General features: G+C 44.2%; 2 protein-coding genes and 2 pseudogenes across 6 annotated transcripts; 3 read left to right on the top strand and 1 right to left on the bottom strand.

The window, feature by feature from the left end:
* Nucleotides 1–1,661: 1,661 nt before the first annotated feature.
* Nucleotides 1,662–1,979, top strand: LOC105493955 (protein S100-A11 pseudogene; annotated as a pseudogene).
* Nucleotides 1,980–18,123: 16,144 nt separating this feature from the next.
* Nucleotides 18,124–25,823, bottom strand: LOC105493879 (protein SSX3-like). Of its 5 annotated transcripts, none has more exons than XM_011761827.2 (7): nt 25,736–25,823; nt 25,479–25,585; nt 25,204–25,319; nt 24,571–24,665; nt 22,682–22,731; nt 20,572–20,707; nt 18,124–18,224 (listed from the first exon to the last, which is right to left on the bottom strand). In XM_011761827.2, the coding sequence occupies exons 1-7, from the start codon at nt 25,821–25,823 to the stop codon at nt 18,124–18,126; spliced, it is 693 nt and encodes a 230-aa protein (XP_011760129.2). The 5 variants fall into 5 exon arrangements, with proteins under 5 accessions (XP_011760129.2, XP_011760130.2, XP_011760131.2 ...); XM_011761828.2 differs by lacking the exon at nt 25,479–25,585 and adding an exon at nt 18,964–19,068 and having other exon boundaries at nt 25,755–25,823; XM_024796603.2 differs by lacking the exon at nt 25,479–25,585 and adding an exon at nt 18,923–19,068 and having other exon boundaries at nt 18,133–18,224; nt 25,755–25,823.
* A 433-nt stretch (nt 25,824–26,256) lies between these two features.
* Nucleotides 26,257–27,991, top strand: LOC105493881 (ornithine aminotransferase, mitochondrial-like; annotated as a pseudogene).
* Nucleotides 27,992–38,581: 10,590 nt separating this feature from the next.
* Nucleotides 38,582–51,345, top strand: LOC105493882 (putative protein SSX6). Its single transcript, XM_071088699.1, has 8 exons — nt 38,582–38,731; nt 40,806–40,894; nt 41,332–41,446; nt 43,598–43,693; nt 45,775–45,824; nt 47,797–47,932; nt 50,172–50,276; nt 50,740–51,345. Exons 2-7 carry the CDS (start codon nt 40,826–40,828, stop codon nt 50,270–50,272), a joined length of 567 nt encoding a protein of 188 aa, XP_070944800.1. The 5' UTR covers nt 38,582–38,731; nt 40,806–40,825; the 3' UTR covers nt 50,273–50,276; nt 50,740–51,345.
* Nucleotides 51,346–60,948: the final 9,603 nt, after the last annotated feature.

Raw genomic sequence — 60,948 nt, 5'->3', positions numbered from 1 at the left:
AATGTCTCTGGTTATGGCATTGGACACTTTGGTGAACTTTTTGTGTGGTCCATACACCAGGCATGAGACTTGTTCTTTAAAATTTATGCACTTTTATCGTATAGGACTTGTAAATCAAAAATAAAATCCTAACCCCCACTACCCCGCAACCATCTGAATGGATTTCCTCCTCAGCCAGGGCTCTTTTAAAATTTAACCTGAGAGACGGTTTCAGGCCACGACAGGAAACGGGGGTCAGACATGCCTTATTATACTTCTCTGACATCAACATCAACACAGACTTGAAGTCTGACAAGAAACATGTTACAACCTATTCTCTCTGAAGCCCAGTACCTGAAGGCTTCCTCTGCTTATATGAACTTGTGTCTCCACAATCCTTTATCTTAACCCAGGCATTCCTTTCTGTCGAGCCTGGGGTTTTGTTTTGTTTTGTTTTTCTTTTGAGACGGAGTCTCTCTTTCGCCCAGGCTGGAGTGCAACGGCGTGATCTCGGCTCACTGCAACTTCTGTCTTCTGGGTTCAAGCAATTCTCATTCCTCAGAATACCTGGAACCACAGGGCAGGCCACCGCGCACAGCTAATGTTTTGTCCTTTTAATAGAGAAGAGGTTTTACCATGTTGCTCAGGCTGATCTTGAATTCCTGGCCTCAAGTCATCCGCCTGCCTCGGCCTCCCAAAGTGCTGGGATCCCTGGCTTGAACCAATCATCATCATTCTGTTTTTTCACCTACAGTGCTGATTCTTCTCTAAAGGCGTATAGAATCAGAGTCATAAAAAAGATTCTAACAATTACTGTTGAATATAGATTTCTAATAAATTTCAAATCAATGAACTAAATAATTTTTTTTCAAAACTCAAACAGAAACTGATGGGTTCATGCAACTGATCAACAAGATCAAGCAGAACAAAAATTAATTACATGAGGCTAAATAACTGATAAAGCTAATGTATTTTTGACCTTTATTTAAAACTTTATTTGTTCTTGGGCTGGGAGCAGTGGCTCACATCTGTAATCCCAGCACTTTGGGAGGCTAAGACAGGAGGATCCCTTGAGTGCAGGAGTTCAAGACCAACCTGGCAAACATAGTTGACCCGTTTCTAAAAAAAAATTAAGAAAATAAAAACTTTGTTTTTTACTTAAATGTTTTGTTTTCCACATATAAGAACATTTTCTAGTGGAATGTGGTGGCTCACTTTGGAAGGCCAAATGGGAGGATCGCTTGAGTCTAGAAGTTCAAGACCACTCTGGGCAATATGGCAAAACCCTGTCTCTACAAAAAAATACAAAATTTAGCTGGGCATGGTAGTGCATGCCTGTGGTCCCAGCTACTTGGGAGGCCGAGGTGGGATGATCAGTTGAGCCAGGAGGCAGCAATTGCAGGGAGCCGTGTTTGCACCACTGCACTCCAACCTGTGCAACAGAGCACAACCCTTTCTCAAAAAGATGAAAAAAAAAAGAGAAAATTTTCTCTGTTAAACTATCTATAGTTTATAACAATTTGGTTAAGTATACTTTTGTAAACTAAGATGGAAGTGTTCAGTTTTTCTTTCTACTCGATTCCTCCAGAATTCGAAAACTATTTGTAAACATTCTTATGGCAATATGGTTATTTACACAGGTCCAGTAAAAACCTGCTCTTGATGCCTCAGTCAACTCCAACATGGCGAAAATCTCCAGCCCTACAGAGACAGAGCAGTGCATCAAGTCCCTGATTGCTATTTTCCAGAAACAGGCTTGAAAGGATAGTTACAACAGCATTCACCCCAAGATGGAGTTCCCAAGCTTCATGAATAGAGAACTGGATGCCTTCACAAAGAACCAGAAGGACCCCAGTGTCCTTGACCACATGATGAAGAAACTGGACCTCACTAGTGATGGGCAACTAGATTTCCAAGAATTTCTGCATCTGATGGATGGCATGACTGTGGCTTACCATGACTCTTTTCTCAAGGCTGCCCATTCCAAGAAGTGGGTCTGAGGATCCCCTGGGCCTGGTTTCCAAGCCACCCCATTTCCTTCCAGCCTCGCCATCACCATCTCCTCACAGCCCACACATCCCCTGGGCCCAGCACACCTACCACCTCAGGCAGGCCCTGCCTGCAGGTAGTAATAAAACCATACTTCTCTTCTCTTCTTTTCTCTTCTCTTTTCCTTTGTTTTTGTTTGTTTGTTTGTTGTTTTTTGATTTTTTTTTGAGATGGGGGTCTCATTATGTTGGTCAGGCTGGTCCTGAACTCCTGGGCTCAAGTGGCCTCCCAAATTCTGGGAATACAGGTGTGAGGCATTGAAGCTGGCCCACTTTATTTTTTAAGCACAAAAACCAAAAACAAACAAACAAAAAAACACCTCTGCTCTCTGGATCTCACTCCTGGTTCTTTTTCTTATTGGTCAAAATTTACTCTACAGGCACAAACTCCCCCACACTTCTAGATTGCATCATCTGACCCTTTGACAGCTGTCTGGGAAGCCAGATCCCACACTTTGAAGTGTAGTGTTTCATACAATCCAAAAGTGGTAGCAGAGGCCGGGTGCGGTGGCTCACTCCTGTAATCCCATCACTTTGGGAGGCCAAGGCAGGCGATCATGAGGTCAGCCATTCGAGACGAGCTTGGCGAGCATGGTGAAACTCCGTCTCTACTAAAAATACAAAAATTAGCCCAGCATGGTGGCACGCACCTGTAATCCTAACTACTCGGGAGGCTGAGGCAGGAGAATCACTTGACCCTGGGAGGCAGAAGTTATAGTCAGCTGAGACCATACCAGCACTTCAGCCTGGGCGACAGAGCAAGACTCCACCTCACAAACATACAAAACAAACAAACAATCAAAAAAGTGGTAGCAGAAACCAGAAAGTCCAGGTATGTAGCTAACTGGCCTGGTTGTACAGCAGCAGCCAAGGGTGAAAACTACTCCCAGGCAAGTCCTAAGTTCACCGAGTAACTGGAGTACCCATCTGTGTTAGTTAATTGCCTTTATCCAAAGGAAAAATAAAACTCACATCTCTATGACAAGCAGGTGCTTACAGCTTGGAGCAAGGCACCTAGGCTGAACTCCCCTGGTGACAGGGAGACAGGGACATCATCTTCCTTGAGGTTCACATTTCAAAGAGATGGCTCCAAGGCCCTGAAGAAAGACATTTCTAGGGACCGGGCATGGTGGCTCACACCTGTTATCCCAACACTTTGGGAGGCTGAGACTGGAGGATCACTTGAGGCCTGGAGTTCAAGTTCAAGACATTCCTGGGTTCTAGGGTAGACAGAGGCTTACATATCAAAGGAAGAATTTACAAATACAATTTTTCTCAAGGAAATGCTGTAAGGAAAGTGAAATGGGGAAAGGTCTCTTCTTGGCCTTTTGGCAACAGGAAAAACTCAATTTTATGTTTAGTTACCCTTACAATTTCCTCCTATTGTTATTCTTTTATAGTAACACTGCAATTTTCTAATTGTCTCCACTGCGTTTCTATCTTTCTCTGGGTAGTTTACAGCCACCTAGATATCCAACAAGTCCATAGTAAGATGCAAAGCAAAGCAATTATCAAGATTATAATAGAATAATTTTTTGGGGGGTGACGGAGTTGCACTCTTGTTGCCCAGGCTGCAGTGCGATGGTGTGATGTCGGCTCACTGCAATCTCTGTCTCCTGAGTTCGAGTGATTCTCCTGCCTCAGCCTCCCGAGTGGCTGGGATTACAAGCATGGGCCACCTTGCCCAGCTAATTTTGTATTTTTTATAGAGATGGGGTTTCACCATGTTAGCCAGGCTGGTCTTGAACTCCTCACCCCAGGTGACCCACCCACCTTGGCTTCCCAAAGTGTTAGGATTACAGGTGTGAGCCACCATGCCCGTCCTAGAATGAGTTTTTAAATTCAGTATAATACTCACCTTGTCTGAGGGCGGGGCGACCTTTAAACACATCATACTGGTTGATTGTGTCAAAGTCAAAATAAATTATAGAGACAAATCCCTAAATCAAATGCTGTATTCGGGAATCACAAAATTGCAATTCAGGGCATACACACGGACTAGGGTGGTCTTCAGTATGTGCAACAAACAAAGAGAAGTTGGAAGTTTTATTAGAAAGAAAAATGTTACATATTGTTTTGAAATGAGGCTCATTGGCCCTGGAGAAGTTGGTTCATTCTCACAATCAGCTTTCACATTCCCTCTTTTGATCAACATCTTTCTTTGAAAACCTCACTGATCAGCCATCTTAAAGTGAGGCTTCATTGTCACTCCATGCCAGGATAGACCTGGGCCGGTTATCTTTGTCCCATGTCAAGGGAAAGGTAAGGGAGTCAATATCAGGGACATGGGCCACATATGAGCCACAAAGAGGCCAGAAGGAAAAAAAAAATCAGGCATGTTTGTCTGGAGTTCAGTATCAAGTTCCATCTTGTTAGTTTCATCTGTATTAGCAATCATCTTGACACCCTGGGCTATCAGTATCCTGTTGGGAGAACTGGCTTAACAAATATTAGACAGGCAACAAGAACGGAGCTCAAAGATCATAATACCAAAATAATTAGCAATTGTTTTATTTTATTTTATTTTATTTTATTTTATTGCGATGGATTCTTGCTCTGTCACCCAGGATGAAGTGCAGTGGCGTGATCCCGGCTCACTGCAACCTCCACCTCCTTGGTTCAAGAGAATCTCCTGCCTCAGCCTCTTAAGTAGCAGAGATTACAGGTGCTTACCATCACGTCCGGCTCATTTTTGTATTTTCAGTGGAGACAGGATTTCACCATGTCGGCCAGGTTGGTTTCTAACTCCTGACCTCAAGTGATCTGCCCGCCTTGCCATCCCAAAATGCTGGGATTACAGGCGTGAGCTATTGCACCCAGGTATAATTAGCAGTAGGATAATAAATTTAGTTTGTACAATGGTTTTGAACCAAGATCCCAAGACAAATCAAAACACTATGGGGGAATTGAATGAGACCTCTTGTAGTCTTTGAGTAGCCTTTTAGGACTGGGTTGAATTAAAGCAGAGTGCCAACTCTGTAAAAGAGACCACTAGATGAATCAAAGTATTTGGGGTTCAGGTTCTCTCAAGTGAAAAATGTAGACATTAAGGGGGTAAGAGTCTCATTATGATATGAAGAATTATTCCGACGTCTTGGGAAAAGCTGTCCACAGTGTGGAAACATCAACTTCTCATCCTGATTTGTCGTTGGAATGTCTCTGGTTATGGCATTGGACAGTCTGGTGAACTTTTTGTGTGGTTCATACCTCAGGCACGAGAGTTGTTCCTTAAAATTTATGCACTTTGGCTGGGCGCAGTGGTTCATGCCTGTAATCCCAGCACTTTTGGATGCCAGGGTGGGCGGATCACGAGGTCAAGAGGTCCAGACTGTCCTGGGTAACACAATGAAACCCCGCCTCTACTAAAAACACAACAAATTAACTGGGGATGGCGTCACATGCCTGTGGTCCCAGCTACTCGGGAGGTTGAAGCAGAAGAATCGTGTGAACCTGGGAAGCGGAGGTTGCAGTGAGCCAAGATCTTGCCACTGCACTCCAGCCTTGGCAACAGAGCAAGACTCTGTCTCAAAAAAAATAAAATAAAATAAAATAAAATGCAGTTTTATCTTACTGTATTTGTAAACTAAAAATAACATCCTAAGCACCCCCACTCCCCCTTAACCATCTGAATGGACTTCCTCCTCAGCCAGAGCTCTTTTAAAATTAACCTGAGAGACTGTTTTAGGCCATGACAGCACTTGTGGGTCAGACATGCCTCATTATACTTCTCTGGCATCAACATCAACACAGACTTAAATCTCATAAGAAACATGTTACAACCTATTCTCTCTGAAACCTAGTCCCTGAAGGCTTCCTCTGCAAATAAGAACTTAGGTCACCACAATCCTCTGTCTTAACCCAGGCATTCCTTTCTGTTGATGCTAGACAATTTTGTTTGTTTGTTTGTTTTGTTTTTGTTTTGAGGCAGAGTCTAGATCTGTTGCCCAGGCTGGAGTGCAATGGTGCGTTCTTGGCTCACTGTAACCTCTACCGCCCGGATTCAAGGAATTCTCCTGTCTCAGCCTCCTGAGTAGCTGGGATTATAGGCGCCCACCACCACACCTGGCTAATTTTTTTGTATCTTTAATAGAGATGGGGTGTCACCATGTTGGCCAGGCTGGTCTCAAACTCCTGACTTCAGGTGATTCACCGGCCTCAGCCTCCCAAAGTGCTGACATTACAGGCGTGAGCCACCGTGCCCGGCCCATCCTAGGCTTTTAGATAAACCCAACCAATTGTCAACCAGAAAAATGTTTAAATCTACCTATACACTGGTAGCTCCTGCTTTGAGTTGTCCTGCCTTTCTAGACCAAACCAAAGTATTACTTAAAAGTATTTGATTAAGTCTCCATAAAATGTATAAAACCAAGCTGCACCCCGACCTCCTTGGGCAACTCAGGACCTCCTGAGGCCACATCATGGGTCATGGTCACTCCTATTTGGCTCAGAGTAAATCTCTTCAAATGTTTTCCAGAGTTTGACTTTTTTCATCAACAGACTTCAGGAACAGCGCAGTTTCTGTTTTTAATAATTTTATTGAAAAAAATGGATCTAGTCTAGTCTATATGTAGATAACAACAACTCAGTCGGGCAGAGTGGCTCACACCTGTAACCCCACCACTTTGGGAGGCTGAGGTGAGTGGATCACAAGGTCAAGAGATCGAGATCATCTTGGCCAAAGTGGTGAAATACCGTCTCTACTAAAAATACAAAAATTAGCTGAGCATGGTGGAATGCACCTGTTGTCCCAGCTACTCGGGAGGCTGAGGCAGGAAAATCGCTTGAACCCGGGAGACAGAGGTTGCAGCGAGCTGAGATCCTGCCACTGCACTCCTGCCTGCTGACAGAGCCAGACTCTGTCAAACACACACACACACACACACACACACACACACACACACACACACACACACACACACAAAACAAGCAAACAATAAAACAAGAACTAGAAAAATGCAGAGAGCTACAATCTAATAACTGGTCTGTTAGAGCTTTTCTTTAACAACATAATTTTTCTCTATATATTGATCACTTAGGTATCTCAGATTTTAAAACCTCTTGAGGATAGAAAGTGAAACCAAGGCCGACTTTAGATTTCACCTACATTCTCAAGGTTCCTTGGCCTGCCAGAAAGTGACCATTTTTATTCACCCACTGTAAAGCTAAAAACACTTGAGTCAGGCATTCCATGCATTTTGATGAAAGCCTTGGTAATATAATGTTTTTTTTTTTTCTTTTTGAGACAGGGTCTTACTCTGTCACCCAGGCTGGTATGTACTGGTGAGATGTCAGCTCACTGCAGCCTCCACCTCCTGGGTTCAAGCAATTTTCCTGCATCAGCCTCCTGAGTAGCCAGGATTATAGATGTGCGCCACCACACCATGCTACATTTTTTAATATTTTTAGTAGAGATGTGGTTTCACCATGTTGGCCAGGCTGGTCTCAAACTCCTGACCTCAGATGACCCACACGCCTCACCCTCCAAAAGTGCTGGGATTACAGGTGTGAGCCACCATGCCTGGCCCTATAACCAATGTTTTTAATTGTATCCATCTATAAAGAGACAGCAGATTTTTTTTTCTTGTTGAAAAAAAAAAAATGGGCCTGGTGCAGTGGCTCACACCTATAATCCCAGAACTTTGGGAGACCACTTGAGACCAGGAGTTCAAAGTCAGCCTGGGCAACATAACTAGACTCCCATCTCTGGAAAAAGAAAAGAAGAAAAAGAAAGAGAGAGAGAGAAAGAAAGAAAGAAAGAAAGAAAGAAAGAAAGAAAGAAAGAAAGAAAGAAAGAAAGAAAGAAAGAAAGAAAGAAAGAAAGAAAGGAAGGAAGGAAGGAAGAAAGGAAGGATGATTTTATTACTACCCGCATGAGGTGGTAGGTGTGCTTGAGAGAATAGAAGAAAGGAAAGGAGGGGAGGAGAGGGGAGGGCAGGGGAGGGGAGTGGGAGGAGGCACAGGGGTCAGAGGGAGTGGGGAGCTGCAGGCAGGAGGGAATGGTCTTATTACTACCTGCAGGCAGGGCCTGCATGAGGTGGTGGATGTGCTGGGCCCAGGGTATGTGTGGGCTGTGAGGAGCTGGTGATGGCAACGCTGGAGGAAATGCGGTGGCTTTGGAAACCAGGCCCAAGGGATCCTCAGATCTACTTCTTGCAATGGGCAGCCTTGAGAAAAGAGTCATGGTAAGCCACAGTCATGCCATCTATCAGATGCAGAAATTCTTGGAAATCTAGCTGCCCATCACTAGTGAGGTCCAGTTGCTTCATCATGTGGTCAAGGACACTGGGGCCCTCTGGTTCTTTGTGAAGGCATCCAGTTCTCTATTCATGAAGCTTGGGAACTCCGTCTTGGAGTGAATGCTATTGTAACCATCCTTTCCAGCCTATTTCTGGAAAACAGCAATCAGGGACTCTCTGTAGGGCTGGAGATTTTTGCCATGTTGGAGTTGAATTAGGCACCAAGAGCAGGTTATTACTGGACCTATGTAAATAACCATATTGTCATAAGAATATTTCCAAACAGTTTTCGAATTCTGGAGGAATTGAGCAGAAAGAAAAAGCAAACCTTTCCATCTTAGTTTACAAAAGTATACTTTACCAAATTGTTATATACTATAGATAGTTTAACAGAGATAATTTTCTTTTTTTTTCATCTTTTTGAGAAAGGGTTGTGCCTTGTTGCACGGGCTGATGGCAGTTGTGCAAACACAGCTCCCTGCAACTTCTGCCTCCTGGCTCAAGTGATCCTCCCACCTCGGCCTCCCAAATAGCTGGGACCACAGGTGCATGCCACCATGCCCAGCTAACTTTTCTGTATTTCTTTTTTGGTAGAGACAGGGTTTTGCCATGTTCCCCAGACTGGTCTTGAACTCCTGGGCTCAAGCAATCCTCCTGCCTTGGCTTCCAAAGTGAGCCACCACACCCCACCAGAACATTTTATTAAATATGGAAAACCAAACATTTAAGTAAAAATCAAAGTTTTTTTTTTCTTAATTTCTTTTAGAAACCAGGTCTCCTATGGTGCCCAGGTTGGTCTTGAACTCCTGCACCCCAGGGATCCTCCTGTCTCAGCCTCCGAGAGCACTGGGATTACAGGTGTAAGCCACTGTGTCCAGCCCAAGAATAAATAAAGTTTTAAATAAAGGTCATAAAAACATTATCAGTTATTTAGCCTCATGTAATTAATTTTAGTTCTGCTTGATCTTGATCATCAGTTGCATGAAACCATCAGTTTTCATTAGAGTTTTGAAAAATAATTTATTTAGTTCATGGATCTGAATGTTATTACAAATCTATATTCCAAAGTACTTGTTAAAATGTTTTTTATGAATCTGATTCTGGATGCTTTTAGAGAAGAATCAGCACTGTAGATGATATAGCTTAGAATAGTAATGATTAAGATCTGATGAAAGGTCCAAATTGTGAAAAAATTCAGTTATTTCTATTATATAGAGCATTTTAAGATAACAACCAGAATCATGACTGATAGCATCACACCAGGACCATCAGACCTCTGTAAATTTTATAGGATCTTCAGAACATTAACATCAATAACATATCTATATGAATGTAAACAGCAATTAGTGTTATTGTATTATTTGACATTGCTTTTCATATAATCTAACATATCAAATAAGCCTAATGAGAGACACATTCACTGAGGCTCTCCAGGGGCCTCACTGGTAAATCTCAAAGTCAATTTCATGTTAAAAAGACTTAAATTAGAATTTGATTAGTTCGTTCAACAGCAATAGATAAATTTGAAAAGAATTGGATTTGGGGAAAGTTTGTCAAAGACATTAAAAGGCTCAAAACATTTGTTCAAAACAGGATCATGGGTCACCGTGGAAATAAGTCACTCATTTAACCAGAATGATAGTCAACAGACTTCAAAAGCAATACAGAAAGTTACATGGACTTAAAAACTTAACCCGTTCAAAGCTCAGTTCTCCTTAGGAAGAAGAAACCTAATTAGTAGGCCAGGCACGTTGGCTCACGCCTGGAATCCCAGCACTTTGGGAGGCCGAGGCAGATGGGTCACCAGGCCAGAAGTACAAGACCAGGCTGAGCAACATGGCACAACTCCTCTAAAAAAAGGACATAAAATTAACTGGGCCTGGTGTCCCGCGCCTGTGGTCCCAGCTACTGGAGGCACAAGAATTGATTGATCCCGGGAGACGGAGGTTGCAGTGAAACCGAGATCCTGCCCATTGCACTCCAGCCTAGGCGACACAGGGAAACTCTGTCTCAAAACAAAAACAAAACAAAACAAAACCCTAGGATCAACAGAAAGGAATGTCAGGGTTAAGATAAAGGATTGTGAAAACCCAAGTTCTTACTTGCAGAGGAAGCCTTCAGGTATTAGGCTACAGAGAGATTAGGTTGTAACACGTTTCTTTTTTTTTTTCTTTTTTCTTCAGATGGAGCCTTGCTCTGCTGCCCAGGCCAGAGTGCAGTGGCGCGATCTCAGGTTGCTGCAACCTCTGCCTCCCGGGTTCAAGTGATTCTCCTGTCTCAGCCTCCTGAGTAGCTGGGATTACAGGCGCCTGCCACCGCACCCAGCTAACTTTTGTATTTTTAGTAGAGACGGAGTGTCACCACATTGGTCAGGCTGGTCTCGTACTCCTGACTTCAGGTAATCAACTGCCTCGGCCTCCCAAAATGCTCAGATTATAGTCATGAGCAACCACACCCAGCCATAACATGTTTCTTATCAGACTTCAAGTCTGTGTTGATGTTGATGCCAGAGAGGTATAATGAGGCATGTCTGACCCTCACTTCCTGTCATGGCCTCAAACCATCTGTCAGGTTAAATTTTAAAAGAGCCCTGGCTGAGGAAGAAGTCCATTCAGATTGTTGCAGTGGGACAGGGGTTAGGATTTTATTTTTGATTTATAAGTCCTATAAGATAAAAGTGCATAAATTTTAAGGAACAAGTCTCAGGCCTGATGTATGGACCACGCAAAGAGTTCTCCAAACTGTCCAATGCCATAACCAGAGACATTCAAACGACAAATCAGGATGAGAAGTTGATGTTTCCACACTGTAGACAGCTTTTCCCAAGACACCAGAATAAGTCTTCACAACATAATGAGACTCTAATCCCCTGAATGTCTAATTTTTCACTTGACAGACCCTGACCCCCAAATCCTATAATTCACCTAGTGGTCCCTTTTATAGAGTTGGCACTCTGTTTTAATTTAACCTAATTCTAAAATGCTAGTCAAAAACTACAAGAGGTCTCATTCAATTCCCCCATAGGTTTTTGATTTGTTTAGCTGGTGGTCCTTAGTCTTGGGATCTTGGTTCAAAACCATTGTACAGACTAAATTTATTATGCTATTACTAATTACACCCGGGTGCAGTGGCTCACGCCTATAATCCCATCTCTTTGGGATGCCAAGGCAGGTGGGTCACTTGAGGTCACGAGTTCTAGACCAGCCTGGACAACATGGTGAAACCCCATCTCTACTGAAAATACAAAAATTAGCCGGGCGTGGTGGTGAGCACCTGTAATCCCAGCTACCCGAGAGGTTGAGGCAGAAGAATCACTTGAACTCAGGAGACAGAGATTGCAGTGAGCCGACATTGTGCCACTGCACTTTAGGCTGGGCAAAAAGAGCGAAACTCTGTCCCGGAAAAAAAAAAAAAGAAAAGCATTCTATTATAATGTTGATAATCGCTTTGCTTTGTGTCTTACTAAGGACTTGTTGGATATTTACGGGACGGTAAACTACCCAGAGAAAGATAGAAACAGCAGTGGAGATAATTAGAAAACTGCAGTGTTACTATAAAAGAATAACAATAGGGGGAAATTGTAAGGGTAACTAAATATAAAATTGAGTTTTTCCTGTTGCCAAAAGGTCAAGAAGAGACCTTTCCCCATTTCACTTTCCTTACAGCATTTCCTTGAGAAAAATTGTATTTGTAAATTCTTCCTTTGATCTGTAAGCCTCTGTCCACCGTAGAACCCAGGAATGTCTTGAACTTGAACTCCAGGCCTCAAGTGATCCTCCAGCCTCAGCCTCCCAAAGTGTTGGGATTACAGGCGTGAGCCACCACGCCCGGTCCCTAGGAATGTCTTCAGGGCCTTGGAGCCATCTCTTTGAAATGTGAACCTCGAGGAAGATGATGTCCCTGTCTCCCTGTCACCCGGGGAGTTTAGCCTAGGTGACTTGCTCCAAGCTGTAAGCACCTGCTTGTCATAGAGATATGAGTTTTATTTTTCCTTTGGATAAAGGCAATTAACTAACACAGATGGGTACTCCAGTTACTCGGTGAACTTAGGACATGCCTGGGAGTATTTAGTTTTCACCCTTGGTTGCTGTTGTACAACCAGGCCAGTTAGCTACATACCTGGACTTTCTGGTTTCTGTACCACTTTTTATTTTTTGTTTGTTTGGCTTTTTTGTTTGTTTGTTTGTTTTTGAGAGGGAGTCTCCCTCTGTTGCCCAGGCTGGAGTGTAGTGGTGTGATCTCAGCTCATTTCAACCTCCACCTCCCTGGTTCAAGCGATACTCCTACCTCCGCCCACCAAGTAGCTGGGATTACAAGCACGGCAACCATGCCAAGAGAAATTTGTATTTTTAGTAGAGATGGGGTTTCACCATGCTCACCAGGCTAGTCTCGAACTCCTGACCTCATGATCTGCCTGCCTTGGCCTCTCAAAGTGCTAGGATTAGAGGTGTGAGCCACCACACCTCGCCTCTACTACCAGTTTTGGATTGTATGAAACACTACACTTCAAAGTGTGGGATCTGGCTTCCCAGACAGCTGCCAAAGGGGCAGGTGATGCAGTCTAGAAGTGTGGAGGAGTTTGTGCTGGTGGGGTAAATTTTGACCAATAAGAAAAAGAACCAGGAGTGAGAGCCAGGTACGTAAATTCCCTCTCCTCTCCCCATGCACCGTTCCAAGCATGGTTTCTCAGTGTAGTCTGTCTAGAGGTGTCCTGTATGGCCCAAAGCCTGTTTCTTTGGGAACCTGAGCCAAAGTAATGGGAATTCACACACTCGAAGACAGTGCTAAGTATTGCGGAGGACCCAGATCTGGGCAGAGGATAATTACCCCAATAAGGAAAAGGACTATTTGAGGATTTGGAATAGAGGGAAGGACTAGAAGAACCAGTAGTAGAATAGCTCATGGATAATATTTTTGGAGAAAAGGGCAGTTCTGGTGATTTTTGCAGTGAACTGCCCAGGTCGGTAAAATGTGTACTTCCTTTCTTTCCATCAATCTCCCCTATGAAATCGTCCATAAATTATCCTTTTATAGCTATCTATTGCCTGTGAAGTGAATTTTCTTTTTTTTCTTTTTCTTTTTTGTTTAGAGATAGAGTCTCTGTTGCCCATGCTGGAGTGTAGTGACAAGATCTCGGCTCACTGCAATCTCTGCCTCCCGAGTTCAAGTGATCCTGCCGCCTCTGCTGCCCTAGTAGCTGGGAATACAGGTGCGCACCACCAATGCCTGACTACTTTTTTTTTTTTTTTTTTTTTTTGGATTTTTAGTAGAGATGGGGTGTCGCCATCTTGGCCAGGCTGGTCTCGAACTCCTGACCTCAGGTGATCCACCCACCTCAGTCTCCCAAAATGCTGGGATTACACGTATGAGCCATCACACCCAGACTGTCAGTTTTCTTTTGGAGAATAAACAGCTTGAGCCTCGTGCCGAAATGCAGGGGAAGCTGCACCCAGACAGGTAACAAAGTATTATATACAATAACAGATAGGTTTTCTACATACCAATAACAACCATTTAGAAAACCAAATTGAGAAAAATTACACTTATATAGTGACAAATATACATAAAATATCTAAAACCAGATGATTGGAGCAAGATGGCAGATAGATCCTGTGCCCGACTCAACATTCCATTGAACTGGGAAGAAAATGTTTTCAAGGGTCAATTCTTAACAGTAGAGGAAAATAAGAAAACGTGTCAGTGGTCCACCAGAAATATTGAGGCATTCCTGGGAGATAGAGTAGATGGGATCAGACTGATAGAGAAACCCAAGGAGACAAGACCACAGCTCAAATCACTGTAGGCAAGAGATGCTGTTTGTTTTTTGAGATAGACTTACTCTGTCGCCCAGGCTGGAGTGCAGTGGTGTGATCTCGGGTCATTGCACCCTCTGTCTCCTGCCTCAGCCCCTACAGTAACTGGGATTCACAGGGACCCGCCACCACAGCCGGCTAATTTTGGTATTTTTAGTAGAGATGGGGGTTTCGCCATGTAGGCCAGGCTGGTCTCGAACTCCTGACCTCAAGTGATCTGCTTGCCTCAACTGCCCAAAATGCTGGGATTACAGCCTGAGTCACGGTTCCTGGCCAAGAGATGCTCCTTGTAACAAAGCATCTGAAAAACTCCAAACCCAGAATTTAAAAAACACGGAGCAGGAAAGGGCCTTAGGATAATCATCAGGTAGGTTAATTTAACATTTCATTGGAAACATCTGAATCAGCCAGATTCCCCTCCAACACCACACTCAGATTGTCAGGTAGTACCCACTTTTTCCTCTAAGATGAAACTCTGATAATTGTTCATTAAAGAAAGTGAAGGCCTGGCGAGGTGGCTCATACTTGTCATCCCAGCCCTTGGGAGGCTGAGGCAGGAGGATTGCCTGAGACCAGGAGATCTAGACCAGCCTGGGCAACATAGTGGGTCCCGTCTCTAGAAAAAATACAAAAACTAGCTGGGTGTGGTGGCGTGTGCCTGTAGTCCCAGCTAGTTCGGAAGCTGAAGTGGAAAAATCCCTTGAGCCTGGGAAATTGAGGTTGCAGTGAACTGTAATTGTATCACTGCACTCCAACCGGGGTGACAGAGTGTGATCCTGTCTCACAAAAACCCAAAAAGTGATGTATCAGAACTTGGTGTAAGTTCAGCCCTTCACAGTAATAATGGAGAGAAACACATTTGTGGAGAGGGGACCGTGTTCACTCTTTATCTGTACATGATAGACAGATAGTCAGGAGCTTTATATAACCAAGGAACCTAAGTAAAAATGTTCCCTGTCACGACTCACAATCTTCCAGCCACCCTTCCTTGCACCTGTATTGTGGGCTGGGGGACCCAACTTATGGATTCCATCTTCCCAGGGAGAAAGAAAAATCAAATCCTTCAGCGTCTCTTTTAGGGTATCCTCTCCTCTATTTGCATGGAGGATAAGGCTCTCGATATCTAGTAGCCGAATGTTTCATTTGTGTAATACAGAACTATATTGGTATAAAATAGAATTTGTTTCCTCTGAGACACAGGTAGAGGTACGTCCACACTGACCTGAGTGGCAGCCACCTCTTCCTGCAGTCCCAGGCAGGGCATGCTCACAGATCTGGGGAACCTCTGCTGCTCCTGGAGCCCCACAACCTCCTTCCTGGCACCCTCTCCCTCTGGTGGCTGTGACAGCCCACACTTGGCCTTGGGTCTCTCCTGCTTCTTTGCCTCCCCCTCTTCTGCCCACCCTGCATATCTCTGTCTCCCACTGTCCCCACTATGACCATGATTGCCTCTCTCTCCCTGCACTCTCCCTCTCTGAGTGCTCCTAGTCTTGGGTAAATGAACCCACAGCCTCTACCTTGCGATTGGGGACAGAACCCGGGGCTTGTTCAATTCTCCCTCCCTCCATCACACACACTTGTCCTCCTTAATGTTTCTAGAGTCAGTGAGCTCCAAACTCAGCCCCTCCTGCACCTGCCAGCTGTAGGACCTGTGACAAGATGCCTACCATCTGTCTGGGACTCCGTCTCTCATCTATCATATAGGCTTAATGACGATAGTGTCCTCCTTCCAAGGCTGGGGAGAACTAGGAGGCCAAGGTGATGGACTATGGACTGCCAAAACAGCTCCAATCCTGCCTCCACCTGGAGCTGGTGTTTCAAGTCCAACAATGATGTGTTCTAAAATAGACTCCCCTCTGCCCTTCCCTTCCCCACAACTGTTTCCCCTCTGCACCGTGCAGTGGTACCTGTGAGAAAGAACTGTCCCATTCCCCAATCATCGTCCCCACCCCAGCCCCCAGGCCCTTGGTTGGTGAGACCCTTGATGTGCAGTCTCATGCTTCTGTCCAGGGGACTTTCCCACCGTTGCTCCCCTGCATGGAGACTAAGTGGACTCTTCTATTCCCTTCCATCACAGGGTCTACAGTGCACGCATCTTCCTCATTCCTCCACGTTCCCCAGATGACGATTTCATCTGTGTCTCCTCCCACATACTCCCAAAAGGACCGTCCCAGACCTTGAACCCGAAAATTGTTCAGAGAGTGAAGGCCAAGATGCCCAACCACCTGCTGCAGAATCCTGCTCCAGGACTGAAGTGTATAGTCTCCATCAAAATAAAAACTGGAGGCCAGGCACGGCGGCTCACGCCTGAATCCTAGTACTTTACAGGGCTAAGATGGGAGTATTGCTTGAGCCCAGGAGTTCAAGGCTGCATTGAGCTATGATCATGCCACTGCACTCCAGCCTGGACAGAGCAAGGACCCCGTCTCTGGAAAAAACAAACAAACAAACAAAACCAATGGACAAAACCAACAACTGGAAACATCCTCCTCTAGAATGGTGATCAGGAACATCTGTCTGCCTTCTTCCCTGATGTCTCTCCAGCACCTAGAACAGCGCTCAGCACGAGGATGCACTCATTAGTTTTTTGTTGATTAAATGACTCCTTTGACACAGCAATTCCACTTCTAAGAATCTCTCCTAAAGAAATATTCAAACACGTACACAGAGCTGTGTGCACAATAATGAGAGCAGCAAACAACTGGGGAATGTTTGTAAATGTTTATTAACTGTCAGTGACTGATATGGGGAATCGGATGAGGGGAGTACATGCTGAACAGGAAACAAAGATGGGAGATGCTTATAGTACTTGGTGTGTGTTTGTGTGTGTGTGTGTTGTGTGTGTGTATGTGTGTGTGTGTGTATAAGTGCAGAGGAAAATCGGAAATTAAACACTCAGACCTGCCCTCATTAGTCACATCTAGGTAGGGAGGAGGGTAGTGCTGTTCTATGCAGAGAATACCTGACTATACTTGTTTCCTAAGGGAGGTGCATGGACATACAAACCAAAATACGCATTAAGTATGTCTTACTTGTCAATGAAAATGCTAATATCTAACAGAATGGCACACTGCAAGAAAAAACAATGGAAATGCTAACATTGAACTCTTGGCACACTAAGAAAAATGATGCTCAACTTTTCACTGTTGTAAACACTTGCTTTCACTTGCTATACACCTGATGACGAGGGGTCCACAGCCATGCCCATGTTCGTGAAAGGTCACCACGTTCTGCTTCTCATTGTGGGCATGCGTCATATCACCGACACTGAGGCAAGAAGAGAGAAAGAAAGTAAGTGACAGTGAGTTCCCACTGCCCAATAACTCAATCTCAACTCCTCCTGACCTGCAGACCCTGCACACTCTGATTCTGCCCTACCTCAGGACCAGCACAAGCCTTCCACGGTTCCTCAAAGTGAACCATCTGCTCATGCCACAGTGACTTCCTCGCTTGGATTATCAATTCCTAGGCTAGAGGAAGGTGTGGCCCACATATCAGGGCTGACCTGGAGTTTGGGAGCCCACAGCATCCTGGGTAGGGAGCATCTCTGGATATACAGTGCAGGGAGTAGAAAGAGCATGGGAAATCACCCGGGCATGGTGACTCATGCCTGTAAACCCAGCACTTTGGGAGGCAGAGGTGGGTGGCTCGCAAGCTCAGTAGTTCAAGAACAGCCTGACTAACATGGTGAAACCCCGTCTCTACTAAAAATCTAAAAATTAGCCTGGCGTGGCGGTGCACACCTGTAATCCCAGTTACTCAGGAGACTGAGGCAGGAGAATCATTTGAACCCGGGAGCTGGAGGTTGCAGTGAGCCCAGATCATGCCACTACACTCCAGCCTAGGCAACAGAGCAAGACTCCCTCTCAAAACAAAAGAAAAAGAAAGAGCATGAGAAATCTCTTCATTCAGCCTCAATGCCGTACCCTAGAAAATTATGAGAAGGGAATGATTTGGTGAACAAGTGACAAGATGGGATACCAGTACCATAACAGAATAGCACATCTGCAGGGATGTGGGGGATGAGCCGAAGGTTCACTTACAGAGTTACTCGTCATCTTCCTCAGGGTCGCTGATCTCTTCATAAATCACCAGCTGCTTTCTCTCACGCAGTCTGTGGGTCCAGGCATGTTTCCCCCTTTTGGGTCCTATGATGGAGAAGAGTTGGAAGATGAGGGTTGGGTAGGCTGGAGAGTGTTAGGCTCTGTTTTCTCCAAAAAAGGAGATGCCTCCCCAGTCCCAAGTGCCCATGGGCCTTCTTCATCCAGTTTTTCACATTCGCTGGCTTACAGAGGCTGACAGCTTAGACCCACACCAATAAAGGCCAAATGCCAATGAAAATTTTAGTTTCTGCCTCCTTCCGTTGTCAGGTTTAGATTCCCAACATCTTCACTTACGGGAACATTCACCCATTCTTCCTTTCATTCAGCACGTATTTAAGGGCATGCAGTCATACCTTGTTTTATGGCACCGCATTTTCATAGTGCTTCGCATATGCTGCAATTTTTTTTTGGAAATTCTCATCAATTTTACACTTTTCCATTATTATTATATCTGTTATGGTGATCTGTTATCAGTGAGCTTTGATATTATGACTGCACTTGTTTTGTTGTTCTTTAGTGTTTTAAAGTAATTTTTGTTTTTTATTTTGTGGTTCCACAGTAGGTGTATATTCTTATGGGGTACGTGAGATGCTTTGACACAGGCATGCCATGCATAATAATCACATCATGGCAAATAGGGTCTCCATGCCCTCAACCATTTATCCTTGTGTTACAAACAATCCAATTACACTCTTTTAGTTTTTTTTTTAATGTACAATTAAGTTATTATTGACTATAATCACCCTGTTGTGTGAAATCGTTTTGGGGGTAACAAGAACTGCACCCATAGACGATGACAAACTTAATAGATGAATGTTATGTGTGTTCTGACTGCTCCACGGATGAGCTCTTCCCTGCCTCTCTTCCTTTTCTTGGGCCTCCCTATTTCCTGAGACACAGCAATACTGAAATTAGGACAGTGAACAACCCTACAATGGCCACTAAGTGTTCAAATGAAAGGAAGAGTCGCATGTCTCTCACTTTAAATCAGAAGCTAGAAATGGCTAAGCTGAGTGAGGAAGGCATGCGGAAAGCCAAGACAGGCTGAAAGCTCCGCCTCTTGCACCAAACAGCCAAGCTGTGAATGCAAAGGAAAAGTTCTTGAAGAAAATAATAATACTAATACTCCAGTGAACACAAGAAGAGGAAAGCAAAACTGCCTTACTGCTCACATAGAGAAAGTGTGTGTGGTCTGGACACAAGATGAAACCAGCCACAACATTCCCTTAAGCCAAAGTCTAATCCAGAGCAAGACCAGAATGCTCTTCAAGTCCGTGAAAGCTGAGAGAGGTGAAGAAGCTGCAGAAGAAAGGTGTGAAGCTAGCAGAGGTTGGTTCATGAGGTTTAAGGAAAGAAGCCGTCTCCATAACATAAAAGTGCAAGGTGAAGCAGCAAACCCTGATGCGGAAGCTGAAGCAAGATATCCAGAAGATCTAGCTAAGATCACTGATGGAGGTGGCTACACTAAGCAGCAGATTTTCAATACAGATAAACTAGCCTTCTATTGGATGAGATGCCATCTAGGACTTTCATAGCTAGAGAGGATTGACTCCAACTTTGAAGAAGTTCTACTGTGGGTAAAATGCTGTCCAATAGCATCACATACTACAGAGAAATCTTTCATGAAAGGGAGAGCTAATTGATGTGGCAAATTTCATTGTCGTCTTCTTTTAAGAAACTGCCACAGCCACTCCACCCTTCAGCAACCACCACCTTGATCAGCCAGCAGCCATCAACACCGAGGCAAGACCCTCCCTCCACCAGCAAAAAGAGTGTGGCTCACTGAAGGCTCAGAAGATTGTTAGCATTTTTAACAATGAATTGTTTTAAAATTAAGGTATGTACATTTTTAGACATAATGCTACGGCACACTTAGTAGACTACAGTATAGTGAAAACGTGATTTTATGCACTACGAAATAAAAAAATATGTGTGTGTGACTCTCTTTATCGCAGTGATCTGAAACTGAACCTGCAATATCTCTGAAGTACACATGTACTGCATATCAGGCATTGAGCTGAGTAAGATATGATCCCAGGTTATCACAGATAGAATTGCTTGAGCACCTTTCATGTCATCAGGCCTTCTAGATTTAATTTAACTCCTCCAAACCATTTATGAACTCTGACTCTTTATTTCCATCTTATGGACTAGGAGTCTGGAATTGAGAAAATTTGGAAGACTTGCCCCAAGTCACGCGGTTTTTTTATATGGATGACAACTCCAGTCTGTGTCTCTGGAAGTCATGTCTAACGTCTCATCTGGAGCTGGGTGAGCTCCTCAGCCCAGCCTGGACCCAGGCTTGTCTGGGATCCATGCCACACACCCAGTCCCCACACCTGAACATAGCCAGGGAAGCCAGAGGGGTTGTTCCCGAACTGTTTCCTCTTACCAGATCTCTTGTTAATCTTCTCAGAGGTATTTGGTTTTCCCGGGGGGCACAGCTGTTTCCCATGGTTTTGTGGGCCAGATGCTTCTGGCACTCCCTTCCAATCATTTCCTTCCTCTGCTGGCTTCTTGGGCATGATCTTTATAATGTGACGGTCACAGATAAACAGTATCAGTGACATTTCTATAGTGCTTTAGAGCTTACAAAGTGTCTTCACATGCATTACCTTAATCAATGTTCTCAACAATGCTGGGAGAGTCACACTTGCCTAAATTAGGAAAAACCTGGGAGATTAGAAGGGAAATGAATAGCCTAAGTGAATGGGGTTTCCAGGGCTAGAATGCTTATCTTCACACTCTTTTAAGACTGGCATTTTGCAAACAGCAAAAATCTCCATGTAATTGAGAGTTTGGTATACAGAAGATTTGGAGAAAAATAGCATTCTAAGAATTCACAAGGTCTACACAGGGAACAGCTTCAATAAAATACAAGGGATCCCATATAAGCTTTTAGAAAGCTGCTGGGAGAGTAAATGTAAAAACATAGAGAGGCAACAAAACACTGCTGAGAAAGATGGTGTGGGGAGATGAATAAAGGGAAGTGAGAGGGAAAGAAATGATTTCCTGAAATTAATCTAGGCAGCAAAGAAAGCAGTACCAGATATGGCATACCACCCTACCGAGGCACCAACATTGAATGTGGAATTCAGTGAGGTGGTACCCATACCAATTCTGCTTGCATTGGGATGTGTCACTGACCAACAGTCTTACGCTACCTTTTTTTTTTTTTTTTTTTTTTTGAGACAGAGTCTCGCTCTGTCACCAGGCTTGAGTGCAGTGGCATGATCTCGGCTCCCTGCAACATCCGGCTCCCATGTTTAAGCCTGCCACAGCCTCCAGAGTATCTGGGACTAGAGGCAGGTGCTACCACAGCCTGCTAAGTTTTGTATTTTTAGTAGAGACGAGGTTTCACCATGTTGGTCAGGATGGTCTCGATCACTTGACCTCGTGATCTGTCTGCCTCGGCCTCCTAAAGTGCTGGGATTACAATCGTGAGCCACCGCGTCCAGTCCTTAAGCTACTTTTTATTCAGCTCCCTCACTTATGAAATAGTGAACAATACATGTAAAATAGGCTAAGGGAAAGTACTCTCTGAGCTTGTAAACACTGTTTAAATGTAATAATAATAACAATTAATAGCTTTCTGGATCCTTCTTTGAATTTGGTCTCCACACTGGCAACCCAACTCCCAGATCCCTTTACCCTCTAAACCAGACTTGAATCTGCACTTGTGGGATCAATCATTCAGGGGCCTCCGAGGGATCCCCTGGACTGGGACTAGGGCTTCCCAGATGCCCCAGGTGCAGACAAGCCCTCAAGGAGCTCACAGTAGGGAGGGATCAACAGTCAAAGGGACTCTTAGGCCATGTGAGTGGCCCCAGTTACAGAGCAAAGGCCAGCTGGTCCTTCCTGTTGCGAGAGTGGGTGTCTCAATGGAAGCACCAGCAGGCCCTATGGGGTAAAGCCCTAGTGAGCAACATCTGAACTTCATAAACAAATGCAAACATGAATGAGCTTTAAATGGCTTGGAGTTCTGTATTAAACTACCACTGCCACTGTGCCCCAGGAAATTCTTTAACATCTCTGTACCCCGATAGCCTCATTTTATTATTATGTTGCTGATAACTAGGATCTATAACATGAACTATGATTCTTTGCTTCTATTGCATGCACCAGGAATCTGGAGCTCAGAGAACTTAGAAGATTTGCGCCAAGTCACATGGCTTTTGTATGGATGAAAACCGAAGTGTGTGACTCATTATTATTTGGAGATAATAATAGAAACAGTGTCATAGAGATCTTTTTAAGGATTAAATAAATTAATCCATGTGAACTGCTTAAAATAGTATCTGGCATCACTATGAAAACAAAAGTAAGTATTAAGGATCACAACTCTTAGTATTATCAAGCTGTCGATGCTACATCAGTTGCTGTGATAGACATGGGGAGAAGGAGGCAATGAGGGCATTTTTTATATTCTCCCACTCTTACCAGTGTTCACATCCATGAAGGGACAAAGGTTCTCTGGTCCTTTAGATTTGAGAGATACTCACCTTCGGGAAGATTCCCTGGAGCCTGCCGGAAGTCATCTGAGGACGTTCAACTGAAAGAGAATACATCAGAATTTTTCTTTGTTGGTAAAGATTTCCAAACTCTAGAGAGACTTCTGTGGCATGAGGGCATTCTGCAGCGGAGGGTTATGAGTCCACTCACTGTTAAGGAGTTGAGATTTGCTTCTGAATTATGTTTAGTCATGGTTGGTGCATTTGTCTGTGGCATCAATTCAGACTTTTCTATCTCATGGTTTATCAAATGGGGGTTAAACCCCATCACAGTCTCAACTTATATCATTACATATCTTCTACTTTTGCACAAATAATCAAGTTGATTGGTTGGGAATCTGAACTCTATCCACTCAAGATGTACAATAACTGAAAATCATTGTACACTTGAAATGGGTGAATCTTATGGTATGTGAATTAAGCTGTTAAATGTGTGATGAACCATGGATGATTTATTCCAGTGGCTCTGAAATATTTTCAGTATAAAGACACTCCTTTAATGTCAAAAACTTGGCAGATACTCAAGCACTGGATTTTCAGATCTCTTATAGTGATGGTGGGAGATTGTAGAACCTGGCCTGTTTAGTTGGGGAGTAATAGGTCTATTGGAGACGGTTTGGATATTCTGACCTTGTCTTATAATTGTGTTGCCAGAGCAGAAGGGCCAGTAAACACATACGTCCTCTTTATATTCCTGAAATGTACAAAGCTCTCTACCCAGTAACCTGTCTTTTTTTCACCCTATGTTATCTCTGCTCTCTGAGAAGTGGGAAAGCTCTCTGTGTGTTGGATGAGGGATCACTCTTTCAAACTCTCTTCCAAGCTCATCACGGAGAATCGGGGTTGGTTGGGAATGAGAAGACTATTTGGTTTTGACAACATACAGAAAAACAGCGATCTTTATTACCTAATGGGTCATCACCCTCACTCCTAAGATACTTATCAAATACCGACATGCTGTTAATGAGACAAACTCTGGAAGTTTTTGGCGGATCTATAGTTTTAATAGTTTCTTTCTTTTTTTTTTTTTTCACTTGTAACACTTTCTTAACTATCCTTTGATTCATTAACAGTGCTTAGAAGAACAATACATCCTTTAAAAAAGAAATATTTCAAACACACAGAAAAGTATAGGGAATAATATTGAGTTCAGTCGGGTCTCAACATTACTACACAGCTATGTTAGGTCTGATTTATTTATTCAGAATATTAGAAATACTACAAACAGGCCGGGTGTGGTAGCTCACACTTGTAATCCCAGCACTTTAAGAGGCTGAGGCAGGTGGATCACCTGAGGTCAGGAAGTTTGAGACCAGCCTGGCCAACATGGTGAAACCCCATCTCTATCAAAAATTTAAAAATCAGCTGGGTGTGGGGGCGCATACCTATAACTCCAGCTACTTGGGAGGCTGAGGCAGGAGAATCACTTGAACCCAGCAGGTGAAAGTTGGAGTGAGCTGAGATTGCCTTATTGCACTCCAACCTGGGCGACAAGAGCTAAACTCCATCTCGAAAACAAAAACAAACAAAACACACTATCAAGAAGTCACGGCTGTAGCTATCTGTGCAGCACTCACCAATCGCTGCCCTCCCTCCTCCACTTACAGCCAGTCACCTTAACTTGATGACTTTTTATTCACATTCATGTTTCTATACATTTACCATTTACTTATTTTCCAAAAAATATATATTCTTATTTTGCATGTTTTAAAATTTTATATGAATAGCCTCTGTAGTTAACTTTCTGTATGCATTTTTTTTTTTTCACTCAGCCCTGATGTGTATAAGGGAACAAACGCCTGAGGATCTTTCCCAGGTAGCTGAGCTGAAAAGCTGCTGGGCTTGAGGAGAGCCTTTCCAGCCCCTTCCCATCTACTCACCCTGATTCCCACGGTTACAGTCATTATCAGAATCATTCCCCTGGAAGTCTGTGGCCCGTTTATTACGCATGAAAGGTGGGAGGGTGACCTTGAAATGTAGAAAGAAGCAAAGTGTTTACTGCTTAAGAGAGAAGCTTAGGCCTGGAATGGTGGCTCACGTCTATAGTACCAGCACTTTGGGAGGCTGAGGTGGGAGGATTACTTGAGGCCAGGAATTCAAGGCTGCAGTGAGCTATGATTGCACTACTGCACTCTAGGCTAGGTGACAGACTGAGACTCTGACTCAAAAAAAAAAAAAAAAAAAAGAGAGAGAGACAAACCGAGAGAAGGACGAAGGACGGTGGGGGTGGGGAGCAGTGGGGGGTGCCGGGATGCCACAGAGACGGTTGGGCTCATCAGAACAGACGTCTATGGGAGAGAAACATGCAGGATCTAGGTACGAGCTCCACTGTGGCCAGCCCCTGCCCTCAGCCCTGACAGGATACAGAAGAGCAGAACACCCAGAAGCTGCCTTGTGACTTTTCCCTGAACAAAGGAAAATGTGGGGTACTTTCTGCAGCCTAAGAAGTAGCCAAAGCAGAAAAAGGGATGCTCATGTGTCCCCAGACTTGTCGTACCTAGAACTTTCTGTTACCTAGTTTAGTCATGGCCTCATACTTTCTCTTCATATACACATAGATGATTTTCTCTGAGGTTTTCATCTTTTCCCACTCTTTCTTAGGGAAGTATTTGGCAATATCATCAAAGGCCTAGAAAAAAAAAAAAAAAAAAGGAATTCTGGCAGTGACTCAGCTAGGCATGTCTGCCATTCAGCTGGAGCCGCTTCCTGTGTGCTGGATCTGGGAAGTGGAGATGATAATCCGTCCTGGTTGATGCCATGGCTAACTGAGACAACATCGGGGACCCACCCTAGCTTCTTTCCTGCCACACAGTAGGGCTTTAATACTGCTGGCTGGCTCTCTTCCCACCTTCCAGAATGGACTGAGAGTCACCAAATGAAGTGCAAGGTCACAGACTTGTCTCCAGGATGCTAGGTGATGACAGAGTGAGGGTAGGGGGCTCCAAAGGCTCCAGATCTCCCTGAGACCCTGCTCCTTGTCTCCAGTATCTCTGTTCACCCCTCCTCAGAAACCTAGTCAACCCACACTGTCCCCTGGGTCACTACTCTGCCCCCTCCAGGTCACCTTTTGTATCTTCTCTGGTGTTTGAGCATCATCCCTAGCTCTCTTTGCACAGTCTTCATCTCTGTTCATGCCACCGGGACCAGTCCGACCTGCAAGAGAAACTGCCTGAGTCTTTCCAGCTGCAGGACCTTTGGTCCTGTGTAGGGAGAAATCTGTAAAGGCTGGTCACACTCAGTCACCTGGAATCAGGTGCTGCATTTCTCCATCCGGGGCTTATCTGTCCGTGAGTAAAGGGAGAAGTCAGATGAAAACAGGGAACCAGGGGTCTCTGGGAGAAGTATTGATTGGGGATAACAGGTTTCCTATGGGCGAAGTAGCCTTGAGCCTTTAGGAGGAGGTTGGCTACTCTTGTTAGTAGTTTCCCTAGAGCTAGGCTTACCCTGAAAGCTGTGCAGACCCTTGTTGTGGAGGCAGGGATGTGACTGTGCAATTGTATTGAGTGGGGGCGTTCTGACCCTGCCACTCAATAAATAAAGGAAGGGAAGTGAGTCCCAGAGATAACATGGTCTCTCTGGTGATGGATCTGATCAGGCAGACGGATGGGGGGTTCTGTTCTGTTGAAGAGAATTGAGCATGACTACTATGAATGGATTTAGAGGCTATTACTGAGTGATTTGTAAATTATTAGAATGAAGAGAGCTAGAATTTCTGAGACTAAAAGAGCCCACCAACACTTAGAATGTGGGGCATTTCAAGATGTAACAATCCGCCAGGAGTGGTGGTTCATGCCTGTAATCCCAGCACATTGGCCAATCCTCCCACCTTGATCTCAGGAGTATGGGCATGCACCACTCCGCCCCCACTAATGTTTTTATTTTTGTTTTTTAGTAGAGATGGTTTTGCTATGTTGACAAGTTGGTCTTGACCTCCTGGGCTCAAGCAATACTCCCGCCTTGGCTTTGGGACTACAGGCATGCACCACCTTGCCTTTTGCTATATTTCCCAGGCTGGTCTTGACCTCCTGGGCTCACTCAATGATTTGAACCTGGGAAGCAGAGGTTGCATAGAGCTGACATCATACTACTGCACTCCAGCTTGGGCGACAGAGCAAGATTGTCAAATAAATAAATAAATGGAAGAAAGAAAGAAAGAAAGAAAGAAAGAAAGAAAGAAAGAAAGAAAGAAAGAAAGAAAGAAAGAAAGAGAGAGAGAGAGAGAGAGAGAGAGAAAGAAAGAAAGAAAGAAAGAAAGAAAGAAAGAAAGAAAGAAAGAAAGAAAGAAAGAAAGAAGGGGAGAGAGAGAAAGAAAAAAGGAAAGAAAGAAGGAAAGAAAGAAAGAAGAAAGAAAGACCAGTTGAAACTCTATAAGAATAATAAGCTTTGTGGTATTTTTACTTACCCTCGTCCCATCTCATGTTCCCAGCTTGGTACTGTTCATTGCTGATGAAATACAGATAGGACTGGCCAAAAATGGTAGATGGCTGGCTATTGATCATGAAAATGTCAGACCTGATATAGTCCTCCTTGGAAAGGCCCTTTCTAGGGGTTGATACTCTGTGACTGCGGTGCTGTGGGACAATGGCATAATACTGACCATTAAACCAGGGGAACATGGTTACACATATGGTGGCAATACACTAGGCTGCTGAGTGGCCATTGCAGCCCTTGAGGTTTTAGAAGAAGAAAACCGTGCTGAAAATGCAGAAAAAAATGGATATTATCTTGAGAAATGAACCCATGAAGCTACCTTCTGATGCTGTAACTGCCGTAAGAGGAAAATGATTGCTTTATTTATTCATTTAGTTATTTTTTTGAGTCAGAGGTTCACTCTGGTTACCCAGGCTGGAGTGCAATGGTGCGATCTTGGCTCACTGCAGCCTCTGCCTCCTGGGTTCAAGCGATTCTCCTGCCTCAGCCTCCTGAGTAGCTGGGATTACAGGCATGTGCCCCTATGCCCAGTTAATTTTTGTATTTTTAGTAGAGACGGGGTTTCGCCATGTTGGCCAAGCTGGTCTTGAACTCCTGACCTCAGGTAATGCACCTGCCTCAGCCTACCAAAATGTTGGGATTACAGGCATGAGCTACTGTGCCCAGGAGGAAAAGAATTTTAAATGCAATTGTTATTCAAGACAACAAAGGTTGTGATGCTTGGAAGGTATGTCTACGACTTCGAGATTGTGGACTTCTGGCCAAGCCAATCCATGATGACATCATGAGGTTTCGCCTCTGCTAGTAGTCAAGGAGGATGACATTCGAGAGTCCAGAGAAATCATTAACAAGACTATCTTGTCATTCTAAGTGTAGCAGCTGTTTTCAGTGGTGCTTGGGAGCTGGCTGCAGACAGGTGGTCCTGTAAAAGCTCTGCTCTTAATGCAGGCACATTCCACTCCCATGTGTCTTCAAAACCTTTTTCTGGAATATATGTTTTTTTTTTTCAGTTGATACATAATAGAACAATGTTTGTGAAGCTCCCTTTTGCTTTGTAACATAATAGAATGTAATGGCATCTACATTCAGTGAAAGTGTTTTGATGTGCAGAACATGGCCGGTTACAGTGGTTCATGCTTGTAATCCTAGCATTTTGGGAGGGCGAGGTGGGTGGATCACTTGAGGTCAGGAGTTTGAGACCAGCCTGGCCAACATGGAGAAACCCCATCTCTACTAAAAATATAAAAATTAGCTAGGTGAGTTGGTGGGTGCCTGTAGTCCTAGCTACATGGGAGGCTGAGACAGGTGAATCACTGGAACCCGAAAGGCAGATGTCGCAATGAGCCGAGATCATGCCACTGCATTCCAGCCTAGGTGACAGAGGGAGAATCCCTCTTGGGGGAGAAAATAAAAGGTACAGAACATTTCCATCACCACAATGCTATCTCTTGTGCTACTCATTTTTAGTAATACTCACTCTCCTCCCATCCACCATCCCTACCCCCTGGCAACCACTAATCTGTTTTTCATTTCCACAATTTTGTCTTTTCTACAATGCTGTACAAATGAAATATATAGTATATGACATTTTAAGGGCTTATTTCACTCAGCACAAATACCTGGAGATTCACCCAAGATATTAATATTTGTGTATCAATAGTTCATTGTTGCTGTTGTTGTTGAGACAGAGTCTCACTCTGTCTCCTAGGCTGGAGTGTGGTGGTAGATTACAGGCATGCATCATCATGTCGGTCTAATTTTTGTATTTTTAGTAGAGATGGGTTTCCCATGTTGCCCAGACTGGTCTTGAACTCCAGGCCTCAAGGGATCTGCCCTCCATCCACCTTGACCTTTCAGTGCGCTGGGATTACAACACTCAGCCTACCATTGAGTTTTGAGAGTATTATACATATCCATTATATATTCTGAATGTGAGTCCTGTCTTGGATATGTGGTTTGCAAATATTTTCTCCTAGTCAAGACCCTGTTTTTTCATCCTTTTAACAGGGTTTCTTGCAGAGCACAAGTTTTAAATTGAGTGAAATCTAATTTATTTGTTTTCCTTATGGATTATGCTTTTTGTATCGTTCACTATGCCCTAGACCTCAGACGTTTGTCCTATGCTTTCTTGTAAAAGTTTTTTTTTTTTTTTTAGTTTTATATTTTAGATTTAAATTTATGACCCACTTCAGGTTTTTTTTGTATAAAAACATGAAGATTAGGTCTTTTTTTTTTTTTTTCAGCCTATGGCTCTGCAACTGCTCCAGGACCATTTGTTCAGCAGATGATCTTTCCTTCTTTTTGTCTCTTTGTAAAAAATCAGTGTGGGGATATTCATAGGTTCTCTATTTTGTTACAGTGATCTGAGTGTCTATTCTTCTCCCAATACTATACAGTCTTGATTCCTGTAGCTATATAAGAAATATTGAAATATGGTAGAGCCATTCCTCCCACCTTATTCTTCCTTTTCAAAAATTGTCTTAGCTATATATATATATATATACACACACACACACACACACATACAAACATATATATATATATATTTGAGATGCAGTCTGACTTGTGTTGCCGAAGCTGGAGTGCAGTAGGGTGATCTCGGCTCACTGCAACCTCCGCCTCCCCTCCTGGGTTCAAGTGACTCTCCTCTCTCGGCCTCCCTAGTAGCTGGGATTACAGGCGTGTGCCACCAAACCTGGCTAATTTTTGTATTTTTAGTAGAGAGGGGGTTTTGCCATGTTGGCCAGGCTGTCCTTGAACTCCTGACCTCAAGCAATCTGCCCGTCTCAGCCCTCCAAAGTGCTGGGATTACAGGCATGAGCCACCGGGCCCAGCATTGTCTAAGCTATTGAAAATTTGTTACAGCAGCAATCAAAAATGAAAACACATGGAAACATTTATTAGTGAAACAAAAGAGAAAGTTAAGAAACAGACTAATCTATATGCAAACTTCAGCATGCATTTCCAAATGGGGCAAAAGATGATGGGTTGTATAATAAATGATTGCTTGACAAGTGTCTATCCATTTGAAAAAACGAAGATTAAATCCTTACTTTGAACCACATAAAATAATAAATTCTAAAAATTCAGTGATGTAAATGTGAAAACATGAAATCATAAAGAACTAGATGAAAATGTGGTAAAATATTACAGTGTAAGACATCTTGAGTTGGCATAGGCACTTCCTGACATTATACCAACGCTATAAACAATGAATCTGACATAAAGATGTAAAAATTAAAGTATCGTCTAATTCAGAAGACACCATAAACAACTGTTTAAAAAGGCAAATTTTGGGGAAATTGGTGAAGCATCCACAATAAATCAACAGTAACCATCTCTAATATAAAACAAAGCTTTTGCATATCAACAAGAGAAACCGGAACAACCCAATGAAAAAATGTGTTCAGGCATGGCACTACTTCACCGTATAGCAGAAAAGGATTACAAAATAGGAAGTATGAAAGGAAAATAATAAAGGAAATGGAGAATAGATCCCAGAAGTTTCAACATTCATCCAATAGAAGTTCCAGAGATAGGCCAGGCGCAGTGACTCATGCCTATAATCCCAGCCCTTTGGGAGGCTGAGGTGGGCAGATCACCTCAGGTCACAAATTTGAGACCAGCCTGGCCAACATGGTGAAACTACATCTCTACCAAAAATACAAAAATTAGCTGGGCATGGTGGCACATGCCTGTAATCCTAGCTACTAGCAGCACTGAGGCAGGGGGATCACTTGGACCTGGGAGGCAGAGGTTGCAGTGAGCCGAGATCATGCCACTGCACTCCAACCTGGGCAACAGAGTAAGACTCCATCTCGAAAATAAAAAAGTTCCAGAGGTAGAGACAGAGAATAGAAGGACTGGGCCTGGCACCATGGCTCAGGCCTGTAATCCTAGCATTTTGGGACGCTGAGGCAGGCAGATCACCTGAGGTCGGGAGTTTGAGACCTGCATGGCCAACAGGGTGAAACCCCATCTTTACTAGGGGTTGGTGGTGGGCGCCTGAAATCCCAGCTATTGAGGAGTTCAGAGCAGTTCCCAGTAAGAAAACCCTTGATGGTTTGGCCCCACTGGGGGATGGCATGTCTTCAAGTGGGAAAAGGTCAGAGGCCACAGATGGCGGATCAGCCCAGGTGGAGCTTTCTAAGTTGCATTCTTTTTTCTCCTTGTTTTCTGGAAGGCTTATTACCTGTTCTGTGAACATATAGAGCAGACACTTGGCAGGGCTGGCCCAGTGCTAGCCCAAAGTGGCGTGATAACATTAAGGAACAGGGGACTTGGAAAGCTCCTAGAAAAAGTGCAGACTCATCAAAGCTGGCCAGTAACTGAGCATTCCTTTCCTACCTCTCCCTCTGCCCTCTGAGCTACGCAATTACAACCAATATCACTCACCCATAGACTCCCTCCACACTGTAAGGCAGAAATCCTGTAAGCGTCCCTGGGGGCTCATAGTCTAGGGACTGGAGAGAAGAATTGGCTCAGTTCAGCTCTAGAGGCTCCGTATCCTACGACCTATCAATCCAGAAACCCTGAAACTCACGTGGAGTGTCTGGGCTGACACATCTTCTCAGGCACAAAGAGTTATATAGAAAAACTGTCAGATAGGCCAGGCGCAATGGCTCATGCCTGTAATCCCAGTACTTTGGAAGGCTGAGGCGGGAGGATCCCCTGAGGTCAGCAGTTTGAGACCAGCCTGGCCAACATGTCGAAATCCCATCTCTACTAAAAATACAAAATTAGCTGGGCATGGAGGTGCACGCCTGTAACCCCAGCTACTCAGGAGGCTGGGGCAGGAGAATCACTTGAACCTGGGAGGCGGAGGTTGCAGTGAGGTGAGATCACACCATTGCACTTCAGCCTGGGCAATAGTGAAACCGTCTTAACAACAACAACAACAAAAGGCTGGGCATGGTGGCTCACGCCTGTAATCCCAGCACTTTGAGAGGCTGAGGCAGGCGGCTCGTCTGAGATCAGGAGTTCGAGACCAGCCTGGCCAACATGGTGAAACCCCGTCTCTATTAAAAATACAAAAATTAGCCTGGCCTACTGTCACACGCCTGTGGTCCCAGCTACTCAAAGGGCCAAGGCAGGAGAATTGCTTGGACTCAGGAGGCAGAGGTGCAGTGAGCCAAGATCGAGTCACTGCACTCCAGCCTGGGCGAAAGAGCAAGACTCTGTCTCAAATAAATAAATAGAAAGAAAACCTATTGGATAGATTTGATATGAAAACATTAACTGCTCAAATAAATAATTCAGTGGAATAGATTCGATATTAAAACGGATATAGTTGAAAAGGCAATTACTGAGCTGAGGAAGTGAGTCTGAAGAATTCATAAAAGTAATGGTAATGGATAGAGATGAAGTAAATGAAAGAAAAGTTAATTAATAGGGAGGATAGAAGAATAAATGTCGAAACACATCTAATAGTAGCCTTATAAGAAGAGAATATAGTCATTAAAAAGGAGAGTGTACTTTAATAAGTAATGGATGAGAATTTCTCAGATTTAGACAAATGTCTTAAGATTTAAAGGGATCATCATACACACACACACAGATACACACACACACAGGAACAGTGAAACGAAAAATTGTGGAAGACAAAGAAAAAATATTTTTAAAATGATCAGAGAAATAGCAGGTTACTTACAAGGAAAAATATTTAAACCTTCATCCGATCTCTCAAACACCACACTGGAGGCAAGGATATAATGGTGTAATAACTCCAAAGTGTTGAACGAAAGGAATTTTTATTTTTTTTTAGACAGAGTCTCACTTTGCCACCCAGGCTGACTTGCAGTGGCATGATCTCGGCTCACTGCAACCTCTACCTCCCAGTTTCAAGCGATTCTCCTCCACAGCCTCCTGAGTAGCTGGGACTATGGGTGCACAGCACCACGCCCGGCTAATTTTTGTAGTTTTAGTAGAGATGGGGTTTCGCCATGTTGGAGAGGCTGATCTCGAACTCCTGACCTGAGGTGATCTGCCCGCCTTGGCCTCCCAATGTGCTGGGATTATAGGGTCAAGCCACTGTGCCCAGCGAAAGAAAGGAATTTTAATATTTGCTGGAATACGGCAATGTCAAGCATATAACACTTCAGGAGACTGAAGACATAGGGAAATGTTAAAGCAAACAAGTATTTATTGCACTTATTAAAGACTGTAAGGAACGGCCAGCTGCAGTGACTCATGCCTGTAATCCCAGCACTTTGGGAGCCCGAGGCAAGAGGATTGGCTGAGCCCAGGAATTCAAGACCAACCTGGGCAACACGGCGAAACCCAGTCTGTACAAAAAATACAAAAATTAGGCGGGCATATCAAGTTCCTGGGTCTGTAGAGAATTAAAAAAAAAAATAGCTGGTTTTGGTGGTGCGTACCTGTAGCCCCAGCTAGTCGGGAGGCTGGAGCGGGAAGATTGCTTGGACCCTGGAGTTTGAGGCTGCAGTGAGCTAGGATTGGGTCACTGCACTCCAGCCTGAGTGACAGAGTGAGACTTTGTCTCACAAAATATAAAAAAGATCCTAAGGACGATTTTACTCAGAGGGGGGACTACTGTGATAGGTACAGGGATCACTGCAATGGGCTCTTGCGGTGGGATCGTGATATTAGGATCGACTTCAACTTCACCAAGGACAAGTGGGGATTTGTAGTCAGGGAGTAGGAGCAGGGGGTCAGAAGATGAGAAATTACTTGGAGGAAATCTCAGGTGCAGGGGGATTCTGGCTAAACTGACTTGACAGGATTTTTGCTGAAACCGGCTAAATGGGCAGAGTCTCTGGATGAAGGACAGAGTCTGAGGTTGGGACCTAGTCAGAAACAGGACTCAGAGGAGCCTCACTCAAGTTTGGTCAAAGGAGGGTGACTCTCTCTGAAAGCATAAGCAATAAAGTCAATAGCAGTAAAATGAACGGATCACAAAGGAGAATTTTTGTGCAATGCTAAGCAGGACTCTGCTTTAACCATTGTGAAGGTTGATTATGTGAAGTGAGTTGTTCTTAGTTTTTTATAAATTCTTATTTGCAGAGAAAGCCTTCAGGTACTATGCTTCAGAGAGAATAGGTTGTAACATGTTTTGTTTTTGTTTTGTTTTGCTTTTGTCTCAGAAACAAAAAAAAAACCTAATAAATGCAGTTAAGACACTATCTTAAAACAAATTCCCCATTTTCTTACACTGATTATTTAAAAGATAAAGAAAAACAGATCAACACGTTAAGAAAACCTAATTCAAACCTAGAGGAGCAGACTCGTCCTGCTCCAGTGTACCCTTGACACTAATGTTCGATTTTTAGAAAAACTGATAAAAAATTTATTTTCAATACTAACCAATCTGATCATATATAAGACTGCCTTCTCAAAGCTCATCCCTCATAAACCCTCAACAACTTGTCTAGAGACTCTATCATTTTCTCACCCCCAGTCTTAGTCCCATAATTTTTCATTTTTATATTGGACTCCAATCTAGGTACCAGTAAAATGTTAGAGGAAAGGCATAAACTGAGGAAAGGACTCTTAAGCAAAAAGAGTCCAGGAAAATTCTAAGCCTATCAAGATTGCAAAAGACTCTAAAATTAGGAGAGGCACTGTCAGGAAGGTATGCTCTAGAGAGAAAGTCAAGAATGGGGCCATGTTTGCTAGTGCTGAAGAGATTGGGCACGTGACTCAAGGAGCTCTTCCACTATGCTCAGCCATAGCTGGTAATAGAAATGATATTACCTGGGAAAGATCCACAAAGGACCTGCTGGTCTAAAGGTGTGAATCACTATGACATACATTCTGAGAGGAGGGCTATGGGACCAGAGGGGAGAGCTTCAAGCTACAGAGGATTTTTCTGAATCCTAGAAGCCAAATGGAATTTGTCCTGCTAGATTTCAAAATGGTTGGAAGCAGCGACTCCTTCCTTTCTTCCATTTTCTCCCATTTGAAATGGAAACATCTGTAACTATTATCCTACACCTGTCCCACCACTGTATTTTTGGAACAGATAACTTGTTTTCTAGTGTCACGAATTCACAGCAGGAGAATTTTGCCCCAGGATGTTTCATAACCAGAGTCTCATCCATATCTGTTTTAGATGAGGAGACTTGGTACTTCTGAGCTGATCTTATTTGGATAAGATGCCGGACTTCAACGAATGTTGCATGGTTTGAGACATTTGAGGATTTGGGGACGGGGTGCATGTATTTTGCATGTGGGAGAGATGTGAATCCTCGGGGGCCAGAGGGCAAACTGTGGTAGACTGAACAATGTCCCTCCAAAAGATAGCCACATGGTAACCCCTGGAACCCGTGAGTGTTAACTTACAACAAAAAAAGTGATTATGTTGGTCAGGTGTGGTGGCTCACACCTGGAATCACAGCACTTTGGGAGGGCGAGGTGGGTGGGTCACGAGGTCAGGAGTTCAAGACCAGCCTGGCCGAGATGGTGAAACCCCATCTCTACTAAAACTACAAAAATTAGCTGGGCATGGTGGTGGGCGTCTGTAATCCCAGCTACTCAGAAGGCTGAGGCAGAGAATTGCTTGAACTTGGGAGGCAGAGGTTGCAGTGAGCCGAGATCACACCACTGCACTCCAGCCTGGGTGACAGAGTGAGACTCCATCTCAAAAAAAAAAAAAAAAAAAAAAAAGTAATTATGTTAAAGATCCTGAGATGGGGGAGATTCTCCTGGATTATCTGGGTGGGCCCTAAATGTAATAATGAGTGTCCTTATCAGATTGAGGCAGGGAGATCTGACACAGACAGAAGAGAAGAAGGCAGTATGACTGCCATGGTTTGAATGTCCCCACCAAAACTTGTGCTGAAATGTAATTGCCATTGTAACACTATTAAGAGGTGGGCTGTCGGGAAGTGATTAATGCCATTGTCATAAGAGTGGATTAGTTATCACGAGACTGGGTTTGTTATAAAAGGGAGTTTAGCCACATTTTCTCTGTCTGTCTCCTGCACTTGCTTTTACCTTTCATCCTTCCACCGTGGCACAACCCTCACCAGATGCCAGCGCCATGCTCTTGGACTCCTAGCCTCTAGAACTGTACACCAAATAAACGTCTCTCCTTTACAAATTATCCAGTTTGTGGTATTCCATTATAGTAACAGAAAACAAATGAAGGCAATGACCATGGAAATAGAGATTAGAGTGATGCAGCCATGTATTAGTCTGTTCTCACACTGCTATAAAGAACTGCCCGAGACTGGGCAATTTATAAAGGAAAGAGATTTAGTTGACTCACAGTTCTGCATGGCCTCATTGAAATTTTTCCTTCTTTCTTTGGCCTCAGGAAACAATCATGGCCAAAGGTGAAGAGGAAGCAAAGACTTTCTTCACATGGTGGCTGGAGACAGAAGTGTAAGCAGGGGAAATGCCAGATGCTTATAAAACCATCAGATCTCCTGAGAACTCACTGTCACAAGAACAGCATGGGGAAAACCGCTCCCATGGGGATTTTTAATCCGTGGGGATTGCAATTCGAGATGAGATTTGGGTGGAGACACAGAGCCAAACCATATCAAGCCACAAGCCAAGAAATGCTGGCAATCACCGGAAGCTGGAAGAGGCAAGGAACAGATTCTCTCCTAGAGCCTCTAGAAGAGTACAGCCCTGCTGACACCAACTTGGTTTCAACTCAGTGAAACTGATTTCAGATTTCTGGCCTCCAGACTTGTGAGAGAATAAATTTATGTTGTTTATGCTACAAAGTTTGTGGTAACTTGTTACAGCAGCCAGAGGGAATTTGGGGTGATTGTAAGGAGTGATGTAAATTATGTTAAAGAACCTTTGCAGTTGTAAGGTACATTCATTCATTCAACAAATAGTCGAGGCAATATAGAAGAGTAATTAAAAGCCCAGACTTTGAGGCTGGGCGTGGGGTGATTCACACCTGTAATCCCAGTGTTTTGGGAAGCCAAGGCAGGAGGATTGCTTGAGGCCAGGAGTTACTTCCAGATCAGCGGGGGCAACACAGCAAGACCCAATCTCTTAAAAAATTGTTTTAATTAAAAATAAGTACATACATTTAAAATTGTATACATTTTAATGTATACATTAAAAATACATACATCCAAAGCACAGACTTTGGACTCAATTCACCTTGGGGGTGAATCCCAGCTCTGTCACCCACTGACTATGTGACCTTGAGCAGACTGCTTTATTCTCTGAGCCTCAGTCTCAACATCTGCACACTGGGGATGATAATAGTATTTAACTCAAGAGAAGGTTGTGAAAATTAATGGGAAGATGCACATAAAGGGCTTTGTGCTGGGCTCAAGGGCCATTGCCCTGTCCCTGCCTTAATAGAGCTCGCTGTCATTTTGGGAGGATCTTAGAGAGATCAGGGCTGTAGATGGAAAGCCCAGAGAGGAACAGGGACATGTTGGAGGTACTAGGGATGGGGGTATGGGAAACTTCTTAAGAGAACTTGACTTATGAGCTCCCTGAAGAACACAGTGGGCCCAAATTACATACTCTTTTTACTACTATTATTGCAAATATTATTAATATCAATAGGTAAAACATATTTCTCGTTCTTTGGTCTTCTAGAAAAAATATATAGAAGTGTTTTTTTAGTTTAAATTTATTTTTAAAAACTTTTTTTTTTTTATAGAAGTGGGGGTCTCACTACGTAGCCCAGATTGTTCTGGAACTCCTGGCCTCAAGTGATCCTACTATCTCCTGCCTCAGCCCCTCAAAGTGCTGGGATTACAGGCGTGAGCCACTGGGACTGGCTCATTGAAATTTTTCTTTTTTTCTTTCTCTCTCTCTGTCTTCCTTTTTTTTAGACAAGATCTTGCTCTGTGGCCCAGGTAGGCAACAGTGGCCGGATCATGGCTCACTGCAACCTGGTACTCCTGGGCTCAAGCAATCCTCCTACCTCAGCCTCCTGAGTAACTAAGACTACAGGCACACTACCTCGTTAATTTTATTATTATTTTTTATTGTAGAGATAAGAGACAGGGTATCGCTCTGTTGCCCAGGCTGGGGTGCACCATGTGATCGTGGCTCACTGCAACCTCTGCCTCCCGGGTTCAAGCGATCCACCAGCTGTGGCCTCCCAAAGTGCTGGGATTATAAGGGTGAGCCACCGCGCCCGGCCCAAATTTCTTACGTTACTACAGAGTTCCTAGGAAAAATCCCATACATGAAAAAGTTAGAAACTGACAGGAAGGATTTGAGATGGTGACTTGCTTCGTATACACTGCTTATTAAAACTGGATAACAAATGCACCACGGGGGGTGGTGGGGGGGATAGGAAAAATGGCAAGACAAAACCAGCCCATGCGTACTCTGATTTTGAAAGAATTTAAAGAGAAAATCAGAGCATGCGTACTCTGAACTTGGAGTAGCCAATCCCAGGGGATGCTTTAGGCGGGAAAATCAGAGTCTCTGCCCTCGCTTTGAGAAGGTTCTGTCCCTGGAGCCTGGACTGAGAGACCCCACGTCAGCTTGGCTTGTCCCGCCTACTGTTCTGACTTCTAATTGGCCAGATGGAGTTCACTGACTGCCCTGATTGGTCCATCATCCTGGGGCAGTGACATCACAGAATATTTTCTCCTCCTCCAGCCACACTTTGTCGCCAACTGCTGCCGACCTCGCCACCACTGCTTTGTCTCTGAGGTAGGTTCTCTTGAAGGGACACCCTAGATGGGCCAATGGGGGCAGATAGAAAAGGAGGAAGCCTCCGTAGGGGCCTCAAGTGCTTGGGCTTCCCAAAATCTTGAGGACTGAAAGACAACTAATGCCTTTCAGGGCGATCATCATGGAGGAGCCTCCCGCCTCGGCCTCGCGCCTACAGGCCTGTGCCATCCCACCCCTGGAAATATTTTTTCATTTTTGTATTTTAGTAGAGACGGGGATTCGTTATGTCGGCCAGGCTGGCCTGGACTGCCTGGGCTCAAGTAATCCTCCCACCTCGGCCTCGGGACTACAGGCACGCACCACCCCGCCCTCACTAGTATTTTTTACTTTTTAATTTTTTTTTTAGTAGAGACAGTTTCGCCATGTTGGCCAGGCTGGCCTCAACCGCCTGGGCTCAAGCAATCCTCATGTCTCTGCCTCGGGACTACAGGCACGCACCACCCCGCCCTCACTAATATTTTTAATTTTTCATTTTTTTTAGTAGAGACAGTTTCGCCATGTTGGCCAGGCTGGCCTCAACCGCCTGGGCTCAAGCAGTCCTCCCACCTCGGCCTCGGGACTACAGGCACGCACCACCCCGCCCTCACTAGTATTTTTTATTTTTCATTTTTTAGTTCAGGCGGCTTTGCTGTGTTGGCCAGGCTGGCCTAGACCACCTGGGCTTAAGCAATCCTTCTTCCTTGGCCGCGGGACTACAGAAGGGCACCAGCCTGCCCACGCTTTTTTTTCTTTTTTTTTTTTTTTCTTTTAGTAGAAACCGGGTTTCACTATGTTGGCCAGGCTGGCCTCAACATCCTGGGCTCAAGCGATCCTCCCACCTTGGCCTCAAGTCTACAGGTGTATGCCATTCCACTCCTGCTAGGTTTTTTTGGTAGGTATTTTTATTTTTATATTTATTTATTTACTCTTTTTAGAGATGGGGTTTCATTATGTTGGCCAGGTCGGTATTGACCTCCTGGCCTCAAGCAATCCTGCCACCTCGGCCTCAGAACTACAGGCAGGAGCCACCTCGCCCATGCTATTTTCTTGTTACTGTTGTTAGTAGGAATGGGGTTTTGCTGTGTTGGCCAGGCTGACCTCGACCTCCTGGGCTCCAGAGATCCTCTTACCTCAGCCTCGGGGCTACAGGCATGCACCACCTCACCCCCACTAATACTTTTTATTATTATTTTTTTTTGTAGAGGGTTTCACTAGATTGGCTAGGCTGGTATCCACCTCGTGGGCTCAAGCGATCCTCCCACCTTGGCCAGCCAAAGTGCTGAGATGTTACAGGCTTGCGCCACCAACCCCAGCTAATTTTTTGTGCTTTTTTTTTTTTTTTTTTTTTTTTGTAGAGATGGGAGTTTTGCTATGTTTCCCAGGCTGGTCTTGACCTTGTGGGCTCAAGCGATCTGCACGCCTCGGCCTCCCAAAATGCTGGGATTACAGGCATGAGCAACCGTGCCTGGTCGATTGCTGCAACCTGAAATGCCCCACATTCTCTCTAAGGGATGGCGGGCTCTTCCTTCTTATAATTTACAAATAACCCGGTAATAGCTTCCAAATCCATTCATATTAGCGAAGGTCGTTTGTCTTCAACAGAACAGAACCCCCCATCCCTCTGCCTGATCAAATCCATCACCAAAGAGACCATGTTGTCTCTGGGACTCACTTCCTTTCCTTCATTTATTGAGTGGGGGTGTCAGAACGCCCCCACTCAATAAAATTATACAGTTACGTCCCTGCCTCCCCAACAAGGGTCTGTACATCTTCCAGGGTAAGCCTAGCTCCAGGGAAACTACTAACAACATTAGCTAACCCCCTCCCAAAGACTCAAGGCTGTTTTGCCCATAGGAAACCTGTCATCCCCAATCAGTACTTCTCCCAGAGACCCCCTGGCTCCCTGTTTTCATCTGACTTCTCCCCATGTCCTTACTCAGGGACAGATAAGCCCTGGATGGAGAAATGCAGCACCTGATTCCAGGTGACTGAATGTGGCTGGCCTTCAGAGATTTCTCCCTCTACAGGACCAAAGGTGCTGTGGCTGGAAAGTCTCAGGCTGTTTCTCTTGCAGGTCAGACTGCTCCCGGTGCCATGAACAGAGACAACGCCTTTGCAAAGAGACCCAGGGATGATGCTAAAACATCAGAGAACAGAAGCATGGTGAGGTGACCTGGAGGGGGCATAGCAGTAGTTCAGGGCATAGAGTAGGCTGACCAGATTTCTGAGGAGGGGAGGACAGAGGTACTGGGGAAAAGGAGCAGGATCCCAGGGAGATCTGGACCGCTGGGAGCATCCCATCTTCGCTCCGTCATCACCTAGCATCCCTGGAGACAGGTCTGTGGCCGTGCACTGCATTTGGTGAATCTCAGTCCATTCTGCAAGGTGGGAAGAGAGCCAGCCAGCAGCATTAAAGTCTTACTGTGTGGCAGGGGAGAAGCTAGGGAAGGTCCCCATGTTCTCTCAGTTAGCCATGGCATCAACCAGGATGGATTATCATCCCCACTTCCCAGATCCAGCACACAGGAAGCGGCTCCAGCTGAATGGCAGACATACCTAGCTGAGTCACTGCCAGAATTTCTTTCTTTTTTTTTTCCTAGGCCTTTGTTGGTATTACCAAATACTTCTCTAAGAAAGAGTGGGAAAAGATGAAATACTCGGAGAAAATCAACTGTGTGCATATGAAGAGAAAGTATGAGGCCATGACTAAACTAGGTAACAGAAAGTTCTAGGTACAGACAAGTCTGGGGACACATGAGCATCCCTTTTCCTGCTTTGCCTAGTTCTTTTTTTTTTTTTTAATTTATTTATTATTATTATACTTTAAGTTGTAGGGTACATGTGCATAACGTGCAGGTTTGTTACATATGTATACTTGTGCCATGTTGGTGTGCTGCACCCATCAACTCGTCATTTACATCAGGTATAACTCCCAATGCAATCCCTCCCCCCTCCCCCCTCCCCATGATAGGCCCTGGTGTGTGATGTTCCCCTTCCTGAGTCCGAGTGATCTCATTGTTCAGTTCCCACCTATGAGTGAGAACATGCGGTGTTTGGTTTTCTGTTCTTGTGATAGTTTGCTAAGAATGATGGATTCCAGCTGCATCCAAGTCCCTACAAAGGACTCAAACTCATCCTTTTTTATGGCTGCATAGTATTCCATGGTGTATATGTGCCACATTTTCTTAATCCAATCTGTCACTGATGGACATTTGGGTTGATTCCAAGTCTTTGCTATTGTGAATAGTGCTGCAATAAACATACGTGTGCATGTGTCTTTATAGCAGCATAATTTATAATCCTTTGGGTATATACCCAGTAATGGGATGGCTGGGTCATATGGTACATCTAGTTCTAGATCCTTGAGGAATCGCCATACTGTTTTCCATAATGGTTGAACTAGTTTACAATCCCACCAACACTGTAAAAGTGTTCCTATTTCTCCACATCCTCTCCAGCACCTGTTGTTTCCTGACTTTTTAATGATTGCCATTCTAACTGGTGTGAGATGGTATCTCATTGTGGTTTTGATTTGCATTTCTCTGATGGCCAGTGATGATGAGCATTTTTTCATGTGTCTGTTGGCTGTATGAATGTCTTCTTTTGAGAAATGTCTGTTCATATCCTTTGCCCACTTTTTGATGGGGTTGTTTGTTTTTTTCTTGTAAATTTGTTTGAGTTCTTTGTAGGTTCTGGATATTAGCCCTTTGTCAGATGAGTAGATTGCAAAAATTTTCTCCCATTCTGTAGGTTGCCTGTTCACTCTGATGGTAGTTTCTTTTGCTGTGCAGAAGCTCTTTAGTTTAATGAGATCCCATTTGTCAATTTTGGCTTTTGCTGCCATTGCTTTTGGTGTTTTAGACATGAAGTCTTTGCCCATGCCTATGTCCTGAATGGTACTACCTAGGTTTTCCTCTAGGATTTTTATGGTATTAGGTCTAACATTTAAGTCTCTAATCCATCTTGAATTAATTTTCGTATAAGGAGTAAGGAAAGGATCCAGTTTCAGCTTTCTACTTATGGCTAGCCAATTTTCCCAGCACCATTTATTAAATAGGGAATCCTTCCCCCATTTCTTGTTTCTCTCAGGTTTGTCAAAGATCAAATGGCTGTAGATGTGTGGTATTATTTCTGAGGACTCTGTTCTGTTCCATTGGTCTATATCTCTGTTTTGGTACCAGTACCATGCTGTTTTGGTTACTGTAGCCTTGTAGTATAGTTTGAAGTCAGGTAGCGTGATGCCTCCAGCTTTGTTCTTTTGACTTAGGATTGTCTTGTTCTTAGGCTGCAGAAAGTACCCCACATTTTCCTTTTGTTCAGGGAAAAATTGCGAGGCAGCTTCTGGGTGTTCTGCTCTTCCTATCCTGTCAGGGCTGAGGACAGGGCCTGGCCACAGTGGAGCTTATACCTGGATCCTGCACGTTTCTCTCCCATAGGCGTCTTTTCTGATGAGCCTAACTGTCTCTGTGGCATCGCAGCACATCTCCCACCCTACCATCCTTCTCTCGGCTTCTCTCTCTCTCTCTCTCTCTCTCTCTCTTTTGGAGTCAGAGTCTCACTGTTACCTAGGCTAGAGTATAGCAGTGCAATCATAGCTCAATGCAGCCTCGAACTCCAGGGCTCAAGCAATCCTCCTGCCCAGCCTATGGAGTAGCTGAGGCTACAGGCACATGCCACCATGCCCAACTAATTTTATTTTATATTTTGTAGATATGGGGGTCTCTCTGTGTTACCCAGGCTCGTTTTGAACTCCCAGCCTCAAGCAATCCTCCCGCCTCAGCCTCCCAAAGTGCTGGTACTACAGACATGAGCCACCATGCCAGGCCTAAGTTCGTCTTAAGAAAGAAACATTTTGCTTCTTTCTAGGTTTCAATGTCACCCTCCCACCTTTCATGCGTAATAAACGGGCCACAGACTTCCAGGGGAATGATATTGATAATGGCCATAACCGCAGGAATGAGGGTGAGTAGATGGGAAGGGGCTGGAAAGGGTCTCCTGAAGCCCAACTGCTTTTCAGCTCAGCTATCTGGGAAGGATCCTCAGGCATTTGTTCCCTCATACACATCAGGGCTGAGTGAAAAAAAAAATTGCATACAGAAAGTTAACTACAGAGATCATTCATAAAATTATAAAACATGTAAAACAAGAATATGAATATTTATGGATAATAAGCAAATGGAAAATGCATAAAACATGAATGTGAATAAAAAGCCATCAAATTGAGGAGACTGGCTGTAAATGGAGAAGGAGCGGGGGCATGGATTGGTGAGTGCTGCACAGACAGCTTCAGTCATGACTTATTGATAGTGTTTTTATTTGTTTTTGTTTTGTTTTTGTTTTGTTTTGTTTTGTTTTTTGAACTGGAGATTCGCTCTTGTTGCCCAGGCTGGAGTGCAGTGGCACAGTCTCAGCCCACTACAACCTCTGCCTCCTGGGTTGAAGAGATTCTCCTGTCTCAGCCTCCTGAGTAGATGGGATTACAGGCGCCGGCCACCATGCCCACCTAGTTTTTGTATTTTTAGTAGAGACGGGGTTTCACCGTGTTGGCCAGGCTGGTCTCAAACTCCTGACCTCAAGTGATCCACCCTCCTTAGCCTCCCAAAGTGCTGGGATTTCAGGCATGAGCTATTGCACCCAGCCCGTTAATAGTGTTTCTAACATTCTGAATAAATAAATCAGATCTAACATAGTCATGGGGTAATGTTGAGATGCGACTGAATTCAATATTATTCCCCATACTTTTCTGTGTGTTTGAAATATTTCTTTTTTAAAGGACATGTTGTTCTTGCTAAACACTGTTAATGAATCAAAGCACAGTTAAGAAAATTTTAAGGCCGGACGCTGTGGTTCACGCCTATAATCCCAGCACTTTGGGAGGCCGAGGAGGGCAGATCACCTGAGGTCAGGAGTCCGAGACCAGCCTGACCAACATGGAGAAACCCCGTCTCTACTAAAAAAAAAAGCACAAAATTAGCCGGGCATGGTGGCACATGCCTCTAATCCCAGCGACTAAGGAGGGTGAGGCAGGAGAATGGCTTGAACCTGGGAGACAGAGGTTGCGGTGAGCTGAGATCGCATCATTGCACTCCAGCCTAGGCCACAAGAGCAAAACTCCGTCTCAAAAAAAAAAAAAAAAAAAAAAAAAAAAAAAAAAAAAAAAAATTTAAAAGTGAAAAAAAAGAAAATGTTAAAAGTGTAGATTTGCCAAAAACTTCCAGTGATTGTTTCATTAACAGCATGTAGATATTGGATAAATATCCTAAGAGAAATGGTGATGAACACATTATGTAATGAAGATTGCTGTTTCTCTGTATTTTATTAAAACCGTAGATAACATAGGGTGAAAAAAAGACAGCTCCTTAGGTAGAGATCTTTGTGCATTTCAGGAATATAAAGGGGACATATGTGTTTACTGGCTCTTCTGCACTGACAATGCAATCATAAGATAAGGTCAGAATGTCCAAACCATCTCTAATAGACCTATTACTCCCCAACTAAACAGGCCAGATTCTACCATCTCCCACAATCACTATAAGAGGTCTGACAATCCAGTGCTTGAGTATCTGCCAAGTTTTTGACATTAAAGGAGTGTCTTTATACTGAAAATATTTCAGAGCCACTGAACTAAATCATCCATGGTTCATCACACATTTAACAGCTTAATATGCATACCATAAGATTCACCCATTTGAAGTGTACAGTGATTTTTAGTTGTTGTACATCTTGAGTGGATACAGTTCAGATTCCCAACTAATCAATTTAATTATTTGGGAAAAAGTAAAAGATACGTAATGACATAAGATGAGACTGTGATGGGGTTTAACCCCCATTTGATAAACCATGAGATGGAAAATTCTGAATTGATGCCACAGATAAATGCACCAACCATGACTAAACATAATTCAGAAGCAAATCTCAAATAACTCCTCAACAGTGAGTGGACTCATAACCCTCTGCTACAGAATTCCCTCATGCAACAGAAGTCTCTCTAGAGTTTGGAAATCTTTACCAACAAAGAAAAATGCTGATGTATTCTCTTTCAGTTGGACGTCCTCAGATGACTTTTGGCAAGCTCCAGAGAATCATCCCGAAGGTGAGTATCTCTCAAATCTAAAGGACCAGAGAACCTTTGTCCCTTCACGGATGTGAACACTGGTAAGAGTGGGAGAATATCAAAAATGCCCTCATTGCCTCCTTCTCCCCATGTCTATCACAACACCTGATGTAGCATCGACAGCTTAATAATACTGAGTTGTGATTCTTAATACTTCCTTTGTTTTCATAGTGATGCCAGATACTATTTTAATAACTTCACATGAAGTAATGTAGTGAATCCATGAGAAGACCTCTATGATGTTGTGTCTGTTATTATCTCCAAATAATAATGAGTCACACACTTCAGTGTTTATAAAAGCCATGTGACTTGGCGCAAATCTTCTAAGTTCTCTGAGCTCCAGATTCCTGGTCCATGAAATGGAGGTGAAGAATCATAGTTCATGTTATAGATCATAATTATCAGCAAAATAATGAAATGAGGCTATCGTGGTACAGAGATGTTAAAGAATTTTCCTGAGGCGGAGTGGCAGGTGTAGTTTAATCCAGAGCTCCAAGCCATTTAAAGCTCATTCACGTTTGCATTTATTTATGAAGTTCAGATGTTGCTCACTAGGGATTTACCCCATAGGGCCTGCTGGTGCTTCCGTTGAGACACCCATTCTCGCAACAGGAAGGACCAGCTGGCCTCTCCTCTGTTACCAGGGCCGCTTGCATGGCTTAGGAATTGCTTTGACTGTTGGCCCCTCCTTGAGCTCCTTGAGGGCCTTGTCTGCACCTGGGGCATCCGGGAAGCCCCAATCCCAGCCCAGGGGATCCCTCGGAGGTGCCTGAATGAGTGATCCCACAAGTGCAGATTCAACTCTGGTTTAGAGGGTAAAGGAATGTGGGAGTTGGGTTGCCAGTGTGGAGACCAAATTCAAAGAAGGAAACAGAAAGGTGTTAATTGTTATTATTATTATTACATTTAAACAGTATTTACAAGCTCAGAGAGTACTTTCCCTTAGCCTATTTTACATGTATTGTTCACTATTTCATAAGTGAGGAGGCTGAGTAAAAAGTAGCTTAAGGGCCAGGCCCGATGGCTCACGAGTGTAATCCCAGCATTTTGGGAGGCCGAGGTGGGCAGATCATGAGGTCAAGAGATAGCATCCTGCCCAACATGGTGAAACCTCATCTTTACTAAAAATACAAAACTTAGTGGGGCGTGATAGTGCCTGCCTGTAGTCCCAGCTACTCAGGAGGCTAAGACAGGGGAATCACTTGACCCGGGGGAGGGGGAGATTGCAGTGAGCTGAGATCTCGCTACTGCACTCTAGCCTGGTGACAGAGCGATACTTTGTCTCAAAAAGAAAAAAGAAAAGCAAAGAAAAAAGTAGCTTAAGATTGTTGGTCAGTGACATATCCCAATGTAACCAGAATTGGTATGGGTACCATCTCACTGAATTCCACATTAAATGTTGGTGCCTCTCTAGGGTGCTATGCCATATCTGGTACTGCTTTGTTTGCTGCCTAGATTAATTTCAGCAAACCATTTCTTTCCCTCTCCCTTCCTTGTATTCATCTCCCCACAGTATCTTTCCCAGCAGTGTTTTGTCCCCTCGCTACGTATTTACATTTAGACTCCCAGCAACTGACTACAAGCCTTTATGGGATCCCTTGTATTTTATAGAAGCTCTTCCATTTGTAGACCTTTTGAATTCTTAGAATGCTATTTTTCTCCAAATCTTCTGTATACCACACTCTCAATTACATGGAGATTTCTGCTGTTTGCACGAATGTCAGTCTTAAAAGAGTGTGAAGATAAGCATTCTAGCCCTGGAAGCCCCATTCATTTAGGCCATTCCTTTCCCTTCTAACCTCCCAGGTTTCTCCTTATTTAGGTAAGTGTAACTCTCCCAGCGTTGCTGAGAATATTGATTAAAGTAATGCATGTGAAGACGCTTTGTAAACTCTAAAGCACTATAGAAATTTCACTGATACTGTTTATCTGTGACCTTCACATTGTAAAGATAATGCTCAAGAAGCCAGCAGAGGAAGGACATGATTCAAAGGGAGTACCAGAAGCATCTGGCCCACAAAATGATGGGAAACAGCTGTGCCCCCCGGGAAAACCAAATACCTCTGAGAAGATTAACAAGAGATCTGGTAAGAGGAAACAATTCAGGAGCAACCACTGTAGCTTCCCTGGCTATGTTCAGGTGTGTGGACTGGGTGCGTGGCATGGATCCCAGACAAGCCTGGGTCCAGGCTGGGCTGAGGAGCTCACCCAGCTCCAGATGAGATGTTAGAGATGACTTTCAGAGACACAGACTGGAGTTGTAAAAAACCACGTGTCTTGGGGCAAGTCTTCCAAATTTTCTCAGTTCCAGATTCCTAGTCCATAAGATAGAAATAAAGAATCATAGTTCATAAATTGTTTGGAGGCATTAAATTAAATCTAGAAGCCTGATGACGTGAAAGGTGCTCAAGCAATTTTATCTGTGATAATCTGGAATCATATCTTAGTCAGCTCAATGCCTGATACTCAACACATGTGTACTTCAGAGATATTGCAGGTTCCGTTCCAGACCACTGCAATAAAATGGGTCACACACATTGTTTTTTGTTTGTTTCACAGTGCATTAAAACATTATGTTTACACTATAGTGTAGTCTACTAAGTGTGCAATAGCGTTATGTGTAAAAATGTACATACCTTAATTTTAAAATAATTCGTTGTTAAAAATGCAAACAATCTTCTGAGCCTTCAGTGAGTCACACTCTTTTTGCTGGTGGAGGGTCTTGCCTCGGTGTTGATGGCTGCTGGCTGATCAAGGTGGTGGTTGCTGAAGGATGGAGTGGCTGTGGCAGTTTCTTAAAAGAAGACAACAATGAAATTTGCCACATTGATTAGCTCTCCCTTTCATGAAAGATTGCTCTGTACTATGTGATGCTATTGGATAGCATTTTACTCACAGTAGAACTTCTTTCAAAGTTAGAGTCAATCCTCTCTAGCTATGAAAGTTTTAGATGGCATCACCTTCCAATAGAAGGCTATTTTATCTATATTGAAAATCTGTTGTTTAGTGTAGCCACCTTTATCAGTGATCTTAGCTAGATCTTCTGCATAGGTTGCTTCAGCTTCTCCATCAGGGTTTGCTGCTTCACCTTGCACTTTTATGTTACAGAGACGGCTTCTTTCCTTAAATCTCACGAACCAACCTCTGCTAGCATCCGACATTTCTTTTGCAACTTCGTCACCCTCTCAGCTTTCATGGACTTGAAGAGAGTTCGGGTCTTGCTCTGAATTAGACTTTGGTTTAAGGGAATGTTGTGGCTGGTTTCATCTTCTATCCTGACCACTCAACTTTTCTCTATTTCAGCAGCTTGGCTGTTTGGTTCAAGAGGCCTAGCTTTCAGCCTATCTTGGCCTTCCTCAATAACCTTGGCCATTTCTAGCTTCTGATTTAATGTGAGAGACATGTGACTCTTCCTTTCATTTGAACACATAGCCACCATTGTAGGGTTCTTCATCATCCTAATTTCAGTGTTGCTGTGTCTCAGGAAATAGGGAGGCCCAAGAGGAGGAGAGATGGGGAACAGCTCATCAATGGAGCAGTCAGAACACACACAACATTGATCAATTACGTTCCTCATCTTCTGTATGGGCAGTTCCTGGTACCCCCAAAACATTTACACACAACAGCGTGACTGTAGTCAATAATAAGTTAATCACACATTTAAAAATAACTAAAAGAGTGTAAATGGATTGTTTATAACACAAGGATAAATGGTTGAGGGCATGGAGACCCTATTTTCCATGATGTGATTATTACGCATGGCATGCCTGTGTCAAAGCATCTTACATACCCCATAAGAATATACACCTACTGTGTACCCACAAAAATAAAAAACAAAAATTACTTTAAAAGACCAAAAAACAACAAAAACATTTGCAATAATAATATCAAAGCTCACAGATCACAGATCACAACAGACATAATAATAGTTGAAAAGTGTAAAATTGGTGAGAATTCCCCCCAAAAAGTTGCACTATCTGCGAAGCACTATAAAAATTAGGTGCAATAAAACAAGGTATGCCTGTGTGCCCTTAGCAAATATGTGCAGAACGAAAGGAGGTATGGTTGAATGTTCCTGTAAGTGAAGAGGTTGGGAATCTAAACCTCACAACGGAAGGAGCCAGAAGCTAAAACTTTAATTGGCATTTGGCCTGTATTGTTGTGGGTCTAAGGTCTCAGCCTCTCTAAGCCAGAGAATGTGAAAAACTGGAAAAAGAAGACCCATGGGCACTTGGGAGAGGGGAGGCATCTCCACTTTTGGAGAAAACAGAACCTAACACTCTCCAGCCTACCCAACCCTCATCTTCCAACTCTTCTCCATCATAGGACCCAAAAGGGGGAAACATGCCTGGACCCACAGGCTGCGTGAGAGAAAGCAGTTGGTGATTTATGAAGAGATCAGCGACCCTGAGGAAGATGACGAGTAACTCCGTAAGTGAACTTTCAGCTCATCCACCACATCCCTGCAGATGTGCTATTCTGTTACAGTACCAGTATCCCATCTTGTCACTTGTTCCCCGAATCATTCCCTTCTCATAATTTTCTAGGGTACAGCATTGAGGCTGAATGATGAGATTTCCCATGCTCTTTCTACTCCCTGCCCTGTATATCCAGGGTTCCTCCCTACCCAGGATGCTGTGGGTTCCCAAACCCCAGGTCAGTCCTGATACGTGGGCCACACCTTCCTCTAGCCTAGAAATGGATAAACCAGGCAAGGAAGTTACTGTGGCATGTGCAGATGGTTCACTTCGAGGAACCGTGGAAAGCGTGTGCAGGTCCTGAGGTAGGGCAGAATCGGAGTGTACAGGGTCTGCACATCAGGAGGAGTTGAGATTGAGTTATCAGGCAGTGGCAACTCACTGCCACTTACTTTCCTTCTCTCTTCTTGCCTCAGCCTCAGAGATATGACACATGCCCATGATGAGAAGCAGAATTTGGTGACCTTTCAAGAACATGGGCATGGCTGCGGACCCCTCGTCATCAGGTGTATAGCAAGTGAAAGCGAGTGTTCACAACAGTGAAAAGTTGAGCATCATTTTTCTTAGTGTGCCAAGACTTCGTTGTTAGCATTTCCGTTGTATTTTCTTACAGTATGCCATTCTGTTAGATATTAGCATTTTCATTGATGAGCAAGACATACTTAATGCATATTTTGGTCTGTGTATCCATGTACCTACCTCAGAAAACAAGTATTGTCAGGTATTCTCTGCATAGAATAGCAAAGCACTTCCCTCCTCTCTCCCCAGATGTGGCGATTGACAGCAGGTCTGAGTGTTTAATTTCAGATTTTTCCTCTGCATTTACACACCACACACACACACACACACGCACACACACCCCACACACCAAGTACCACTATAAGTATCTCCCATCTGCCTTTCCCTATTGCCATGTGTCCTGGTCAAGTCCCTCCACACCCTGTTTTCTTTTCAGCCTGTACTCCCCTCATCCGATTCCCCTATATCAGTTACTGATAGTTAATAAACATTTGCAAACGTTACCCGGTTGTTTGCTCCTCCCATTATTGTGCACACAGCTCTTTGCAAGTGTGTGAATATTTATTAGGAAAGATGCTTAGAAGTGGAATGGCTGTATCAAAGGAGTCATTTATTCAACAAAACCCTAATGAGTGCATCCCCATGCTGAGCGCTGTTCTAGGTGCTGGAGAGACATCAGGGAACAAGGCAGGCAGATGTTCCTGACCACCATTCTAGAGGAGGATGTTTCCAGTTGTTGGTTTTGTCTGTTTGTTTGTTTGTCTGTTTTTTCTACAGATGGGTTCTTCCTCTGTCCAGGCTGGAGTGCAGTAGCATCATCATAGCTCAATGCAGCCTTGAACTCCTGGGCTCAAGCGATCCTTCCACCTTGGCCTCCTAAAGTGCTAGGATTCAGGTGTGAGCCTCTGTGCCTGGCCTCCAGTTTTTATTTTGATAGAGACCATACACTTAATTCCTGGAGCAGAATTCTGCAGCAGGTGGTTGGGCATCTTGGCCTTTGCTCTCTGAACGAATTTCAAGTTCAAAGGTCTGGGATGGTCCATTTGGGAGTATGTGGGAGGAGACACAGATGAAATCGTCATCTGGGGAATGTGGAGGAATAAGGAAGATGCGTGCACGGTAGACCCTGTGATGGACAGGGAATAGAAGAGTCCACTTAGTCTCCATGCAGGGGAGCAATGGTGGGAAATTCTCCTGGACAGAAGCATGAGACTGCCCATCAAGGGTCTCACCAACCAAGGGTCTGGGGGCTGGGGTGGGGACGATGATTGGGGAATGGGACAGTTCTTTCTCACAGGTACCACTGCACGGTGCAGAGGGGAAACAGTTGTTGGGAAGGAAAGGGCAGAGGGGAATCTATTTTAGAACAAACCATTGTGTGTGAATGGAGACATTAAAGCTCCATTCACACGCAACAGACTTGAAACACCAGCCCCAGGTGGAGGCAGGATTGGAGCTGTTTTGGCAGTCCATAGCCCATCACCTTGGCCTCCTGGTTCTCCCCAGCCTTGGAAGGAGGACACTATCATCATTATGCGTATATGATAGATGAGAGACGGAGTCCCAGACAGATGGTAGGCATCTTGTCACAGGTCCTACAGCTGGCAGGGGCAGGAGGGGCTGAGTTTGGAGTTCACTGACTTCAGAAACATTAAGGAGGACAGATGTGTGTGATGGAGGGAGGGAGAATTGAACAAGCCCGGGGTTCTGTCCCCATTCGCAAGGTAGAGGCTGTGGGTTCATTTTCCCAAGACAAGGAGCCGTAGGAGAGAGAGAGTGCAGGGAGAGAGAGGCAATCGTGGTCATAGTGGGGACAGTGGGAGACAGAGATATGCAGGGTGGGCAGAAGAGGGGCAGGCAAGGAAACAGGGGAGACCAAGGCCATGTGTGGGCTGCCACAACCACTAGAGGGACAGGGTGCCAGGAAGGAGGTTGTGGGGCTCCAGGAGCAGCAGAGGTTCCCCAGATCTGTGAGCATGTCCTGCCTGGCACTGCAGGAAGAGGTGGCTGCCACCCGGGTCAGTGTGGATGTACCTCTACCTGTGTCTCAGAGGAAACAAATTCTATTTTATACCAATATAGTTCTATATTATGCAAATGTAACATTCGACTACTAGATATCGAGAGCCTTATCCTCCAGGCAAATAGAGGAGAGGATACCCTAAGAGAGATACTGAAGGATTTGATTTTTCTTTCTCCCTGGGAAGATGGAATCCATAAGCTGGGTCCCCCAGCCCACAAGACAGGTGCAAGGAGGGGTGGCTGGAAGATTGTGAGTCATGACGGAATATTTTTCCTTAGGTTCCTTGGTTATATAAAGCTCCTGACTATCTGTCTATTATGGATAGATAAAGAGTGAACATGGTCCTCTCTCCACAAATGTGTTTCTCTGCTTTATTATTACTGTGAAGGGCTGAAGTTACCTCAAGTTCTGATACATCACTTTTTTTTTTTTTTTTTTTGAGACAGAGTCTCGCTGTGTTGCCCAGGCTGGAGTGTAGTGGTGAGATCTTGGCTCACTGCAACCTCCGCCTGCCAGGTTCAAGTGATTCTCCTGCCTCAGCCTCCCGAATCACCAGGAATACAGGCGCCTGCCACCATGCCCAGCTAATTTTTGTATTTTTAGTAGAGATTGGGTTTCACCGTGTTAGCCAGGATGGTCTCAATCTGCTGAACTCATGATTCCCTGGCCTCAGCCTCCCAAAGTGCTGGGATTACAGGCATGAGCCACCATGCCCAGTGATGCATTACTTTTTTGTGTTATTTTTTGAGACAGGATCACACTCTTGTCTCCAAGGCTGGAGTGCAGTGCTGCAATTTCAGCTCACTGCAGCCTCGATATCCCAGGCTCAAGGGATTCTCCCACTTCAGCTTCCGAACTAGCTGGGACTACAGGCACACACCACCATACCCAGCTAATTTTTGTATTTTCTGCAGAGACAGGATCCCACTAGGTTGCCCAGGCTGGTCTCTATATACTGGATTCAGGCAATCCTTCTGCCTCAGCCTTCCAAAGTGCTGGGATGACAAGTATGAGCCACCTCGCCAGGCCTTCACTTTCTTTAATGAACGATTATCAGAGTATCATCTTAGAGGCAAAAGTGGCTACTGCCAGGCAATCTATTGGTGATGTTGGAGGGGAATCTGGCTGATTCAGATGCTTCAAATGAACTTTTAAATTAACCTACCTGATGATTATCCTAAGGCCCTTTCCAGCTCCCTGTTTTTTTGTTGATTCTGGGTTTGGAGTTTTTCAGAAGCTTTGTTACAAAGAGCATCTCTTGGCCGGACGCAGTGACTCACGCTGTAATCCCAGCAGTTCGGGAGGCCAAGGCAGGCAGATCACTTGATGTCAGGAGTTCGATACTAGCCTGACCAATATGGTGAAACCCCTGTCTCTACTAAAAATACAAAAATTAGCTTGCCATGGTGGGGGCCACCTGTGAATTCCAGTTACTGCGGGGGCTGAGGCAGGAGAATCACTTGGACCCGGGAGACAGAGCATGCAGTGAGATGAGATCATGCCACTGCACTCCAGCCTGGGCGACAGAATAAGTCTCTGTCTCAAAAAACAAAAAGCATCTCTTGCCTACAGTGATTTGAGCTGTGGTCTTCTCTCCTTGGCTTTCTCTATCAGTCTGATCCCACCTACTCTATCTCCCAAGAATGCCTCCATATATCTGGTGGACCACTGACACATTTTCTTATTTTCCTCTACTGTTAAGAATTGACCCTTGAAAACATTTTCTTCCCAATTCGATGGAATGTTGAGTGGGGCACGGGATCTATCTGCCATCTTGCTCCAATAATCTGGTTTTAGATATTTTATGTATTTTTGTCACAATATAAGTGTGATTTTTCTCAATTTGGTTTTCTAAATGGTTAATATTGGTATGTAGAAACCCTATCTATTATTGTATATAATACTTTGTTACCTGTTTGGGTGCACCTTCCCCTGTATTTTGGCACAAGACTCAATCTGTTTTATTCTCCAAAAGAAATCTAAGAGGCTGGGTGTGGTGGCTCACACCTGTAATCCTAGCACTTTGGGAGACTTAGGCGTGTGGATCACCTGAGGTCAGGAGTTCAAGACCAGCCTGGCCAAGATGGTGAAACCCCATCTCTACTAAAAATACAAAAAAAAAAAAGTTAGCTGGGCATTGGTGATGCGCACCTGTAGTCACAGCTACTAGGGCAGCTCAGGCGGGAGGATCATTTGAACTCGGGAGGCAGAGATTGCAGTGAGCCAAGGTGGCACCACTACATACCCAGCCTGGTGGACAGAGACTCTATCTCTAAATAAAAAGAAAAACAAAAAAAGAAAATTCACCCCACAGGCAATAGATAGTTATAAAAGGACACTTTATGGACGATTTCATAGGGGAGACTGATGGAAAGAAAGGAAGTATACATTTTACAGAGCTGAGCAGTTCACTGCAAAAATCACCAGAACTGCCTTTTCTCCTAAAATATTACCCATAAGCTATTCTACTACTGGTTCTTCTAATCCATCCATCCCTCTATTCCAAATCCTCAAATTGTCCGTTTCCTTATTGGGGTGATTTTCCTCTGTCCAGATCTGGGTCCTCCACAACACTTAACACTGTCTTCGGGTGTGTGAATTCCCATTGTTTTAGCTCAGGTTCCCAAGGAAACAGGTTTTGGGCCATACAGGACACCTCTAGACAGACTATACTGAGAAACCATGCTTGGAACAGGGCATGGGGAGAGGAGAGGAGAGGGAATTTACTACCTGTCTCTCACTCCTGGCTATTTTCTTATTGGTCAAAATTTACCCCACGCACATGAACTCCCCTACACTTCCAGATTGCATCACCTGCCCCTTTGGCAGCTGTCTGGGAAGCCAGATCCCACACTTTGAAGTGTAGTATTTCATACAACCCAAAAGTGGTAGCAGAGGCCAGGCGTGGTGGCTCACGCCTATAATCCCAGCTACTCAGAAGGCTGAGGTAGGAGAATCACTTTACCCTGGGAGGCAGAGGTTGCAGTGAGCTGAGATCACACCACTACACTTCAGCCTGAGTGACAGAGCAATACTCCGTCTCAAAAACAAGACAACAAAAAACAAACAAACAAACAAAAAAGTGGTAGGAAAAACCAGAAAGTCCAGGTATGTAGCGAATTGGCCTGGTTGTACAGCAGCAGCCAAGGGTGAAAACTAAATACTCCCAGGCAAGTCCTAAGTTCACCAAGTAATTAGAGTACCCACCTGTGTTAGTTAATTGCCTTTATCTGAAGGAAAAATAAAACTCATATCTCTATGACAAGCAGGTGCTTACAGCTTGGAGCAAGGCACCTAGGCTAAACTCCCCTGGCGACAGGGAGACAAGGACATCATCTTCCTCAATGTTCACATTTGAAAGAGACGGCTCCAAGGCCCTGAAGAAAGACATTTCTAGGGACTGGGCTTGATGGCTTACACCTGTAATCCCAACACTTTGGGAGGCTGAGGCTGGAGGATCACTTGAGGCCTGGAGTTCAAGTTCAAGACCCTCTTGGGTTCTAGGATGGCCAGAGGCTTACAGATCAGAGGAAGAATTTACAAATACAAATTTTCTCAAGGATATGCTCTAAGGAAAGTGAAATGGGGAAAGGTCTCTTCTTGCCATTTTGGCAACAGGAAAAATTTAACTTTATGTTTAGTTACCTTTACAATTTCCCCCGTTTGTTATTCTTTTATAGGAACACTGCAATTTTCTAATTATTTCCCCTGCTGTTTCTTTCTCTGGGTAGTTTACAGCCACTTAGATATCCAACAAGTCCATAGTAAGATGCAAAGCAAAACAATTATCAAGATTATAATAGGATAATTTTCTTTTTCGGGATGGAGTTTCTCTCTTGTTGTCCAGGCTGGAGTGCAGTGGTGCAATGTCGGCTCACTGCAACCTGTCTCCTGTGTTCAAGCGATTCTCCTGCCTCAGCCTCCCAAGTAGCTAGGGTTACAGGCATGCGCCACCAGGCCCAGCTAATTTTGTATTTTTTGTAGAGATGCAGTGTCACCATTTTAGCCAGGCTGGTCTTGAACTCCTTACCCCAGGTGATCCGCCCACCTCGGCCTCCCAAAGTGTTAGGATTACAGACTTAAGCCACCATGCCCTGCCTAGAAAGAATTCTTAAATTCAGTATAATACTCACCTTGTCAGGGGGCGGAGCGACCTTTAAACACATCATACTGGTTAATTGTGTCAAAGTCAAAATAAATTATAGAGATAAATCCCTAAATCAAATGCTCTATTTGGGAATCACAAAATTGCAATTCAGGGCATACACATGGGCTGGGGTGGTCTTCAGTATGTCCAACAAACAAAGAGAAGTTGGAAGTTTTATTAGAAAGAAAAATGTTACATATTGTTTTGGAATGAGGCTCATTGGCCCTGGAGAAGCTGGTTCATTCTCACAATCAGCTTTCACATTCCCTCTTTTGATCAACATCTTTCTTTGAAAACCTCACTGATCAGCCACCTTAAAGAGAGGCTTCATTGTCACTCCATGCCAGGATGGACCTGGGCCGGTTGTCTTTGTCCCATGTCAAGGGAAAGGTAAGGGAGTCGATATCAGGGACATGGGCCACATTTGAGCCACAAAGAGGTCAGAAGGAATAAAAATACAGGCATATTTGTCTGGAGTTCAGCATCAAATTCCATCTTATTAGTCCCATCTATGTTAGCATTCATCTTGAAGCACTAGGCCAACATTATCCTGTTGGGAGAACTGGCTTAACAAGTATTAGGCAACAAGAATGGAGCTCAAAGATTATAATACCAAAATAATTAGCAATTATTTTATTTTATTTTATATTTTATTTTATTCTATTCTATTTTATATTTTATTTTATTTTATTATTTTATTGCGATGGAGTCTTGCTCTGTCACCCAGGATGAAGTGCAGTGGCGTGATCCCAGCTCACTGCAAGCTCCACCTCCTCCGTTCAACTGAATCTCCTGCCTCAGCCTCTTAAGTAGCTGGTATTACAGGTGCTCACCACCACGCCCGACTAACTTTTTTATTTTCAGGGGAGATGGAGTTTCACCATGTTGGCCAGGCTGATCTCAATCTCCTCACCTCAAGTGATCTGCCCGCCTTGGCATCCCAAGGTGCTGGGTATACAGGCATGAGCTACTGCACCCAGCTATAATTAGGAATAGTATAATAAATTTAGTTTGTACAATGGTTTTGAACCAAAATCTCAAGACAAGTCAAGGACTATGGGGGAACTGAATGAGACCTCTTGCTGTCTTTAAGTATCATTTTAGTACTGGGTTGAATTAAAGCAGAGTGCCAACTCTATAAAAGAGACCACTAGATGAATCAAAGGATTTGGGAGTTAGGTTATGACAAGTGAAAAATGTAGACATTAAGGGGGTAAGAGTCTCTTTATGATATGAAGACTTATTCTGGCGTTTTGGGAAAACCCATCTACAGTGTGGAAACATCAACTTCTTATCCTGATTTGTCACTGGAATGTATCTGGTTATGGCACTGGACAGTTTGGTGAACTTTTTCTGTGGTCCAAACATCAGGCACAAGACTTGTTCCATAAAAGAAAAAAAATTTTTTTGAGACAGAGTCTCGCTCTGTTACCCAGTTTGGACTGCAGTGGTGCAATCTCGGTTCACTGCAAGCTCCACCTCCCGGGTTCATGCCATTCTCCTGCCTTAGCCTCCCAAGTAGCTGGGACTACAGGTGCCCACCACCGCGCCCGGCTAATTTTTTGTATTTTTAGTAGAGACGGGGTTTCACTGTGTTACACAGGATGGTCTCGATCTCCTGACCTCATGATCTGCCCCCCTCGGCCTCCCAAAGTGCTGGGATTACAGGCGTGAGCCACCGTGCCCGGCCTCGTTCCATAAAATTTATGCACTTTGTCTAGGCTCAGTGGTTCACGCCTGTAATCCCAGCACTTTGGGAGGCCGAGGTGGGTGGATCACGAGGTCAGGAGATCAAGACCATCCTGGGTAACACGGTGAAACCCCGCCTCCACTAAAAATACAAAATATTAGCCAGGGATGGTGTCACGTGCCTGTAGTCCCAGCTACTCGGGAGGTTAGGCAGGAGAATCGCTTGAACTCAGGAAGCGGAGGTGCAGTGAGCCGAGATCTCGCCACTGCACTTCCAGACTTGGTGACAGAGCAAGACTGTCTCAAAAACAAAAAAAAAAGAAAAGAAAAGAAAGAGAGAGAAAGAAAAAGAAAGAGAAAGAAAGAAAGAACGAAAGAAAGAAAGAAAGAAAGAAAGAAAGAAAGAAAGAAAGAAAGAAAGAAAGAAAGAAAGAAAGAAGGAAAGAAAGAAAGAAAGAGAAAGAAAGAAAGAAAGAAAATTATGCAGCTTTATCTTAAAGGATTTGTAAACCAAAAATAACATCCTAAGCAACCCCCTGTTCCCCCACCACCCTTAGCCATCTGAATGGACTTCCTCCTCAGCCAGAGCTCTTTTAAAATTAACCTAAGTGACCATTTTAGGCCATGACAGGATGTGTGGTTGAGACATGCCTCATTATACCTCTCTGGCATCAACATTAACACAGACTTAAATCTCATAAGAAACATGTTACAACCTAGTCTCTCTGTAGCTGAGTCCCTGAAGGCTTCCTCTGGAAATAAGAACTTGGGTCACCACAATCCTCTATCTTAACCCAGACATTCCTTTCTGTTGATCCTAGGCATTTTTGTTTGTTTCTTTGTTTTTGTTTTGAGGCAGAGTCTAGATCTGTTGCCCAGGCTGGAGTGCAATGGTGTGCTCTCGGCTCACTGTAACCTCTGCTGCCCGGATTCAAGGAATTCTCCTGTCTCAACCTCCTGAGTAGCTGGGATTACGGGCGCCCTCCACCATATCCAGCTAATTTTTTTGTATCTTTAGTAGAGACAGGGTTTCACCATGTTGGCCAGGCTGATCTCGATCTCTGATCTCAGGTGATTCACTGGCCTCAGCCTCCCAAAGTGCTAGGATTACAGGCGTGAACCACCGTGCCCAGCCCATGCTAGGTTTTCAGATAAATCCAACCAATTGTCAACCAGAAAATTTTTAAATCTACGTATACACTGGAAGCCCCTGCTTCGAGTTGTCCTGCCTTTCTAGATCAAACCAAAGTATTACTTAAAAGTATTTGATAGACCGGGCGCGGTGGCTCAAGCCTGTAATCCCAGCACTTTGGGAGGCCGAGACGGGTGGATCACGAGGTCAGGAGATCGAGACCATCCTGGCTAACATGGTGAAACCCCGTCTCTACTAAAAAAATACAAAAAACTAGCCGGGCGAGGTGGTGGGCGCCTGTAGTCCCAGCTACTCGGGAGGCTGAGACCGGAGAATGGCGTGAACCTGGGAGGCGGAGCTTGCAGTGAGCTGAGATCCAGCCACTGCACTCCAGCCTGGGCGACAGAGCGAGACTCCGTCTCAAAAAAAAAAAAAAAAAAAAAAGTATTTGATTGAGTCTCCATATAATGTATAAAACCAAGCTGCACCCCAACCTCCTTGGGCAACTCAGGACCTCCTAAGGCCGAGTCATGGGCCATGGTCACTCCATTTGTCTCAGAATAAATCTCTTCAAATGTTTTCCAGAGTTTATCTGTTTTCATCAGCAGACTTCAGGAACAGAGCCATTTCTGCTTTTAGTAATTTTATGGGAAAAAGTTGGATCTAGTCTAGTCTATATTTAGATAACAAGAACTCGGTCGGGCGCAGTGGCTCATGCTTATAATCCCACCATTTTGGGAGGCTGAGGCGAGCAGATCACTAGGTCAAGAGATCGAGACCATCCTGGCCAACATGGTGAAACCCGTCTCTACTAAAAATACAAAAATTAGCTGGACATGGTGGCGTGAGCCCGTAGTCCCAGCTACTTAGGAGACTGAGGCAGGAGAATCGCTTGAATGCAGGAGGTGGAGGTTGCAGTGAGCTAAGATCCGGCCACTGCACTCCTGCCTGGTGACAGAGCAAGACTCTGTCTTAAAAACGAAGAAATAAGAAAAAAAAAAACCAAGACAACTATAATCTAATAACAGATCTATTACAGCAATTTTTAGCAACATAATTTTTCTCTATATATTGATCACTTGGGAATCTTAGATTTAAAAACCTCTTGAGTATAG

Source organism: Macaca nemestrina, chromosome X, assembly GCF_043159975.1.
Source record: "Macaca nemestrina isolate mMacNem1 chromosome X, mMacNem.hap1, whole genome shotgun sequence".
NCBI lineage: Eukaryota > Metazoa > Chordata > Mammalia > Primates > Cercopithecidae > Macaca > Macaca nemestrina.
Note: the sequence above shows the minus strand (reverse complement) of the source record. Positions and strands in the feature narration are given on the sequence as shown.

Bases quoted from the DNA above. Each gene is read 5' to 3' on its own strand.
- LOC105493879 (XM_011761827.2), bottom strand. From the start codon at position 25,823: ATGAACAGAGATGAAGACTGTGCAAAGAGAGCTAGGGATGATGCTCAA. The intron at 25,320-25,478 runs GTGGGTCCCCGA...TTTTTTTTCTAG, and splicing joins GTGGCAGGAAAGAAGCTAGG to GCCTTTGATGATATTGCCAA. The intron at 24,666-25,203 runs TAACAGAAAGTT...CTTCTTTCTACA, and splicing joins GAGGCCATGACTAAACTAGG to TTTCAAGGTCACCCTCCCAC.
- LOC105493882 (XM_071088699.1), top strand. From the start codon at position 40,826: ATGAACAGAGACAACGCCTTTGCAAAGAGACCCAGGGATGATGCTAAA. The intron at 41,447-43,597 runs GTAACAGAAAGT...GCTTCTTTCTAG, and splicing joins TGAGGCCATGACTAAACTAG to GTTTCAATGTCACCCTCCCA. The intron at 43,694-45,774 runs GTGAGTAGATGG...ATTCTCTTTCAG, and splicing joins CCATAACCGCAGGAATGAGG to TTGGACGTCCTCAGATGACT.